This window comes from Glandiceps talaboti, chromosome 16 (genome assembly GCF_964340395.1).
Source record: "Glandiceps talaboti chromosome 16, keGlaTala1.1, whole genome shotgun sequence".
Classification (NCBI taxonomy): domain Eukaryota; kingdom Metazoa; phylum Hemichordata; class Enteropneusta; family Spengelidae; genus Glandiceps; species Glandiceps talaboti.
The window spans coordinates 1814068-1886156 of NC_135564.1; the positions used below are offsets into that span (position 1 = coordinate 1814068).

The 72089-nt window shown below is 35.4% G+C and overlaps 3 protein-coding genes across 7 annotated transcripts in view; all 3 read right to left on the minus strand.

The window, feature by feature from the left end:
- Positions 1–18462: 18462 nt before the first annotated feature.
- Positions 18463–39225, minus strand: LOC144447326 (eukaryotic translation initiation factor 4B-like). 5 transcript variants are annotated; one of them, XM_078137288.1, is made up of 15 exons: positions 39204–39225; positions 38396–38548; positions 36387–36592; positions 35686–35805; positions 34265–34313; positions 29470–29607; positions 28193–28300; positions 26984–27076; positions 26404–26637; positions 25749–25961; positions 25110–25353; positions 24071–24189; positions 23237–23584; positions 22316–22506; positions 18463–21810 (listed from the first exon to the last, which is right to left on the minus strand). In XM_078137288.1, the coding sequence occupies exons 1-15, from the start codon at positions 39214–39216 to the stop codon at positions 21739–21741; spliced, it is 2301 nt and encodes a 766-aa protein (XP_077993414.1). In that variant the 5' UTR covers positions 39217–39225; the 3' UTR covers positions 18463–21738. The 5 variants fall into 5 exon arrangements, with proteins under 5 accessions (XP_077993414.1, XP_077993415.1, XP_077993413.1 ...); XM_078137289.1 differs by having other exon boundaries at positions 27014–27076; positions 38393–38548; XM_078137287.1 differs by having other exon boundaries at positions 38393–38548.
- A 2970-nt stretch (positions 39226–42195) lies between these two features.
- LOC144447862 (cysteine dioxygenase type 1-like) lies at positions 42196–59548 on the minus strand. The gene is made up of 5 exons (XM_078137981.1): positions 59267–59548; positions 52896–52973; positions 49610–49770; positions 48722–48888; positions 42196–45450 (listed from the first exon to the last, which is right to left on the minus strand). The coding sequence occupies exons 1-5, from the start codon at positions 59449–59451 to the stop codon at positions 45403–45405; spliced, it is 639 nt and encodes a 212-aa protein (XP_077994107.1). The 5' UTR covers positions 59452–59548; the 3' UTR covers positions 42196–45402.
- An 8812-nt stretch (positions 59549–68360) lies between these two features.
- Positions 68361–72089, minus strand: part of LOC144447591 (UBX domain-containing protein 6-like) — a 9761-nt gene continuing 6032 nt past the window's right edge. Inside the window, exons 7-10 of the mRNA XM_078137668.1 lie at positions 70924–71143; positions 70117–70247; positions 69474–69619; positions 68361–69043 (exon numbers count right to left, since the gene is read on the minus strand). Coding sequence (XP_077993794.1) covers positions 68915–69043; positions 69474–69619; positions 70117–70247; positions 70924–71143 — 626 coding nt within the window. The 3' untranslated portion in view covers positions 68361–68914. The remainder of the gene's footprint in view (positions 69044–69473; positions 69620–70116; positions 70248–70923; positions 71144–72089) is intronic.

Consider the following 72089-nt stretch of genomic DNA (forward strand, 5'->3'; position numbering starts at 1 on the left):
TCCATCCATCCATCCATCCATCCATTCATCCATCCATCCATCCATCCATCCATCCATCCATCCAAACCCAGTGATCGAATTTATTCATTCTTGAGTCTAGACATGGGGTTACATTTTCGGGTGTAAGTTAGTAAAATTCTTAGTAACTTTGCTAATTTATTATTTATGAATTAATATTATCGATATTGGAGAGTTGTTATAAAGAATTACAAAGGACAGCAATTTTAAAAACCCCTTGAATAAAATTACACAGACAATCAGAGACACTAAGTCTTATAAAAACACACATACCGTACGTAAATACGCGACATACGACATACATACTTACACGTACACGTACACACGCTCACAAGCACGATCGCACGTACGTACGCATGCACGTGCGCACATACATACATACATACATACATACATACATACATACATACATACATACATACATACATACATACATACATACATACATACATACATACATACATACATACATACATACATACATACATACATACACACACACATACATACATACATACATACATACATACATACATACATACATACATACATACATACATACATACACACACACACACATACACACACACATATACATACATACATACATACATACATACATACATACATACATACATACATACATACATACACACATACATACATACATACATACATACACACACACACACATACATACATACATACATACATACATACATACATACATACATACATACATACATACATACATACATACATACATACATACATACATACATACATACATACACACACAGTGTCACATACATATATACATACAATGTATATACAGACAGACAGTCTAACAAAGACCTCAATCCATAGAGCTAACACGTACATACCAATTACCATCACATAAGTACGCGTTTAATAGCAGTGTTTAATTGCTACCATAGAAGACCTTTACCATTCAGAGCACATGTTGAGATGATACCAGGTTTTATATGTTTGTGTCTTTTTGCAATACTACATGATAATCCATCAACATCTATATTAAAATTTTCGTTCTATCTCAAAACACTAATAATAATATAATTGATTTACAAAGGTTATAAATCAGAATCAGTTAAAAGTTTTTTTTAGCGTTGAGCTGTCGAACTGTCTTGGTCGACAATCCTCATCAGAATTACAAATTCCATAGTTACAGCTGACCACTGTAATTAATATAATTGTTCGATTTTTATACATTGATCATTTGTTTATTTCCTCCCTGAATTGTGTTCTATAGGAAATGCACATGTCATAAAAAAAACATTCCGTTACTTCAGCCAATAGAATTTAGAACAAATGTACCATTCATAACAGAGAGTGAGCGAAGACATGGTGTATACAGCATGTTTTAGTGACATACGAGACTTGTGGTGACACGCACTTTTCGTTTTCCCCGCCCCGGATCTTCACTCCAATGCCCACTTAGCACATTTTATTTTTTCACTTTCTTGCACACTTTACGCTAAAATAATACACTTTATTCCACGACGTTGTCGTTTTATGAGCGTTTTGTATTTTGCAACTAAAATAGCAGGATGACATCCTCTGATGGCATCGATATCGTCACGGTAGCAACGTTTACTAGAAGCCTTGCGATTGTGCAATGACACGTAACCCATTCTGTAACTGTCAATCAAAGTCGCCATTACTATGTGGGCAGGAAACATCAAGAATGCTCACAGCTGATTGGTCTTTTCTGCACCTGTTACGCAAGCGTCTTCTTACGTCACTGTATCTACATGTGAACATTGTGTACACATCCTATCATGCAAATGATGCTGCCAGGCTCGCAATAAATGTTAATCAGTATTGGATGGCCCACTTCAAAGCGTGAAAATACTCCAAAACAGCTTTTTCGTTGAGAAACATGGCTGAAGACAAATTGTACGATTTTCAGCCATTCGAAGAGCAGATAGACAAACAGAAGATACCGCCAATCAGTACTTTCGCCAAACCAACGGGCTACGGTAAGTAAACGACGGTGGTAGATCTGACTCTGACCTGTCCACACCACGCCCTTTGGACATTATGGCCATGTTTATTCTGCAGAAAAACTACGGCAGACATATTGGAGAAAATTTTGTGGACATAATTTTCCATTTTTGTATAGTTAACTACAATACAAACGGGATCACCTTTAAGGAAACAATTGCAAAAAAAACGGTATCTCAGCATTGAGGTGCGTTGAGAAGTGACCAGTTAATCGGGAGGGTAGATTTGTAGGACCGAAGCGTTGCGTACATTACGTATTCAAATCAACTGTGTATGGAGTGGTCATTTCATGGAATGTTTAGCCGTAAAGTCAGCTAGTTCTTTCGCCACGCGGAAGTCGTACCGTCTCGGACGCGTGTAATAACAACAACTTGCATGCCGACCGCAAGGTGATTTTTACTTATTACAAAATATTACGTAATTTACTAACATCACCGATTTTAAGGTTACGTATGCTAATGGCAGAGAAAGCGAACGTCTCCCCAAGACCACAAGCACAGATGTGCTCGTTCCCGTGGAAAACGAAACTAAGCGGCTTTCTCCATGGTACAATAATTATTTACAAGTTTTAGTATTTATTGATAGAAAGGTGACTTTTAACAAAAGCCAAATTGATTGATAAGTTCGAAGTGTTCCTTGATCATCTCGCGGTGGTGAAATGTCGACCACAATCTAGTCACCAGAGTGACAGAGCCATTATGATTTATCGTGAGCTATAGTGAGTAAGCTGATAGTGTTAATACGCTAGCGGTCACCAACCCCACTCAGCTTCAGACTACTATTTCCTCCTGCTATGTGGAAAGCACATCCTAATTTTAGCTTAAAATTCCACACATAAAATATCGAATGGTTTGTTTTCCTCCAGTTTATAGCATGTAGTTGGTCCGTGGGGAAATATAACATTTGCTGGCAGGATTAGTGTTCGATCAATGCTATGAATATTCATGAAAATGGCTTCGTGGTGTTATTCTTCACTCTTTAGTCAGTTGTTTTTGGTTGTCACGTCACCCCCTTTAGACAATCGAAATATTCAATTCAAGTTAAACGTATTCAAGTACTTAGATCGCGAAATTTCGTTGAATTGTGCCTGAAATCGGGACGGTTGTTGGATAGCTTACCCATGTGGTGTATTTGGTTTGTGGTTTCTATGTTAATTGTTTACCAAGACTTACAATGTAGCCAAGTATCTAAACAATCGAACCATATCAATGATAAGCAGGCAGAAGGTCTCTGCCCATTTTTTGGTTGAGATGAACCGTTCCCTTGGCAGGTGTGGTTTCAAATCTAATATCATTTATTGGAGATGTGTTGGCAATTGATTTCCACGATTTCGTTAAAGCAGGTTATGTGTGATAATATCGAAAAAGCACTGACAAGTGTTCGTTTGATGCAAGCAATCGAAGCCAGTGTACCATCGCCAGTGACGCAGTTGTTTTTCACTAGTCGTCATCGGTATTATCAGCTGTGTATATCATTTAATTACCACAATGCTGCTAACTTCCAGCGGCATACAAGTCAAAAATGACAATATACAAAAAGCCTAACAGTGTGAATTCAAGTTGTTGAAACGTGAAATAACCAGTACTAACGAATATGATCTTTGTCAGCATAAATATACAAGTCGTGGTCATGGTGTACAGGATACGGTTCATTTCACTTTCTGTGTACAATTTTCAAGATGGCTCAGCATTTCCTTGTAATGTCACTAATTGGTCGCTTTGCCACTTCCTCTACATTTTGTATCCACACAACTTGTTCAGCCATCAATAACAAACGTTGTCTATCGTTTCTGGTTGAACACGAGTATCCGAGAGAACATCGTAAATTATCGCTATTTGTAATCCCACTATCAATGATGTCATAACGCTACAGTTATACAACAACTTTATTTCAAAGTCAAATTACTTAGTACGGTCACGGCGAACTTGGCACGACTTTTATTTTGATGTCGTTTCAGCAAGAAAGCGAGACTCGCGTACAAGTAAATGTGTATTGCTATTAAATCATTTTGAACTAAGTGTGACGAATCTGATTATTTGGTTTCTTGAATCGGACAATGACCCGTGACCGTGAATATATACAGTGAAGATTTAAATGTCCATTACACGATAACCTGTATGGAATGTGAATGTTGTGACGGAGATTCAAAAGGGGGGGGGGGAGTATATGGTAGTCAAATCGCATTCTCCATGTGAATATTTACTACCAACGGAAGTGGAAAGAACAATTAAAACAAGACCACTTCGTTTGAAAATCGTGTCGTGTTCTTACGAATTTATGCCAAATTACCCCCTTGTTAATGTACCAACTAAGACGTGAGGTACACGCCTCCTAAGTCGTTGAAAAGAGAAGGTATCAAGCGGGACATATTATTGGACAATTAACATCATTTCCTCTCTCGCTAAAATGAAACTGTAATTATGTGATACCACAGATTCACAATACTCAACACCTAACGAGATGTATGCATTTGAACTAGGGTTGGGCTGTGAACGACAAACAAATTGTGACATCTCTCCGTGATACAGTAATATAATTAAATTTGATTCTGATATCTAAAAGGGTGTACACCATGCTATTAAAGTCTCGCCCGCAAATTTCCTGATGCAATTTGAACGACTGTTAGCACTTCCAAAATAATTAAGTTTTACATTTAAACTTTATGTATAGAAAATAGTTTAAATTGTAGCCATTACTGCTGCGAATCGGTTTGTTTTTCGGCAGCAAAAAACACACGTTATTTTGTGAGCTTGGGGAGGGCCGATAGCGTTCACGACAAAGGGTTGTAGTTGGTAACAATGAGCAAGGTTGAATATAATAAAAAATTCAAGTTGTTTGAATATACACGTGCTATGTTTTGAACATATAACATTGACCAACTGCTCAGTTCCGTATGGATGTATTTGGGGAGAAATATATGTATTATTATATACATGTTGCAGATATTGGTACCCTCACAACATACAGACTGATTATGTGCATTGTTATGAAAAGGTTAAATTTGTAAATAATTACCTGTACTCATCGTGAAAGCTTAACATGGATTTGAATCTATGCCGGATATTATTTTCGATTTACATTGTTGGAATACTTACAATACAATGAAATATAATCTTTTAATATGACCACTCTTCTAAGTCTATAGCTCACACTAGAATATAGTATTTTGATAAACACTTGTACAAATAACCCACGCAATAGCAGTGATGTTCAAAGGGGTGGTTAGCCGCACAGGGGCGTGTAATATTTCATAGATTGTTGTTTTCTTATTGCTTTGAATGTTGTTTTCTTAGGAAAATATCGTACGAATCTTGCTGCTACAAATGCATCAATCTCTATACTACGAAGAAATATTAGTCTCTTCCCCTTACATGTAGAAATATATATTAATCAAAAGGTTGTTATATTTAGTCTGTAGACCTGGAAAACAACAATCTACGAAATATTACATGCCCCTGTGATTAGACGTTAACCCTTTACGTTGTAAGAAAACACAACAGCCAAAAGAAAATATTTGACACAAAGTGAAAACATAATTCGACCTTATACATGTATATGTAGAAATGGAATTATAACAGTCTTCAAGGAAGGCTACATATTTATTAATCATAGCCAAACTTCACTCCATTTCGTTGTATTTATTTAAGGAACCGTAAATGATGAAAATTGGAGAAAGATAAATCCCACATACATATACTCATAGTGAAATGCGAAATAACAATAATGTGACCAGAGAAATTCAACAAAATATGTCATGCAATAAAGACATATGTTTATAGGCCTGAATTTGGTATTTTCTGGTATCAAAGCTTTAATCTAAATTCTAAGATCTTATTAGATACATCAAATATTATAGAAAAGGAATTATTCAGAGTTCATGGGAATAGAAATTTCATGCACATATTTAATAATTAAAATATTTCTTTTTTAATCGAAAAAATGACAAATCGATTGGCAGAGTGTTGAATCCACATGTGAACAGACCCTTCTCGCTATCTTGTTATTGTTCTCTAAGTTTGATACTCATTCAAGTAACGACTAAACGTCATCAACAGATAATATATAAAATCTCTTAAATAAAATATACATGTTTGTAATCTTTTGTGGTCAAAACCATTTTATATATACAATTACTGATACTGGCGACTTTAAATAACTATTTGTTCATTTATTTAATGCAAGTCGTCTCTATAAATATATACTGAGTAAGAACTCAATCTCACGTATGGTATAACATGTTTATATAGTAAGTGATCGAAATATGACGTACAATAATTAATTGTCATATATATATATATATATATATATATATATATATATATAACATATATATATATATATATATATATATATATATATATATATATATATATATATTATATGGTTGTAATTTATATGTAGATTGTATTCTCGGTATTGTGGGGTGTAACACCATGTGAATAATGTTGTGTGAATATTGGCTATTATTGCTGTAAGCACTGCTTGTAAAATAGAAATACGATACCACGCAATTCTGTGGTTTCTGTAATTGCTCAGGTTGTAGCCTGCGTACAGTTTCTCACACCTGCTAATACAAGACTAATACATAGTCCAGTTCCCCAATGAATATTGCTTCGTCGAGCGAATGTAGTCCTATTCAGGATGCGTTTAAATACTCAAATTAGACAGCGGAGCATTGTTGCTTCGAACCGTGGCTCTGCCGTGTGTTAGTGGATATATAATGACATTCTACAAGTTCCCCCATATTAGGACCCTTTCATCTCACCAAATGTAGCGGAAAAAGAGCACGAACCCAATGCCTAGAGGAAATTTTATATGCGCGTCTTCCCCCGAATTGAGGTTCGTCAAAAGATAATGATTTGCGGCATTATCTCCCAGACACAGATGTTACAATCATCACCAATATATAGCTTGCGGTACATTGTAATATGCACACCTCTCTGTATACCACTACTTTTCTGTTAGGACAATGTATGATCAGATAGCTCAGTTGTCGTTTAGAAATATTACATTGTGTAAGGAGATATAGAGAACGACTCAGAATTCAACAACAAAAAAAGCACCAACTAGTATTTCTGAAAGCAGCAATATATTTTGTCTCAATCAGTTTCTCACTCTGTCTCAAGATAAAGTTCTACTTAAAAAAATCTCCGCTAAATTATGAGAGACTCCAACTCTGTTTACGGCTAGTGTAGTCACCAATCGTGTACTTCGTTTACGCCTTAAACATATCTGTGACTATATTGGTTTGACATTTTGGACGAACAATAGCGAAAATAGTAGCGTTACTCCTTCAAAACTGCCTTTTCCGCGGTTGTCCAAGAAAAAAACACCGTCCTCATAACCATCGAATGCATTTGATTTGAAGCCTCAAGTAATCCACGATATGTATTTAGCATATACTTCCAAGCTTTACGAAATCTAAAGTTCATGTTTCTACCGTAATGTCGCCGCATGGCATATTATACCTCAACAAGGTAAACAACATCACGTGTAAGTTGTAGCACGCTCTCAATGTAATTAGAGATAAGGTAATCTTACGAACATGAGTATTAAATTCGACCTTAGTTAAAATGCTTTGTCATTCCACCAATCATATTTTGAAACGATATTTTTTCAAATGGCGAAAATTGGGTAAAATGTCATACATGCAAACATTGGTTGATGAACAAACGCGGCTGGACATGTGTTGCAACTACAAGAGAATGAAACTAAATACAGAAAAAATAAACATTTCGCAAAAGTGTAGTGTCTCATTTCAGAATTGTGTCATAACTTGTGTAGAGGTGTGAAAATAGCACACAAGAATATTACATTAATTATACATTTGGTGATTAATTATATACGAGGAATTCCGAAACTAATTAAATACCTCGAAGTTGGTACAAATTAAGAATTTTTTAATTCGATTAATTAGAGGAAAAAGAATGTGTTAGAAGTCACAGTAAAAGGCTACCTGTAATTTTGTTTGTTTCTTTATGAACGCGTAATTAATCATGGGATGTTTTATTTGTTAATATTTAGTTGAAATGTTATTGACTAGAATTCATGTTTTTTTTTCATTTCGTATATTGCTTTTAGTCACGTGACATGTCACCTCCACCTAATATTAAGACAATTTGCATAACAATACATCGGAAAGATAGCTGACTTGATAGTCTTCTTATCGAAGCTCTGTAATTTTATCTGCATGCACACGAACGTTGCCTTTTTTCCTGCATTCATAGACATGCTTGCATGCATGACTTCCTTGTCTCACGATCGCTTGCTGCAACACTGTATATATAATTGCACGGAAATGTAAAATTGGTTAGATGGTATTATAAAATAAATAGTACCGCGAACGAGGATGACTCCTCGCGGGTACAACTACAAGCTTGGCATGTGCTCTATTTTACTAATGCCTGGCGGTGCATGTTGGGTTGGTTGGTTGGTTGGTTGGTTGGTTGGTTGCTCGGGACTTCCTCTGGCGTATTTAATATGCAACTAATATATTTGGATGGAATATGCAAAATAAAATGGTGTTTTTGTAAACGTATACTGGGTATGCATGGCACTATTAAAGGAACTCGCACATGTATAAGCCTGGTCACAGTGATGGCTTTTTGGAATCGAAATATTGGTACAAGTGAAGACTGATAATTTGAATGTATATTTTATCATAGAAAATGGCCCAATGCAAACGGCACCAAACTCGGCACTGGACATGGTACCAGTTCCGTCCGGTTATCCACATTACCAGTCTCAAAGAGTTATTTACAAAAGTAAGATTGGTTTTCCTTCAATTGGAAGCAAATTTCAAGAAAACGACACGTATTCACAATAAATCCAACCAGGTCACACATCCATATATATATATGTGTTTATGAAGAAATATTTTATCTGGAATGCAAAACCTATTATAATTTGCCAAAAAAAGGTTCACCAAGATTTGGAGTACAGTCAGATAACAGTTATTTGTTTAAAACAAAGAAAATTTCTATCCAAAAATTGTGACATTTATTTGAGCTTCTCCAAATACATGTCAATTTCAAAATACTAACTAATTTGCGGTTTGTGGAAATGGATTGAATACTGTCGGCAACTTGAAGTTTCGCGCTCTTTTTGGGTATAAGGGTGAAAGGTTAGATAGCGAAGTGTATAATGCCTATATATTTCTGTATTGTATTACATAGACGGTGGTTACTCACAAGCACCCAACCCAGCAGCTTTTTATGTGGTTGCTGCAGCAGGGAATCAGTCTGTTGTCTATCCTGCAACTTCGGGCGCATCAACATCAACACCATCCCAGAGTAATCAATCCCTCCAAAGTAATATGGCGGTTCCACATATGTTAAATAACAATGGCAGTGGTTTGGAGACACCGACGTCTGGGACATTACCACCAACCCCACCGGGTATGAATTCTCAAATTTGCTCCAAAAACTACCCTACATTTCCGTCAGGTGTTGTGTTTAAAAAAAATAAACATGTACAAAATGTGACAAATTTCTTCCTACTCCTTATCCTCTCCCTCAGATTTAGTCTCTTCTAACTTTCCAACAATCGTCAGAACGGTGAATAATAATGTGAAATTACTGCAAGTAGATAGTTATTGATAAAATTAATTGAAGTCAATCAGTTTTGATATTACGTTTCATCAAAGTAACCATGACAACTCAAATTATCAAGAAAAGGGCATCCTTCCCACTTTTCGGTCATTAACTACAATATGTAGATTATCGATAATATGTGGATAATCAATAATCTGTAAATTAACGATAATCTGTAAGTTATCAATATGATTTCGAAAGTACTTAGTGTGTGGTTACGGGGTACTCCCATTCGTTTATCTCCAACTGCAAAATCTCACTTTTCAGCTGTTGTTTTTTAACAAAAATATTTTGTAAAAGATAAAGAATTGACAATGATAGAAGGGCACTGGGTTTTATGTTGCATTCACTAGAGTTCTTCCGGGGAAAATTCCGTCTACGATGAATTCCAAGTTTTGCTATACTTCAGATGCCAGCTGAAGTTGACGGCAAGAATTGAAGGAAATGGAAAAATAATACAAACACAGAGTGGTATAATTTCTAGCATTTCCAACCATTTCCTAAGTTCTGCATTATCAAATACTCTTTCAAAATATTCTGTGTTTATATTTTCTCACAATCAATGCACTTATTTTGGGCATCATAGCTCGTAGAGCAAAATATCATGTCGGGGGATGTAAAATTGTCAATTTTCGCCTCATTTTTACAAATTTTCAAATTCTCCTCATAGCGCAATGTAACGGTTCGTTTCACAATTCTTACGTCATCAACATCTATAATGGTTCAAAGGTCAATATCACCTGCTAGTAATCATCACAAACCATGCGAAGATTTCTAATGAGTAGTTATATAATGATAACTAAAGATAGCACAAGGGGAAATAGGTTACGTTGCAGTTGTACCCGCTTGAACTGTGTTGCTTTGTAACCTTTAAAGTGACGTCACTAGCACTGCACAATTTGAAATACGCGACGGAAGCAGATTTACACTCGTCTGGCATGGAGTGTGCCGTGTCATTTCATAATAGTGTTCTCCCCTGGATAGAATGCAAGGATGGTGACTAATTTGCATAAACATTTAGATGTACGAAACATGGAACATGTCATATACATAATGATCTGCGCAATGATCGCCATATAATATGCATGTCTTCAACATTGAAACATATTCTGACATGTTTATATTTATAAATGGACGTTGCGATCAGCCATTTCCCTTCATTTGAAATATTAATATTATTATAATAAGCTCAAGCGAAGGTGATAGAACTGGCACTGTTTGAGCTCGGCAGAAACCTGCCAACATCACATCGTAGCTGGCGTGCTTCCTCTATCATAGGGGGACAGTTTATCTTAGTCAGAACTTGTCTGTATTTGACACCCGACCATTTTGATGGTGTACGGAATAATGATGAGAAACTTAGTCAATTAATGTAATGATTCGAAATTCAACATCTTTATAACTACATCGATAAAAGACATAAAAACTTTATTTCAATACCTATCTTATCTAGTAATTTGAAGGTTTCTCAGCATTGATCTGTATACTTAATTAACTTAACTCTGGATTTGTTGGGTCGCTTACATTGGCGTTCTGAGATTAGATCGAGTCAGCTGGAGGTCTAAAACGTTGGACTTGGTGACACTTCAACTTATGTCTGCAATAGTTGTAGCGTTAGTTTTCTATTTTGTATGTTTGTTTTTGAGCTTTTTCCTTTTCAGGGTTTAAACTCAAAACTTTTAACTTTGAACCCCCAAACGAAAAAAGCTCGAAAAACAAACAAACAAACAAACAAACAAACAAACAAACAAAACAACAACAACTAACATTCAAAACTAACGCTACGATTATTGCCGCTAGTCTCCTCAATACATAATTGATGTTTGTAGAAATATCTGTCTCCTGAAAGTGGAGAGCGTCCGTATTTTATATGAAGTGTACAGAGATAACCTTTGAATTCACAATTTGGGTTTAACGCACCAACCTTCATTTCTTGAAGATTATTATAACTTATAGGAATAACTACAACACAATGCCGGCGAGATAGTATTGTAAATTCTTTTGTTTTCTTTCAGTATCTGCAGATGAAAAAGATAATAACAATGAAGACCCTGACCATAATAAGACTGCTGCTTTAGCCAGACTTCTTTCTCAGGGGAAGGACCCCATGGGCAGAGTTCCACACGGAGGATACCCACCACACCAAATGCAAGCACCACATCATTTTATGCCACCAACGCCTCATATGTCGTCAGCTCCAGGTCCCATGTCACCGATAGGGGGCGATCATATGTCAGGTAAATATTTAGCACAACTAAACTGACAAGGTTCAGTAGTCCATACTCGAAAACTGTGAAAGATGTAATTTTGAATTCTCACAAAAACTGAAGTTCTCACAAATTTATTTGGTAGCACAAGTATGGCAACCACCCCCGTAACGTTTATTATATTACATAATTTGTTCAAACAATAACAAATTGTATCATTTCACCATTTTCCTTATCAATTAGGATATTCAAGGTCCAGAGCGCCCTCAAAACGACGAAGTATGAAGAAACCAGTTTCTGATGAGATGAAAGATGACAAATACTTTGAACGAAGAAAGAAAAACAACTTGGCAGCTAAAAGATCTCGTGATGCTAGAAAAATGAGGGAGGAAGATGTTGCACGGAGAGCGTCATATTTGCAAAAGGAGAATGATGCACTGAAAACACAAATGGAAACCCTCCGAGAAGAAGCTTACGCACTTCGACAGCTGCTTGCCCAGAAGAGTAGTTAAAAGCAGCTAAATTATTCAATACCCAATAAAACAAATTCTATCACATTAGACTTCAACTTTTGATTGGTGTATAGATTATATATATTTCAAGATATTAGATTTTGTGCCTAAAAATTGGAACTATTAATTAGCCAATAATGACTCGGAATAGGGGTAACTATTACTGGCTTGTTTGGAGTCCGCCAATGACAATCTCCAATGGAAGATATTCCCCTTTGCCTCTGCCTCATGAAAATATCTCTAAGTTAAGCCTTAAATTAGATAATATGGATAGTCAGGTGATACATTAGTTACCGGGAAAGAACCTATGTTGTTAGCTTGTGTGCAATGAAGTTATGTGTGCTGTTTTATCCCAATTGTAAACCGAACTCCGTCTGCTTTTGATTTCTGGTCGAAATTCACTCAACTCAAAGTGGAAAGATCATTTGCACTGTTGCACGTGTATTTCGATAAAAAATGATTAGTTGCTTAGCGAACCAATCAGAGAGTCTACTTTGTGAGATAATGTACGGGGTTTCATGGTTTAAAATTGAAGGAAACAACAACCTAGGAGTTCCATCGTTAGAATGGTGCCTAAACATAAAGCTAGCCAGTTACAGGCAACACCTTGCTTTGAGCTTGCACCTCAACATGTGTCTCTCCATGTATATTTAAAAATCATAGCATGCACGTCATGTCTTACTTAGCCAATCATGTTACTGCACGTCATGTCTTACTTAGCCAATCATGTAGCAGGGTTAGATTTGTCAGTTTTCTCTAATATTCATAAAATGGATTATTAACAGTATTTTTTGATTTTAGATTATCTGTCGAACTTTATGATTCGCACAAATGTAAAGAATCACAAATTGAAAATGTTGTGTTTTGTTATCACGTTTTCGTTTTGAACTCTGTTCCTATAAATAATTGTCTTTGTTGAAAAAATATAGTGTGTTCAGTTAATGATATCAATATGTCATACAGTAATATTTGTTTATTAATCCAGCTTGATTAAGTTACTTTGGTTATAAGTTTACTTCTAAATGAGAGAATGGGCCGGTGTAACACGATGTTGACAACACATTGATCACATCTCCCACTCTCTTAGTACGAAACTTAGTCTTCAAAATATTGCGGAAAGGAAATACACCGAAAATTGTGTTTATCTTTACTCTTATAAGTTTTATAGGCCTATAGTTGGACAAATTTTTTCTCTAAAATTCCATTCCTCTGTCGCAGCTTTCATTCGTTTTTTTTGTGGGTGTGATTACCAGAAGTGAATGTGAAAAGTTTATCAAATATTTGAATCAAGAATATGAAATTATGTTAAAGTGGTACCGTCTGTAACTGGAGCGCTATTTGCTCAGTAAGTGTACACACGCACATATACTAGTATAGTGCACGTCAAAACTTATTGAGAAAGCAAGTCACTGTTGTCACAGCATGCTACAAGTTGCTGATTATGTGCAAGTTTTGGTGACGAGTCGGGCGTTCTTTTGAATTTGTTTATACCCAAACCAGATCTAAATACCCAGTGATAACCTATACCTTACCTACTAAACACAAGCCAGAGTCTGTAAAAATATTTCATTTTGATACAAAAGTAAACGCCAAGACTGATGAAGTTAGATACTGTGCCACTTTGACATCGATGAATATAAGTTTGTAGTTGGTATGGCATACGTAATTCAACCCGGCAGAGTCTGACATGTATGAATTTTATTGTTTACAATTTTGTTCTCAACCCGAGTTTAGTTCGTGATGTATGTAACGGTCTTCACAGATCTAAGAAATGTTGTATGCATACCGATAGATAGAGAGGTCATATAGACGATAGAAGTACTACTAGTGAAATGCAATTGTTTGTGGAATGAAGCACCTTCCCGGAGGATGTGTTCGATCCCTATTACATTTTAAACCGAACATTTACTGTTCTTGTTTACTGCGCATGCGCCTATTGGACTACACTAGACATCACGAGAAGTCAACCTAACAACTGCACAACCAAAGATAGAAAATGTCAACAAACATGGTTTAGAAGAATTTTATGCCTGTAATGTCAAATTTTCGGTACATGTTCTTTCTAATATTCTTTCTTTAACTGCATAATACGGCTCACAATGCATCAACAAAGGTCACGAAAAAAGGACACGATTTTTTAAAATACAAATTCCATAAAATATTTTTTCTTAGAGTTAAGGTAATCACTACGACCATTTTGTAATTATATACATATATATATACTCCAAAATTACTACCACATATATGGAACGGTATAGATTACTTTTCAATTATTTTTTTCTCTCCATTTATTGATGCCTCAATTAATGCAGCTGTTATGTACATAAACCCCTATCTCTTTTTTTTAAACTAAAATGTTTCAACTATTGACAAATATGTATTTCTGAAGTTGACCGATTTTGTCGTTGACTGTTTTACTTTGGAGCATTCTTTTGCGTCACAGTTTATATTTGCCAAGAAATGGTAGAGGGAGTGATTGGAAGTCCCATGGGGATTGGTCGAGAAGCACTCCATCAACTAGATTTGACCAATCCGACTGGCCTTTTAATATACACACCCTTAGAAGTCAACCAATCACTTCCCATTATACTTCCTAATGAATGCATCGATTGTTTTTTGGCGCCAAGCAGGGTATCGACGTATTCAGTGTAGAAGTTTGTCAGTCTGCACATTTTCAATGATATTCTATTTTGTCAATGACTTCTACTCGGATTTTAAAAAAGCCTCCCACTCCAGTCAAATTGCACATGGACTAAGAGTTATTGAGAGATCTATGCGATATACTAATAAAGTGCAAGTAGTTGGGGTGGGATGGGGGTCAAAGGTCGGATTTTACTCGACGACAACGTCTCAGGAATTACACTAAAAAAAGATATGTATTCATTTAATACTCGTCAATCAACAATTGGTTTGCTTCTATGTCTTGAAAATGTCGTCTATGAAGAGAATAAACTTCATACTTCTTATCAAAATCACCTGTTTTGTATTTATATTTGCTCTTGAGGATCTCTCTCGCTCTGTCTGTCTGTCTGTCTGTGTGTGTGTGTGTGTGTGTGTACTCTCTCTCTCGCACGCTCTCGCGTGCGTGCGCGTGTATGGGTTGTTTATATATCGGTGATCGTTTTTGGTAAACACTTGGGGGGGGGGGGTTGTCATTTTAGTCCAGGGTTGTGTAAAAAAAAGCAAACGTTTCCACAGTGAAAACCACGATCGTTTCTCCACGCAATTCAAACTGATAAAATAAATTCAAGAACTTTATGTAACTCTAAACGGGCTATAGTGCAGATATTGCACCTACCAAGTGCAAGAGGTTGGTATACTATAACCCGACTCAAGTTCATTAAGCAAGTTCACACAAATCACGTGTGTACAAACTTATTATTAAAGAAAAAAAATTTGGCCTAATATAGCAGCTGAATAGCACCATTAAAAAGCTGACATTTCACACTACTGAAAGTGTTGAAAAGATTATACACATGTGTGGTCACAAATTGGCCAATCGGGTTTAGGGATATGTACAGAAATTAGCAAGTCATAGTATGCAACAAGCCAGTGATTGGCCAATTTATTTCAACCATTTGGCACTTAATTGTGGAACACGTTTTTCGATCAGTTTTGTCATTCCAGGATTTGATTTTGATGTGAGGACAGTCATACCGTGGGCACTACACGTTGTGGGGGCGTTTCTGAATAGTAATTCAATGTAGTTTGGCTTCTCCTTGATTTCGGTATTACAGACTGATGAGTAAAATTTAATCCTCGTGTCCTCTAATGTTTAAATTTTGACGTCACCTTTTGATTTGTTTGGTTTTGTCCACAAGACTTGAAACCGGTTCTACGTGCTTTAATACGTGGTTTCACTGACCACACTGGGTTATCACTATCACCCCTCTGTAAGTCTGATAATATCAGCTAGTCTTTACTCTACGTCATTTTATGAACAATCATGGCCGACGTACAGACTTCAAGAACTATCGCTACTTACACTCCCGGCTTACACTATTCCGCAATCCTAACTGACATTTTCATTTTTTTGACAGTTAGGATATGATAGTTTAGCTATAGTTCTTGAAGTCTGCAGGTAGGCTAGAATAATCAGTGCAGTTCTAGTGTCACATTGATACGTTTTTCAAAATCTGTATCGTACTTGCATTGTCTGATAAAATGTTGCTTCTCGAATGATCAAAACCTACGAAAGTTACCAGCAAGACAGAGATACCATTTACCATTATTCTGACAGTGTTGTTTGGGTATACAGTCATATCGTATGACTGTCAAGTTGATTCATATTTGACCCTAACTGTGGTGTTGCAGTTCTATTTTCGACCTGTAAAAAGACCTCGGATTTTATCAGCATAAATTCTTTGTGGCTGTGATGTAAACAAGGTGTAGGTATTGAAATCTATTTTGAAAGTGACAGTAGAAATGTCCAGCTTGAGAATAGTGATAATAATTGTGCATTGGGTTTTCATGTTTTGTTTTTGAGTTTTACATCGTCGCAAACCACGACCGTTTTACGGCACCGTTCTTAACGAGTCGTTTTATTTCGAAGTGCAGCGGAAGAAATAATGGCTCTGGTTTGCGATAATGGAGTTTTAGAGTTTGTGGGTTTGCACTAAAGTTAGTTCTGAGTGCAAATCACGAAGAATGTAAAGCATACAAATTAAAAACGAAAAACTCGAGCTACAAATGTTGCATCTGAGACATGTCTGAGAAAAAATGCTTTAAAACTAACCTGTTATTTAATATTCATATTCTTTTCTTTATTCAATTTTTGATTAAATGTTGAATACAAATCCATAATTTTTCTAGTGTGGAGCATATCTGGATATAGCATCGTACCAGTACAATATTACACAATGTCGGTGCAATAGTACAAATAATGTACTCATGGAACAAGGGATTTACACATGTGAAGTGGTGTTGGCAAGATATTAGGATCGGGCTTCTCAAGAATCAAGTGGTGTTTGTGTCAGAATCATGTGGTGGGTTCTTTGTTATATAAACACCCTGAAGAACGTTCCAATCAAATTTCAGCCTAATCTGCTCAGTAGTTTTGGAATTTGGATTTTTGATCAAAAAGACACATTTTATACCTAATATCACTGATGGGATCACCATGTCATGAACAATTCTTAATCTAAACGCCTCTATGAACGTTCCAACCAAATTGCAGATCAATCTGCTGAGTAGTTTTTGAGTTTAAGTTTTTTGACCAAAAATAACATTTTTTGACCCAAATCACACACCGGTGGTAAGATCATTTTAATTTGAACAATTTCCCAACTAGACACCTGAGGTAATATACCCACCAAATATCATGGCAATTGGTCCAGTGGTTTTCGACTTTTAAGTTGTTTACACACACATACACACATATAGAGACAGACAGAAACACACTTTGTCATGCCTATAGCACTACTGAACCTTATCAGTTCAGCTGTGCTAAAAATCCATCATTCCAAACTGCTAAGCAGATTGGACTGAAATGTAATGGGGATTCATTCGGGTATGTGTAGATGAAGGTGTAATCACATGATGATAATCCAATCAGTGATATGCAAATTAGGTCTAAAAATCTGATGGAGGAATAAACCAAATTGAAAGACACAATGGTAAATTTTTTGATCGGATGGAAATTGGGTTGTCGGTGGCCGAGTGGTTAAACCACTTGCCTCTTACCACTGCAGTCAGGGTTCGAACCCCATTCAGGGTTCGATTAAATTTACCACGCTGTAAGTAAGAAGAGTGTTGTTCAGTTTGACTCTACCGAACAACGCAGGTTTCCCCCCGGGTACTCCGGTTTCCTCCTGCATTAACACTGAACCCATGAGGTATGGCCCTCACTGGACTTCTTGGGCGACAAGTGTTTATATGCTTAAAGAACTATCCAGTATAAATAAAGATTATTATTATTATTATTAGATGAATGATGGGCAAAACCAGGCATGGAATAGGTCTTACCTCATTTTGAACAAATGGCACCTGTTAGACCCCTCTCTCTCTTTTGACGCATTAGGGTCTGAACACAACAAATACCATCAATTTATTTTGAATGGATTGCACATTTGCTCAAGTGTGAAAATACTCAAGACACAAAATTTCCATTCACAATTTTATTCCTTATACTGGGCGAAAATGACATATCAATACATAGAATTCAGAAAAAAACTATACTGGCTGACCACAAAAAAAATGGCCACTAACCTCTACATAGTTCCAAATTATAATTGAAAAAGAAAACCGAAAAAACTTTGCTATGATTCCTATCCTACAGACAATTAATTTATCACTTTTCACTAATAGTAAAACCTGAAGGTAAATTCAGACATTTTTTTTCACAAAGTTTGAAATTTTCATACAAGAATAGGAGAAATTCTTAAATTTTGTATATTAATATCTTAGCTTCTATTACAGACACGATTATGTATCTGCACTTTTACTCTATATAAGAGAGTTTTGGGAAATGATGGGTGGATATTAGCAAAGGTATGAAATGGTGGTTATCAAGAGGATCATCACTTTGCAGTACAGATGTTGTGATTGGCAGACAAATCACAAAACATGCTAGAGGTGTCAGTATCTACCAATCAGGAGTACCAGTATGAATGCTGTGATTGGCAGGCAAATCACAAAACATGTTACTTCACCTCCCAATCCGCAGTACAGGTGTTGTGATTGGCAGGCAAATCATGAAATATGCTACATCATCTACCAATCACAAGACCATCATATCAACAATCCATACAATACCCTTAGTCCCTGTTCTGTGTCTGTGATGTCCTCAGTCCCTGTTCTGTGTCTGTGATCTTTTTAAGTACAACCATTTCATAACCTTGCTCACTCCATCTCTCGATTTAAATTACTGAAAGTCACCTAAGTACAGAATTCATCACTTTTAAATTAAAATTTATACTTTGCAGTCCTGTACAGTCCCATCTCTACCTGAATTGTGACAAACCCTGTTCAATAATCCAATGAAGTAGTCCAGTCTGCAGCAAAATGGGGGGAAGTCAACCCTTCTTTTGCTGAATTATTCTTACAAATTTTTTTTTTCTTCTCAAGTTCACAACTTTTTTTTTAAAAATACCATAAAATATCCATGAAATTGGTTGGTAAAACCTAGTATAACCAATGATAACAGTACAAGTTAAAATAAACTGTGAGTCACATTCCTCTATTCTGGTTTATGCTAGTGATCTTGAATAATCAAGACATTCTGACTATAATATTTACCTTGTCGTCACCAGTAGAGATGACTATGATATTTATTTATCTTGTCGTCAATAGCACGATTATTCAACCTGTCTGGCTACTTATTTTCACATCTACTTTACCATGTTTTTACATCTTTCACCTTGTCATAGCTAAAATGCTGCCAAGCAGTGACAGAAGTCCACAAGTACTTTAAAGACATTTTTGCCACTAGAAAATTTTAGTCTTCAGCTAGTTTTCAAAGACTAGTTTTTTCTAATTACCAGACTGGTACATTGTGTCAAAAGTACAAGGCATGTTAATCACTAATTTTTGTATGATTGTTTTCCAGCGAAATAGCAGAAATAAGTCTGTAGTGAAAATTTCCAGGTTTACAGAATTAACAACCACAGTAACCCAAGTCTACACATACGAATTACCCCAGCTACTGCCAAGCAATACATGTATAACCCTCCACGGTTATAATTTATTCTGGTTTATGTTGTAATTACTGAAATATAGATCATGATAGACCCTGGTGGAGGATTTAGGGTATTACACTCTAACTATTCAACGGTGCACTGTTTATTTACACATGGACGTCAATCCAGTATATACAGTATCAACTTGTGGACGGGTAATTTAGTTAATCTGAAGGTGTTTGAAGTCAAGGTTGTGACTATCATTCACAGGATAAAATTTAGGATAAACAGTGACAAGTTTCAAAGTCCCTAGAACAGGGAAAGTGTTACTCACAGTCCCGAGAACAGGGAAAGTGTTACTCAAAGTCCCTAGAACAGGGAAAGTGTTACTCACAGTCCCGAGATCAGGGAAAGTGTTACTCACAGTCCCTAGAACAGGGAAAGTGTTACTCACAGTCCCGAGAACAGGGAAAGTGTTACTCACAGTCCCTAGAACAGGGAAAGTGTTACTCACAGTTTACTCTTAGTTGTATTATCAGACTTTGTTATACAACACTATAAAACACTTTTAAACAATATATTCTTTGGAGTCATACGGAAGCCTGAGATCTTCTTTGGTGACCAGGAAGGTCAAAGGTCAAAGGCCCCCAGTATTGCAAGTTAAACTATGACGTGACTGAAGCAACTTTGATCCTGTTTTGTAAAATATACTTTAATTTTTTTAATTTTAGCATTTAGTTTTTTTGCATTTTTTGAAGTTATTTTGTTATCATATGGCAGAAGAAGGGTTGACACTTTGTGAGATTTAAATGATATAATTAGCAGTATTTTAATATCTCTACTACCATGGACATCTTTGAAGCTAGGTTTAGACATATCACTGGACAACAAATTACAAAAAAAAAAGGAAAGTGTTTGTACACAATATATTCGGAATTTCACTTTGAAAAAAAAGTGAAATAAAAAATACTGTGTTTTAAGGAAGAACTAGAATACATTGTAGAAACACCCACAACACCCCTAAATAACTTGCACCACCCCTTGATTTCATGCAACTTGGAACAGTCCCACATTTCCTAATATGAGGAATGGTTCATTTACAATGAAATGGGGGGGGGGGGGAATAAGATATGTGCAAAGGAGTATTTTAGAAAAATAACCTCTGTGGTTGTGATAAGATTTGAAGTGATGGGTTGTATTAATAGAGATAATATCTAACTGCATTTTTTGTATTTCTATGGGCTTTATTAATAATGAAAGAATAAAAAGATGTGTAATTTTATGTAGACATTCTTATGTACCAGTCATAAAGTTATCAATATTCATGCAAGACTGATTTATCTGAAGATAAAATGAGAAAGGTAAATAATCACTGTAAACAACGTCAAAACTGACACAGTTTCTTACATGGCCTTGTTTGGCTAACAATTGAATTACAGGATCCAGTTCTAAATAAATCACAATAACATCACACATTTCCTTATATGGTCATGTATTACATATTTCCTTATATGGTTATGGATCACAAATTTCCTTATATGGCCAGAATTTGTCAGACACTGGAATCACATAACATACTTGTGCCAATCAAATCACAGAATAAATTGACGGACAAGATGACAGCTTGTTTTTAAATGGTGCTTTATCTTTAGTACAAGGTAAGATTTTTTCATGTTTCCAGGTAATTAAAATTGTTGATTTGTGGATCAGCTAGGTGATTCACAGTACGCCTAATTTGTTTCATATTAATCTGACTGAATCAAATGTCTCAATCAGACACATTACCATCTTCTTCTCCTTCATCATCCAGGAGGGCAAACTTGCTTTTAGTGCCCCATGTCTGAAACAAATCACATAATAATCATGTATCAATGTCTTCCTGAAGTCACAAGTTCTAGCACAATATCAATAGGGAGGTTTAAATAAATGTTAGAATGCGTATGTGTATGGGAGCATTATCGTGCAGGCGTACATGTAATGATGCGTACAAAATTGTGTTAAGTTACAGGAACTAGAAGCAGACACACAGAGCCACATCTGCATTTGATGTCTGCAAAGTGTCGCAAGAAACTGTATTCATTCGATATTGCTATCTTAAAATGTAATGTGCAGTTTCTTATTGGTTGCTGCATGGTTGTATCAAACTGCCATTGAACGGTAACATGAAACAAACTGTCACTCTAATACATATATCTTCTCAATTTTTCAGAAAAAATTAAAGCATTTAAACTTGTTTTTTATTTGCATATATAATTTGTTACTTTGTATCAATAAGACTGGATAATTATGTTCAATGAGATTACACAAGGAAGATAAGGACTAAAATCTGAAAACACTTATCGTACCGGAGGAGCTGGCTCTTCATATTTAGGCATTTCTCTGGGTTCTTGAGGTCTTCTATCCTTCGAACTTTGACCCTGACTTCCTTTATCCCTGCCCCATGGTTCTTGTCGACTATCATCTTTCCTACGATCTTTATTATAATCTCTATAGTTTTTATTATCAGGTTTTCGGCCATCTCCATGGTGATCGTTTACTGAGAAGAGAATATCAGAAAACAGAATGTTAAGTACAGCAGTTATTTTATATTGATATCACATGATTCGTTCACTTAAAGTTAGTTGACAGATCAAAAAATCCCTCCAGGATACGCAAAAAAATCCAGAATGCAGAGGATGAAATTCCAGGCATCCAAGGCTCTTTCCAGGATATGAAAACTAATCTTGAATGCAGAGGATGAAATTTCAGACATCTCAAGTTCTTTCCAACAGTGTGCAAACTGGTTCTGAATGCAGAGGACAGGGAAAATATTTTGACTATCACCAGTATTACTACCTACCATTATGTCACAAAATGTAAACCATGTTCATACTATATGTGCCATGTTTCACACCACACGTGCCATGTTTCACACCACACGTGCCATGTTTCACACCACATGTGCCATGTTTCACACCATACGTGCCATGTTTCACACCATACTCTTTTAATTCTCAACAAACCTGTCACTCAGTCTACTGTTTATGGCAGTTACTGTTCTTTTTATTTAGTACTTTAGAGCAAGTATGTATGTGAGGCAGATGTCATTTGCTTGTTCATGATTGGCTCTGAAATTGTCTTCACCAAAGTAGGGAGGGTTATTTTTGTGTTTCCCCCTGGATCTGCAGACCGATGCAGGGGTATTCAAGTGATGCACGCTGACCAGAAACAATTCTTTTTTTTTCTTCTTTTAGGGGCCATAATTAAGGTTTGATTTACTGACATACCTGGTTCATCTCCAGGGGAAGTCTTCGTAGCGGAACGTTTTGCCCAAATATTCTCCTTTGGAGGAGGGGCATCAACATAATCCTTTTTAGAGGATGAATGTGTTTGTTCTCGAGGTGGTGTATTTTGTGAAGACTCTGATGAAGGTCTGCTATCTCTGTCACCTGATGTCGGAGACTTGGGTTCACTTGAATGACTTCTTCTTGTCCATGGATTTTCTTTAGGTGGTGGAGCTGGTACCACGTTCTTTTTGGGTTCTTCAACTTGCCTTGGAGAGGTGGGATCTTGTTCTTTTTCTTCTTTGAAGACACTGTCATCAGAACGTTCACTGTCTCTCCTTGTATGCATAACTGTATCATGAAAACAAAGCAATCGTCAATCAACAATGTATTATACAAATATGAGGTCTTTGCAACACATGAACTCATTAAAATCATGGACAACAAATCAAACCATTAGGGTGACTGCCACTCATTATAGTAATGATACAGAAACACAAGATATAATGACAACGAAGGCTGTAACACTTCATCCTGTGAATAACTGACACATTGCTTGTCTATCCAGGAAGCCTGGTAAACAATACAGGCATAATCATGATTTAGGTTGATCTCCATCAACACTATTAGTAACATATGGAGAAGCACAATATGTAATCATAACAGTAGCTGTAAAACTAAAATTGCAATGACAAAATAATTAATTCAAAATATTTGACTTCGACACAACTGAAAGGAAATAATTTTTTAGTACACTCATAATTTTATGCTGAACAACATATTAAAAGTGGTGGAACATGGTGACAGAGAAGTTCAGAAAACTCTGTGATAAATTACCTGGTCGAGGTCCACCTCTTCCTGACCCTGACCCTGAGCTGCCATGTCTTGTACGTGGTGCGTTATCACGTCCATCATTAGAACGGTCACTATCTCTGCGTTGCCGACCTTCTCTCCAGCTAAAATTTAGACATGAAATAGATTGAAATTTGTATCATAGTGTCAAACATTCAATATACATGATTGAAGTGACTTGTACAGTACGACACGTTGATGTTCAAGCCTATAATGCTATGAAAAAGTACTCCTTACCAAGTTCTAGAAAAACGTAACATCTTCAGGCCAAATCCCTGGAATGACCAACAAATGACAATAAAACAATATTCAATTTTAGAGACATCTTTTACAAACTTCTGATCGTAAATATTCTTTCTATTGTGTTTTAGATATTTTCAACTTTCATGTGATAACACTTTTTCACTTTCTTTTTATCTTTTATTGTATTTAGTGCAATGTTTTTCTTTTATATAACTCTGTAATACTGGGCTTGGCAAACCTTTGTAAAAACACAGATTTACCTCGCCATAACTCTGTAATACTTGGCTTGGCAAACCTTTGTAAAAACACAGATTTATCTTGCCATAACTCTGTAATACTTGGCTTGGCAAACCTTTGTAAAAACACAGATTTACCTCGCCATAACTCTGTAATACTTGGCTTGGCAAACCTTTGTAAAAACACAGATTTATCTTGCCATAACTTTGTAATACTTGGCTTGGCAAACCTTTGTAAAAACACAGATTTATCTTGCCATAACTCTGTAATACTTGGCTTGGCAAACCTTTGTAAAAACACAGATTTACCTCGCCATAACTCTGTAATACTTGGCTTGGCAAACCTTTGTAAAAACACAGATTTATCTTGCCATAACTTTGTAATACTTGGCTTGGCAAACCTTTGTAAAAACACAGATTTATCTTGCCATAACTTTGTAATACTTGGCTTGGCAAACCTTTGTAAAAACACAGATTTACCTCACCATAACTTTAATACTTGGCTTGGCAAACCTTTGTAAAAACACCGAAATAGTTCTACAAACCTGTCTTTTCTACCATCTTGTTTTTCCCTATCTGACTGCATTCTTTCCTCTTCCAGCTGCTGTTTTTCTTTCTGAATTCTTTCTTCAATTTCTCGTTCCCTAGAGGCAGTGTCCACTGGTTTTGCACCTCCAAAGATGGAAGAGCCAGCTGCTTTGGAGGGAGGAGGTGCTGAGGGTCTACTGGTAGTCTCTACAGGCTGTGTTCTAGGTTGCAGTTGTAGCCGTCTCCTTTCCCTGGGAGCATCTAGATTATAGATGGTAAAGAAACACCATCAGTCAAAAGAAAGGAAATGAGTAAATAGATATTCAAACCATTTTTGTACTAATATTATTATCAACAGTTCTTCATAACATGTCATGTATAGTACAAGATAGTTGCTAGTTTAATATTATTTTATCTGTCTCTTTCTTTGTGTTTGTATTTTTTTTATATTTTTATGGGACATCTTGGTGGCCTGAATTAAAGAAATAATAATAAATAATAACACCAAGTCATAAACCACTGTCCATTGACACTTCTACCTCACGTAAGCTACCCCTCAAGAGGTATCATTATCTGTTGCATCTGAGGCTTGCAAGAATGCATATAACAATGTGCAGCTACAGTTTGATTGGCCAGATAATGATAATATCCAATACCTTGTTCACTAGCACTTTGTTCCCTATCACCATATCGATCTCTGTCACTATCCCTTTCATAACGGTCTTTCCTTTCGTAACCCCCGCGGTCACGGTTGTAGCCTCCACTTCCTTCATCTCGATATTGTCTGTCATCACCACGGTAACCTGAACCAAATGATCGTCTCCCTCCATCACTTCGTCTGTCATCAAAGCCTCCACCTCCTCCTCCTCCTGCATGAAAATTAACAAATTTGCGTTAATTATGAAAATATACTGCTTGATGACAAAGGAGAAAAATCTGTAATTTTATGGCGGTTACTTTGTTTTGAACTTTCATACTTAAATATACTTCAAAACCTGCTCAAATAATATATCTAACAACACTGAGAACTCTTGGACTTTATACATGATGCAAAAATGACACAAAATACTGATAATTTTTTGGGTAGCATAAATTTGTATCAGTCTCGGTTACTAGGCCTGTTTGTGCATAGTGAACGTGTCTGGGTCCACCTTTATCCAAACTAGGATTACTTCTGAACAAGGCCATGCTGGCATTAGGATCAAAGTTTAGGTGTGAAGCACAGTTGTCTTGCATAGACATTGGTCCTAAATAAAAGAATGACCCTGTCTAATACTATAATTAGTTTCAATATGACCCTTTTACACTCACCATATCTATCACCATAGCCTCGATCTCTATCACCATAGCCTCGATCTCTATCGCCATAGCTACGATCCCTGTCACCATAGCCACGGTTCCTGTCACTGTAGCCACGGTCACTACCGTATGACCTGTCACCATATGACCTATCATCACGGCCATATCCCCCACGGTCTCCATATCCTCTGTTGTCTTGGTAACGATCCCTGTATGATCCCCTGTCTCTGTCGTTTCTGTCATATCCTAGAAGAAACAAGGAATTTAATCTCAGGCTTGTGTTAAATAGAACATTCCATATTATCAGGAATCACCTAGAAAATCTTAAAATGAAACATTAGTAAAACTGCATTCCAAGCAAAAACTACCATCATAGGTGAGAAATGCAGACATGTATAATAAGCATACAAGCATTTCAACCATTCTATACTGATGGTAACCAGATGCTACAATACACATTCCAACCAGGTGTGTCATACTAGTATGCAAATTTACATGATTAGTTGCTATTCAATATGCAAATGAGTTACTTTACAATGCGATTGGTTATGTGGCTGGCTGAATGTGGCATGGCTGCTTGTCACACACTAACCATAATCATTGTAGCCACTTCTATTCCTACCCCCATAATCTCCATACGAATTGTATCTGTCACGGTCGTTGTAACGATCGTACCTATCGTACCCTGCAAAAGAATACAGTACATTGATTTTTAAAATCATGCACATTGAAAATGTTTAAGGTAAAGTGTTCTTATATTTGATAATGTACATTATCTTCGTATCATTCTCTATCATACCTTATCATATCTTCATGTCTTGCATACATCGACCTCATAAAAAAACCTTGTGAGTTGAGTTTTGAGACTATCCATTTTTTTAATTTTTATATCATAAACAATTATTGAGAGATGCAGAGATATCTAAAACCCCAGTAACTGTAACTAGATCAATATTTTTCATTATCTCAGTTCATATTTCTGTCTCTACTTTCTGAGGAATGTACAATCACCTTGTCAACATCCTGCAAATTTACAGTTTGTTGATATTGGGTTTGTAACTGATTCACACCAGTTTTTAAACAGACTTCAATCAAATGTCAATGATTATTAATGATTATGAATGACGTAAATCAGCAATTACAAGGATTGAACTGAAATCAGCAAAAAATTGTGTGGTTCTGGTTACACTCAACTTTTAGAATAGGTGGGGTAGGTAGATTTTTATTCTATTTTATTTTACTACATAATTTTTTATCATGTGTGAGTGTCTAGTTCAGGTTTTCCATTGTTTTCCAAATGGTCTCTGTGTTGTTTATTTCTTCTTATCAGATGTACAGACATTACAGATTGGAAGAATGGTTTTATATTGTCTTTTTAGGTTGATGTCAGTTTCCACTTCCACTATTTCTCGTGAGACTTCACAATTTTTTGTGATTTTATTATTTTTTTGTCGAATGCGTTAAAAAAGTTTAGGGTCGGTAGTGAAAAACTAGGTGGGGTCGGGTAACAGGAACCAAACAATTATTTTTTTTTATGCCTTACAAGGATTGAATTCTTTCCAGTAAAAGACGGCATATTTTCAACAATTAATGAAAAATAGCAAAACATTACAGCTACTGGGGGCTAAGTTTGAATGGTAACCTACCGTAAGTATCATCCAAATACTCAACAAAAAGTACATTTGTACTTATCAACCATTGGTTTTTACTTGGTCTGAAGTTAATTCTAAATATTATGGTGAAAAACACCATGCATTTAGTTGATGGTCAAAGTCATATGGATTAGCATTTATCTACTAACCATAGTCATTGTAACCGCCTCTACTCCTACCCCCGTAACGATCCTGATTTCTGTGTGAGTCATATCTATCACGGTCGTCTGAACCGTACCGATCATATCTATCATAGCCTGTAAGAAAAACATAAGCTAACACTTAGTTTTCTAGTTTATGACGATTTTATCTTTTTGTATTGTTTAGTCATAGTAACACCTACATTCAAGGTGTGCATCAGGAATTTTTAAGGTTTCTCCATTCTGGTTATCTCCATTTCAAACATTGAAATATCATTATCAGGGCTCGAAGTTAACAGTAGTCCCATGCCCACAGACTACCAATTCTTGTCATGGGGCTACCACAATTTGCAGCTGGTAACCCACTCAGGCTACCACTGATTATGTGGAAGATTTATGGACATGAAATTATTTTAATAACACACATATTTCCAATAGAGGAAATCTGTTTTCAGTTCAGGAATATGGGACTACAGGTCACAATCCTTGGGCTACCAATTTCTGAAACTGGTAGTCCACTAGGACTACCAAAGAAAAAAGTTAATTTCGAGCCCTGATTATCAAAGGTATTCATATGTCTGTAGTCTGCCAACATATGGCGAGGTGAGCAGTCATCCTGCAAATTATTGACCACCACAAAGGTTCTTGTAACTAGCCACTTTGGAGAAGACATAACTTAATATATGAAGCTAATGAAATTAATCACCACAGGCTTTGATGATTGTGAATTACTTCCAAACAAATTTGCCAAGTGGTGAGCATACTGCATATGCAATAACATTGTGAATGTGTTTGATTAATGAAGTCAGAATCAAAGACCATGGATACTTCAGGATGGTGTGTGTGTGTGTGTGTGTATGTGTGCATGTGTGTGTGTGTTGTGTGTGTGTGCATATGTACATGTGTGTGTATATGTATATGTATGAAACCATGATTTACTTCAAAATTTCATTTCTTACTTCAGCTAACTAGCAAGTAAATTAATACAATTTACCATACGCCCAAAATAAATATATCATGTGGGGTTTGTGTGTGTGTGTGTGTGTGTGTGTGTGTGTGTGTGTGTGTGTGTGTGTGTGTGTGTTGTGTGTACATTGAATGAAAAACCCTATCCAATTCCAACATCATTTGTCCCTGCTACACAAACTTTCTTCAGAACGGTATGAGGTACACACATTTCTTACTTAGTCTTCACTAAACTTTGTCCAGCTATACATACATATTATTCTATTGAGTATTTGTACATTAATATATCTAGGACATGAAATATGGAACAAAGTATTTACCTCCACCACCATATTCTCGTATGTCACGATAGCGGTCTTCACGAGACGACACTGGAGGAGGAACATCGTCTGCTGGCCTTCTCCAATCACCTTCAGTTCTGTCTGGCCCTTGATCTCTGCCCATATTGTCACCTTTTTCTGTTCAGCAATCATGAAAATATAAGAAAGAAGACTGTTAGAGGTTTGCAGTTTTAAACTTTGTACAGACAAAAATACCCCCAATGGCGTTGTAGCACAACTGTAGTTTTTAAAAATGTTTATCCATATGCTAGTCTATGTTGCTATGGGCGTGGTCTTGTTGCTAGGAAAATTTACATACATCTTTTGAATGTTTATTCAATTGTCTATTAAACCCTGTTATCTTTGTGAAATACACCACCGTTTGGCTGTTGCTATGGGCGTGGTCATGGTTACTAGGGTATTTGCATACATTTTTTGAATGTTTATTCATCTGTCTTTCTATTCCTGTTGTTATCTTTGCAATATACGTGATTATTTGGCTGTTGTTATGGGCGTGGTCTTGTTGCTATGCAAATTTACATACATTTTTTGGATGTTTATTCAATTATCTATTAAACCCTATTGTTATCTTTGTGAAATACACCACCGTTTTGGCTGTTGCTATGGGCGTGGTCATGGTTGCTAGGGTATTTGCATACATTTTTTGAATGTTTACTCACTTGCTTACCAGATGATGTTGTTATTTGACCAAAATATACTGCCATTTGGTTGTTGCTAAAGGGTGTGGTGATGGTTGCTAGGGCCAATTTTGTCAAAATGTTTTTAAGAAAATCTGCAGAATAACAGTTTCAGAAACATCTTGCCAAGTTTCAGACTAATTGACCAAGTACTTTTTGAGATATAAGTTTTTGACCAAAAATGAACATTTTTACACCTAATTTGCATATCACTCATGGAATCATGGTATGCTTAATATTTCTTCGTCCATACATCCCTAGATACATTCCCATTAAATTTCAGCCCAATCTGCTCAGTAGTTTTAGAATTAAAGATTTTTAACCAAAAAGACACATTTTTAGCCCTAATTTGCATATCACTGATGGAATCATCCCGTCATGAACAAATCTTACTTTACACCCCCTTAAGAATGTTCCCACCAAATTTCGCTCCAATCTCCCCAGTAGTTTCTGAGTTTAAGTTTTTTGACCAAAAATCACATTTTTTGACCCAAATCACACACCTGTGATGCGATCATTTTGATTTGAACAATTTCCCAACTAGACACCCAAAGTAATGGACCCACCAATCGGTTCAGCGGTTTTTGACTTTAAGTTGTTTACACACACACACACACACATCCACACAGACAGACAGACAGACAGACGCCGGGCGATCCCTATAGCACTACTGAACAAGTTCAGTTGTGCTAAAAAGGGAATTTTCAACAGAAGACTACATGTAAAAATATTCCTTTATGATCACAGCTGATCATTTGGCAAGTTCAAGTTGTTGTTTTAGTAGATAGATAACAACACTTTTACTTCTGAACACAGGCTGTAAGGGATGATGTGATGGGGTGCCCTCACACATTGTCAACTGGTGAGGACGCGGCGACACAACTTATCTTAATAGTCTTTCCTGAACACAGTATGATTGGAATTGAGAGGGAATCTCAATAGCTGAATTAGTATAAACAAAACTCACAGCTCCATTTCATCCAATATTTTGGTAAAAAAGTTACAAAAATAATTATATTTAAGCCTAGCACAATTCTAATGCTGAAAAATGTTAATAAATTATGCTTATTTATCAGCAATTTCTCTCAATTTATGTCTTATACGATATTTTCCTAATACAAATGTAGGCTGAGTTTTATTGGGTAAAGTTTCATACAGTTAAGGGGCATTGTGGGTCAGCTGAGTGAAATGTGAATAACATAAGGGGCATGCATTGAGAACCCACTACCACTAGAGGGCGTATGTCATGGCCTATTTTCTTATCATTGTGATTTGAATATTTATGTTGTTCCAAAGCTGCTGTGGTGTATTATCTACCATATGGCTTGTCATCAATGAATGCTGATATAAACCAACCTAAATAAATAGCTCAAATAAGCTTGCATCAATGTAACATTGTAGGCATTTGAACCAATATGTTACTGTTTTCAATTTTTAAAAAGAAATATTTTACCACAGAAACAACTTTTTAAATAAAAATATTTTACAACTGTGATGTAAGGCTGAATAAAAAAAATGTGTGTTTTTGATAACCCGACTGACTCTAGTTTAAGCCTCAACCCTAAACAGTTTTTTACACATTTAAAACAGAAAGATAACAAATTCTTTGTCTTCTTGACCTTCACGCACATCTGTTTTCTTTTTTTCATTTCTAAATCTGTACATCAAAACTATCACAGAAGGGATATCCCACTAAAATTTCATTTCTCGTTGGGTTGAAGTAATATTTTTCAAAAATAAAAAACAATTAAGAAGATAAAATTAAAAAAAAAATATCCTGCCCTACCTACCCTATTTTCTATAGCCATATTATCGGAAAGACACAATTTTTTTTTCACCTACATCATGGTCTTAATTTAATTCATGTAAAACTTTTTCTTTAAATAAATGAATTTTCCATTCTCATAAAAACATATTTTACTATGTAAATATAACAAAAACTACATGCTTCTCTGTGCAATGAAATTGTTCTGGAAAGAGGATGACTACAACCTACACTATACTTTCATCAGTAATTTTACTTGTCTTTCTTTCCTTGTACCCTTTGCTCACATTGTGCTTCTATCTCAGAGTTTTTGCTGAGGTTGGGTAACCCTGGTAACAGAGAGGGGGAATATTGTAAAACTGGCATACACTCTACCATCATTTTGGTGGCAAACCCCAGTAAAATGACAGGGGAACTCAGATAGATTTTACTTGCTTATCACCCTTTACAAAAAGACTGCATCTCCTTAAAATGGTCAGTTTATCAGAGTATATATAAACTGAAAATATTACATTATTCTGGAAAGAGAATAACCACAACTACACTATACTTTCATCAGTAATTTTTCTTGTTCTCCCTTGTACATTTGCTCATTTTATGCTTTAAAATGGTCAGCTTATCAGAGTATTTAAACTGAAAATATCAAATAATTCTGGAAAGAGGATGACCGCTTATGTTTTCAGGCACCCTGACATTTATGCAGACATAGAGTTGTGACCTTTGACCCCTCCTTGGAACATTCATATGCAAATTAGCAAACAATTTACTGCTATTCCACAGTGTCAGTACTTTATTTTCATAGAAAACATTTAATTTCCTATGAGTACATGGAGTTAAAGAAATGAGTGATATATTTTTGAGTTATCTGTTGTTAGATTTGATAATTTCTCAAAATCTAATCAGTAATTCTGAGCATATTTTGAATGACTATGATTTACAGTGGGATACCATAAGATTGATTATCTTAATTTCACCTTAGCAATATGAGGCAAATAAATCAACATTAACAGGAGTAAGTCAAAACGACAAGTTGTGAATTTTAGTGAGTAAACTAATACCTTTACTGTTACTGTTAAAAATTAGTTTCCTTGATCTGACTGTGACAACGATTTGAGCCATGTTTGTCAAAAAAAAAAGTGAAATGTTTTGTTTTCTTAAAATTGATTTGTTTTCATTTCTAAAATGCCATCAATTAAATTCTTTGTTTGCCATCTGCATACAGGTAGGTTTGTCAGTAGATTTAGTAAAAACAAACACATTTCATTTTGCTCAAAATGTCATTCTTACATTTATATTTCACCAGGCTAGTATATTTTGATGCAAAAATGAAAATGAATGTACAGGAAAGTGATTTCTATGACATGTTAGCATTGTGATTTTTTTTCTGTGATTGTTTTTATTCCTGTCTGTCTGATAGGTTTTAGGGAAATTCAAGTACAGCAAACAAAGTATTTAACTGATAAAGTCTAAACATATTAATTTTATTTCTATCATTTTTACAACAGTTCCTAGATATAACCAACCTTTGATCTGTGTCAGTACAAAAGGTCAAATACTGCCAAATACTGGCTTATCAAGGGATTGAATTTTTGCTTTAAAGACCTGGACCTATTAATTTCCATCGATTTAGGAAGGTAAACATGGTATATATGAATAAAAAAAGTATTTTATGGGTTTTTTTATTTTAGCGGAAAACCACACCTGCAATGACAGTGAAAATAACTGTTAACTAAAAATTTAGAATGTCACAGTATGTTTTTTGCCATAAAATTAATCTTCCTGATTTTATTTGTATATATTATAGTGAAATACATTTGAATATGGTTTCAGTGTATCCACTCTTCAAATCAAATGAAATGTATGTTTAGCAAATGTGAAATCTCTTTCATATAGCACTCACTGTGTGATTATACATGTAAAGAATAGTTCAAATGGCCATATGGACAAGCATTGGGTCTTTATATTGGAATTTTAATTCATAAAACAATTTTCAAACAGTCAGACTGGCAAACATACACACATACACACACACACACACACACACACACATAGAGACAGACAGACTGACTGACAGGCAAACACACACAGACAAGCAGACATAAACAAACATACATACATACATACATACATACATACATACATACATACGTACGTACACGTACGTACACATACTTACATACATACATACATACATACATACATACATACAGACAAGCAATCATACAGACAGACAAACATACCCACAGACATGCATGCAAACAGACAGACAACACAAAAAACACAGACATACAGACGACACTGTACAAAATGTTGGCTGAGAGCCTAACCTTACCTTGTGACTGACCAGCTATGTCAACACGAAGACGTCTATTCTTCAACATCTACAATAAATCAAAACGACATTCTTATTTTAATTTCATGAATGAGTAAACAGACCAGTAACACCTATGCTGGCCAGGTAGAGACCAGAGAGAGAACATCTTGGGTCTTGTGGCTGTTTTACCCTTTTTGCATCCAATGAAATAGGTTCATTGGTTGGAGTATGATTTTCATATCCCCATAAGCGATTGCACTATCTCTGCAACAGAGACTGAGGAAACATTCTATACATGTAGCACAATTGACATACAAGGCACTATCTCTGGAAGAGAGACGGAGAAAACATTCTACACACGTGGAACAATTGACCTACAAGGCACTATCTCTGGAACAGAGACGGACAAAACATTCTATACACGTGGCAAAATTGACATACAAGGCACTATCTCTGGAAGAGAGACAGAGAAAACATTCTATACACGTGGCAAAATTGACCTATAAAGCTGAGGAAACATTCTATAATATACATGTGGCACTTAATGACCTACATTTAATTAAAACTCTGCAAATACTCATCAATCATGTTGAAATGTAATAAAGGAAATGATCACTGATAACGTGCATTTATCTCTTTATGTTCTATATTTCCGAATATATACCTCAGCTTACATCTGTCCGACCACAAACTTGAGATAATGTTAAAATGGGGCCAACAATTAGTATTTTAATAAGGGGCTTTCCAGTGAAAACAATCAGTCTCTGATTTGATGATATCTGATATTCATTCATGAATTTACACCAGTCCTGTATCTGTTCCGTTTATTTTAACATTTTCATGTAATCAAGACAAATCAAGCCTAAATGTAACAACATAAGTGACATCCTTTCATGCAATGTGACTAATGACATTATTTGAAAACCTATACTGTAATAGATGATGATAAACTGTGGCTGTGAAAACTCAATTTACATTGTCTATATCACTGGTTTGGGTCAAAAAAGAAAAAAAGAAGAATTATTTCTGGTCAGTATGTGCATCACTTAAATACCCTTGTGCCTGTCTTTTTATTTCTGTGTTTGTCCAGTCCATGCAGTCTGCAGATCTAGGGGGGGGGGGGGGGGATACACAAAAGCAACCCTCCCTACTTCAGTGAAGACAACTGCAGAGCCAATAATGTACAAGCTAATGACATCTGCCCCACATACACACTTGCTCTAAAGTACTAAATAAAAAGAACAGAAACTGCCATAAATAGTAGATTGAGTGACAGGTGTGTTGAGAATAAAAATAAAATCACGTCATCGCACCATTTTTGACCAGAAACAATTTTTTTTCTTAGTCTATGAAATAGTAAATTGCATCATTCATCATTGGTTAGAAATAAGTGGCAGTAAAATTTCTACTGGGTATCATCAGAACAGTTAGTTGTTTACCTCATTATTCAATGCTAAGCCTTCCAGCAGTGAATTGATGTCTTCAAACTCTGCATATCCAAAGCCTTTTAATCTGCCCTCTTCACCTCCACCATCTCTTGGTAGACGTACTTCTGTAACCTGTGAAAAACACCATTTTTATAGATTTATCATCTCGCAATGTGAACCTGATGTCCTCTACACCTAAATCATCTGATAGGAGACATATCTACTATGTATACTGCCAAGTGGTTCTGGAATCAATGTCTTACAGCCTATGAATCTGATGCTTTCTTCATCTCCACAATCTGTTGGCAGGTAACAACTGACATGTCAAAGTTTTATTAGTGAACAAATATACAAAATATGAATCTCATGCCCTCTTCACTTTGTATGTCTGTAACTTTGTAAAGCTATTAATACCATAAATACTAATTCTGAGGCTATTTTCTTTTACGACATTCAATGTAGTTTGCATTGACTGTGATAGAAATTCATCACATTACTATTCTATTAGTCTTACTGTTTTAACTGTGTTTATAAATCACTAATTTTACATTATATTCTGCGTGGTTTTCTTCCTGTTATACATACTCAAAAGAGCTGTCTATATCTTTACTTAAATTCACTTATTTATCACCGTTCATGGTGGACGCAAATGAAAAAAGAACAGATAAGTTCCTCAATATTCCCTTTGTACTTTTGTAATTTGTAATGCTTACCTTTAAGTTCCTGAAGAACTGAAAAATATCATCCTTCTCACAATCATATGGCAGATTCCCTAGAAATGCTGTGTATGGTGGACCACTTGGTAAACGTGTCTGGTCAATATCAATAGGCCGAGAACTACGAGGAGCTGTAGGTAGTCTGGATCGATCCACTGCTGGTTTGGTATACACATCACTATCGGGCCATGCTGAGCTACCTCCTGTAATAGTGGAATAAACCACAATCAGACACTGGTGGTGTGCTAAATTGTAATAACTTGCACATTTTGAAATCTTCAATCTTATCTCAAATTTTCACTAACGAGATTGCTTAAATTTTGCATCATTACAATGCTTAAATGATGAAATTTTGGCCCCACATGAATTAAATTGAGAGGGTAGTCACTTACAGGTGCTTCACGAGCCACTTTGATTTGGCAAGGTTTCAAGTGATAATTTCAAATTTTGAACAAATTTCTGTGCTTCCACAGGTAAAAAACTTGGCTTAGTGCAAAGAGCTCCTTGAGATAGTAACATGAAGACAAGTCTCTGGGTGTAGAGAGCTTCTTGAGATAGTAACACCAAGACAAGTCTCTGGGTATAGAGAGCTTCTTGAGATAGTAACACCAAGACAAGTCTCTGGGTATAGAGAGCTTCTTGAGATAGTAACACCAAGACAAGTCTCTGGGTGTAGAGAGTTTCTTGAGATAGTAACACCAAGACAAGTCTCTGGGTGTAGAGAACTTCTTGAGATAGTAACATGAAGACAAATCTCTGGGTGTAGAGAGCTTCTTGAGATAGTAACACCAAGACAAGTCTCTGGGTGTAGAGAGCTTCTTGAGATAGTAACACCAAGACAAGTCTCTGGATGTAGAGATTCTTGAGATAGTAACATGAAGGTCTGGGTATAGAGAGCTTCTTATAAGATAGTAACACCAAGACAAATCTTTGGGTATAGAGAGCTTCTTGAGATAGTAACACCAAGACAAGTCTCTGGGTATAGAGAGCTTCTTGAGATAGTAACACCAAGACAAATCTAAGGATATAGAGAGCTTCTTGAGATAGTAACACCAAGACAAATCTAAGGGTATAGAGATTCTTGAGATAGTAACACCAAGACAAGTCTCGGGGCTCGTGCTACAATGCTATAATCAGTGGATAAGATTACAATTTTTGGTGAACCAAACATACCATTGTACTGAATCTGGCTACAGATGGAATGACATTCTTGTAGTATTGCTGTTTTTAGAGGAATATACCAACATCCAGTAATCATTTCAACATGAAGTACAAGTACCAGTGGAAAAGTTCCTTTTCTCTGGTGAGATTAGTTTCCAATTGCAACATTTTTGAAGGAAAGAGATTTGACACAAACTTATGACATTTCTGTCTCTCTTTATAGTAGCCAAGCATTGACACCTCTTTATACCTAATGCTAATAACAAGTAGCCATGTTTCAAGATATGTAAGGAGTTCAGTCTTTAACACATTGGGTCTATTCTTAGTACAATGAGACTACATCATTCTAATTTTTGTTTCTTCAAATAATTTAAGCAGGTCAAATTCACAATGATTCGTGATACTTGTGTTATCCTGTTTAGGGAGAAAATGATCTAAGCTTAGAAACTGTTCAGATTAAAAAAGTCTCATGGTTCTATCACATTTTTCTGATTGTGAATGTGCCTATATCTATATACAGTAGCTTACTATTTTCTTGTTGAAATCCCTTTTAACATGATATTTGTTCTAGATTGTCTCTCTAAATCTTATACTTTAACTTTTAATGACAGTGTAGACCAAAAAAATCCCTTGATCACTTTCAAAATCAAAGGCCTCTGTTTATTATGTAACTATTACTTTTTTAGTATGGCTGTCATGGTAATATGTGCCACAAAATCATTAATGTATGTGTCCATTATGTGTTTGACTGCCATGGTAATAGGTGCCACAACATGATTAATGTATGTGTCCATTATGTATTTGACTGCCATTTTGATTTTATTCACATGTAAGTTTCTTACCACCACCACCGTCGTCTATATCGTCGGTTTCATCTGCCCAGCTATTGACTGGTTTGTAGGTGTAGCTTGGTGCAGGACTTCCACCACCGCCAGAATCATTGGAAAGAAACTCGTTCAAGTTCAGGGTCTTGCCCTTCAGCTTTCCCTTCTTCTTGCCTAACATGATATGAAGGGAATAATGATCGCACTGTCAAAGAAATAGTAACTCGAGCTGGCCGCCGCCTTTTCATGAATTAATTTATGTCTCTACATCTTACAGCTACTCACCGATTAATCGGTCCATTTAAATCATCAATATTGATTTTCCGTGGATGTTTTTCACATCGTTTCGTTCAAACGGCGGTAAGGCGAAATGAATATGCTACAGCATTTGACATATTTTCACACGTTTTGTATGGTTTCATTCAGAGACGACACAAAAATTTAGCGATGAAGCCCTGGTGTAATTATACTAACAACACAAAAATCCACACTAGAGCATGGCAAATGACACTGATACATACTTTTAGTTGCATTAACGTCATGGAAAGCCGGGATAAAATTCTGTAACATCTTACATTTTTGAGCATATGGGAAACTTGCGGCGATGGTACATCGTGTGAATTTACATTGACCATGTTTCAGCCCATTCTCATTCATAAAATTTCACGGCCCTTTAAAAGAATCCCTGTCTGTTTCAAATAACATTATTTGCTACAAGAAAATTCAATATCACATGAGAGCCATTATAGTAATCAAGACATTAAATGTTTCTTGAATAGACAAAAAAAATCGCCTTCCCCGCGATCGGGAGAAAACGTGTTGCACTTACCTGAGGCAGCCATCTTGAATTTATTCAATGTACAAAGGCCCGGATGTTGACCCCGTGTCAGGAACTTTTTAAGATTGCGTAGTCATGTCAGTGCCAGTGGTTGCAGGGTTGTCTATCACTTGTTACTTGCAGTGGACGTCCATCCACTGAACAACTGACCATGCGAATATCAAAAATTAAAGTACGACCACATTTTTTTCCTCTACGCTTAAACTTATCTTTAAATAATTTCATCTCAGTTGTCTTTACATTAGTGTTTCAAAGCTAAAATGAATATGTAAACGATGAATATGTAAACGATTTGTCAGACTACGTCTCGAATATGCTTCACAAGCATGGTCATAGACAGATATAACAGCAATTGAAAAAGTACAAAGGCGAGTCACCAAAGTAATCGGTGAATGTCATGATAAACCATACAATAAACTGTCTATCAATACTACATCATCATGGCAGAACATGCTCTACATAATTATCAACAAAATTGACAACTGCTCTCTTTCGCCGGAGAAATGCTATAGTAGAAATGTGTATATACATATACACAAAAGGACATACTGTCAATTACACAAGAAATCTGACATTGATAATCTCTTCCAAATGAGACTCTGATGGGGTGTTATTATCCTAGGATATCCAATCCCTAACTAATCTAAACTAAACTAAACTAAACTAAACTAAACTAAACTAAACTAAACTAAACTAAACTAAACTAAACTAAACTAAACTAAACTAAACTAAACTAAACTAAACTAAACTAAACTAAACTATTAAAACTAAACTAAACTCAGCACAGCACAGCACAACACAACACAACACAGCACAGCACAGCACAACACTACACTACACAACACAACACAACACAACACAACACAACACAACACAACACAACACAACACAACACAACACAACACAACACAACACAACACAACACAACACAACACAACACAACACAACACAACACAACACAACACAACACTATGATTAGCTGTATGTATTACAGTAGATCTAAACACAGGGAAATCAAACAACGAGAATGTGAGCGATATATTTAGGCCTAATTTAATTTAATTCAATTTAATTTAATTTTACCTTCTTCCCTGATTTATTGAAGATGAAAAGAATCCTCTCTTCCGACTGAATAAATTAACTACTTTTACTGAATATTAAGAAAGATCGACACCTTGCCCTTTCTTATACTTCTGCCATAGACCCCCCCCCCCCCGTTTGGAGGAGGGTCTATGTTTCTATCTATCTAAACTGATCTAAACTCTAACCTTATAATTGCCATGGTATTAGTTACACTTACACTTCACCTTGTGTATCATCAACTTCTGGGTGATTATCACACCGAATAAACATTCAATCGTATGCTGATTAGGTGTAGGGTTGACGTTACATCGTCATAAGAATAAGATCAAGAAAGAAAGTTGTGAAAGTTTTATTTCATCACAAACAAATAACATAGAATTAAAAAAAATAATATAACGATAACATGCTCGCTCTCCCTGTGGTCTAAATAAATGTTGCCTCTCTTTTTCGCCTTGACGAAATATTGCTAATATTGATATATGTAATTGCTCTGTTGTTCATGCTTGTTAGTTTTTATACGTGTTTGTTGTTTGTTAATTTATTTGTTGTTTTTTCGTTAACATAAGTAACTAAGCTTGAGCCCCCTGTGCGTGGGCCATTACATGTAAAGTTCTGATTGGCCTTCTGTTAACATCATGCAATGTCAAAGGCACACACACAGAGTTGCGACTGATTAAATAGCGCCACCAACGGCTAAAGTGAATTATTGTTATCCACCTGCTCTGCAATATCTATAGATCGTTGCTGATGAGAACACCGATTATCCCGTCACATGATGATCGGGACTATTATATATATATATATATATTAGAACATACTTCTTGAATTTATCATAGCTACCAATATTTTTTTAAAAGAACAGTTTACTTGTAACAAAAATATTCTCCTCAGCCCCCCCCCTCCCCATCCGTAAATTCTGCTCATTCGTGAAGTAACTGCTTCTCTTTGTTTACATTTTCAAGTTTTTACTCGTCCACTGATAAGCTATGTAATAGTATTTATATGTGACATGTACCCAATCTGATTAAAATGCGATGTAGATGTCGGCTAATCGTCTATTAGGCGGCCATAAAGACGAAAACGTAAACATGTATCACGAAGGTCAATTCAAGCAAAAATACCGATGTAAAATAACAATGAACGATTAGCTGACATCTACATCGGATGGTAATCAGATTGGACAGGTACCGTTTACCAATACATGGTGATAGACACCAGACTTGTCCTACGCCCTTGCTCCTATGTATATGCAACCTGTTTACATATAAGTCTAGCATCACTGTTAATAATCTTAATGTATTTTACTCCTTTATGGTGTTATCCATAGATGTTATTTACCATACGTCTGAGAATATATTGTTCATGGTTCCAAGAATCAAAGTAAAATATGGTAAACTTGGAATGGTAAATTGTACTATCAAGGTCTCTAGTAGATGGATTGAAATGTTGTATTCATTTCCAATTTGCCATTATAAAATAACTATATTATATTGTCCTATATGGCTAATGTGTGCACCTTTACTTAATTTATTCAACTTAATTTTATGATTCATCACTACAAAACCAGCCATGCACAGTGGGGAGTTGAGAGTTGTTCCTCAACAAATAGTATTACCAGTACATTTTAGCTATACACACATACATACATACATACACACACACACATACATGCATACACACCCACACACAGACATACATACATACATACATACACACACACACGAGAGACATGCATGCAACCCAGGGCATGCATACATAGATAGATAGATATACACACATACGTTCGTACATGCGTACACACAGACATGCATGTGTACATGCATACATTACATAGAGACATAAAACATCACACCCAGGTTTGTGTATGCATATCTAATACAACAATGTATGAATTAATGTATATGCAACAATTGTTATTACTTTATTTCCATTTATCAAACATAAACTTGGACATCAGAATTGTCTCATGTCCTTAGTACAATTTACAGGTTGGGTCCAGCTTAGTCTAGTCTATTGCTATCCTTCATTGAGTCTTTCAGATTTCTCTTTGAGAGACCACATTGGTATCCAGACTAGGTTCAGTTGTTGATAATCTTTGACCACTGAGATCTTTACAAGTTTGGTATCCAGACTAGGTTCAGTTGTTGATAATCTTTGACCACTGAGATCTTTACAAGTGATGTTAAAACTACATTTCTTGTTTATATACTGTATTATAACAACTCCAAATGTCTACAGACAAATTTCTTTATTCTTTCATTGTTGCCTGATTTAGGCCAAAAAAAAGAAAAGAATTGTTTCTGGTCAGGACAGTTAGTCTAAAATGGTGCGATGACACAATTTTTTTTATTTAATTAATTTTATTCTCAACAAACCTGTCACTCAGTACAGTCTACTAATTATGGCAGTTACTATTCTTTTTATTTAGTACTTTAGAGCAAGTGTGTATGTGGGGCAGATGTCATTTGCTTGTTCATAATTGTCTCTGCAGTTGTCTTCACTGGAATAGGGAGGGTTATTTTTGTGTTTCCCCATGGATCTGCAGACTGCATGGGCAAGACAAACACGCACATAAAAAGACCAACACTTTAAGTGAGGCACACGCTGACCAGAAACAATTCTTTTTTTTTTTACCTTATAGTTCAAGATTTTGGTCAATACAACTAAACCATGTTGCTATGACTACTGAGTATGTATAGTTCTTCATCATTTTTTATTGTATTTATTATAAATTTATACATGTCATGTATGTATGTGCATTGTACTGACTTTCTTGACATGTATCATTTTGTAAATCAATAGCAGTGACTTTGCTTGAAGTTGAGATGACTTCACATAAAGACAAGATGACTGATACAACAGCCAGATTAGGTGCCTCTAATGTAGGGTTCTTATAACACTCCTATAAGTTTTTTATGCGTGTCAAAGTACGTCATGTCGTTAAATATCATTTCAATGTGCAGAATATTTTGCATTTAGTGTCAACAGTCACACTCAATCTACCAATCGCATTACTGCATTCTAATCAGTAAACAGAGAGGTAGCGATCTGGGTTCTGTAGCGTTTATTCTTTGACAAGTTGCAGACATTAACTACATTGTATGTCTTTTCATGAATCTTGTCTCATTCCTGAACAAGTAAAGTCACCAGTATTTATTTGCAGGTTGTAAAGTCACCAGTATTTATTTGCAGGTTGTATTTTGGAAGACAATGCAATATCATAGCAAAAATAAATACAATTTCATTATACCAGTACTCATTTTAGTTACTGTTTTTGTCAGCAAATCTACCAATATTCCAATTATTTTTTTTTCAATCATTTATTTTGTGTGACGATAACGTTTACATAGCATATTTTTATACTTTCTGTATATTATCATTTCATAACATATATGTACATAATAGATATATATAGCTGCAACATTAACTATCTCTAACACGTCACTTACACTATATGGGTGTAAAAAAACAAAAAACTGTACTATAGCCGATAGTTTAAGTGGCATAAGCTGAGTTTACAGACATTTTTTATCCGGATGAAATTACTAAGTTAAAATAACAATCAAACTGTTCTAGCATAATGTCAAATCTTAAGTTAATGCTTTAATGGTATTAACAATACTTCTAGAGTTAGTATAGTTGATGGCATGATAGAGGCTCCTTGACATTTAAGTACATGTATACATATATAGTACAACCAAAGTAAAGCGTTTTCTGTAGGCACAGTCATTTTTATAGCATCCATATCAATACAACCCATAACACCAAAGTAAAGCATTTTCTGTATGTACAACAATCATTTATAGCATCCATATCAAGTACAACCCATAGCACCAAAGTAAAGCATTTTCTGTAGGCACAGTCATTAAGAGCATCCATATCAAGTACAACCCATAACACCAAAGTAAAGCATTTTCTGTAGGCACAGTCATTAATAGCATCCATATCAAGTACAACCCATAACACCAAAGTAAAGTGTTTTCTGTAGGCACAGTCATTTATAGCATCCATATCAATACAACCCATAACACCAAAGTAAAGCATTTTCTGTATGTACAACAATCATTTATAGCATCCATATCAAGTACAACCCATAACACCAAAGTAAAGCATTTTCTGTAGGCACAGTCATTAATAGCATCCATATCAAGTACAACCCATAACACCAAAGTAAAGTGTTTTCTGTATGTACAACAATCATTTATAGCATCCATATCAAGTACAACCCATAACACCAAAGTAAAGTATTTTCTGTAGGCACAGTCATTAATAGCATCCATATCAAGTACAACCCATAACACCAAAGTAAAGCATTTTCTGTATGTACCACAATCATTAATAGCATCCATATCAAGTATAAAAGTACAGTTTCATTTGCTAATTGACCACATTAGAAAGGCCTCACAATATAAGATGACTAACAGGCTAAAGCATTACAGTAGCGTGAATATAAAGTTAAAGGCAAGCGAATAAAAAGGGCTAACAAAAAAACAAGTTAAGTATACTATTTCTGCAATAAACAATGTACTAGCGGTATGCTGCAAAAACACTCTACTGGAAAACACAATTTTCATATGGGGTCTAATATATCACTGATGCATTTGTGCAATGCAATAGTAATTTTTACACGTCATACTGAAGTAGCTAATTAACTGTTATAACTACATAGTTTAGATAATTACAAAACACATCAGAATGTTGAGAAAGCCTGTCTGATATAGTATCAAGGCATTGTATTGCATTGTTGTTTGCAGAAAATAGCATTATTAGTGTTAGCAATTAAACACAATTGAATTATGGTCACATATTTATCATCATTTTAGAAAACATTCAATTAGCAGAAAAAATGTCCGGAATTTGGAGAGAGAAAGAAATATCAGCATTCGGAATTTGTAGAAAAGAACAACATGTGTGTACTCTGATGACATATGCCTTTATGCTGATGCCAATAAGTTATTGTAAGATTATGATGAAATATGATTTTTTGAAGTTAGCAGAATTGATACATAGGTAACATCCCTATGTTGTGAGTATAGTGTACAGAAGAATGCACTTCAGGTAATATGTACACAATGTAAACTGTAGCCGTACTCCAATGACCTTGGACCTAGTTATCTTCTGGTGGCATGCATGCAGAGTTACAGGCATCACGACCCTGCAATAAACAAGAAGATGGTAACAATATAAGTGAGCTATATATGGTAATCCATGGATAATAGATACCAAACAGACATAGTGAAGTACAGATTATTACACAGGATCCAAAGAATACCATTATATACTCATCTATGCACACATATTCAATAAACAAGCACACAGTTGTGGCAATAAACATCTGATGACTTTTAGTATTGTAGGATGTTGCAATGATTTATTGCCAGTCACACCATTTACTGTCCCTAATAAAGCTAACTAGGTTGTGAAACATGGTAAGTTGTCCACTAGTTTTGCTCTCCTGTACAGCACAAGTATATGATTAAGCCATCATCACTCTGCTATAGTAACACAAACTTCCTATTCAACATTGACTTATTCTCAAGAAAGTTATCTGATTATTGTCTTGTCAAACCAATGTTCTTCACAGTGACTACAGGAATTACTCTATTACACCAAGATGTCTATGAATGTTCTCAATCATCTCTTACAACAAGACTATCTGAATGTTCTCATTCATCTCTTACACCAAGACTACCTGAGTGTCCTCAATCATCTCTTACACCAAGACTCTCTGAATGTTCTCAATCATCTCTTACACCAAGACTCTCTGAATGTTCTCAATCATCTTTACACCAAGACTCTCTGAATGTTCTCAATCATCTCTTACACCAAGACTCTCTGAATGTTCTCAATCATCTTTACACCAAGACTCTCTGAATGTTCTCAATCATCTCTTACACCTAGACTCTCTGAATGTTCTCAATCATCTCTTACACCAAGACTCTCTGAATGTTCTCAATCATCTCTTACACCAAGACTCTCTGAATGTTCTCAATCATCTTTACACCAAGACTCTCTGAATGTTCTCAATCATCTCTTACACTGAGACTCATTGCACATTAATGATCATCAACTATTGTTAGTTAGCAAGACATGGCTTCTAAGTTCTTTGGATGACAGTCATCTTTATTTCTACTTATTTCTTTATTTCTAACTGTACTTACTCAACTCTTAGTCGCACACACATTATTAAAACCTAGCTCCTCTTGTTTTTGTAAACTAAACAGACCCAAACATCACTTATTCTGTCCTCCTTTACCACAACACTTTCCAGTTAAAAATAAAACTGACACAGAACTATAGTTTAACTATCAAGTAGACACATATAGAACCAGAAATGATACGACTGTTTCTATACAACTAACACATCTGTAGATTGACCAGTTCATAGATGGGTTAATGACCTCCAGTTAATGAACTAAAACAGACAGCAGTGACACAGGTGATGCAGTGAAGATATATCAACATAAGTTTATAGGAAAAATAGCTTTCAATTTGTCTTTCAGTGACACCGCTATCTATAATATGGGAATTAGGGGTGGGGTAAAAACATCCGCTTTATATCACTCAGACTTTACATGTAACAATGATTATTTTGTATCTTTGGAGAAGGGGAGACATAGTTTAACCCCCCCCCCCCCCCCATATGATATCTATCTGATAATCAAAACGACTAATAAAGACACATGTGTTCACAGACCTATGTCATACTTATGTTATTTGTCACCTTTGTATTGTATTTAAAGTGAACAGGCCAATTTTAATCTTGTAAAACATGTAACAATTGTGATCAACAAGTTAATTTTCAACATTTCATTTGGAAGGTCGGGCTTTGAAAAGTCTGGAAATAATGTAAACTGTGTAAGTAAACACATGATTTAACTCTATGTATCAAAATTATAGATATATTTGACAAAATTTTACATAAAAAATAGCCATCATTGGTTCAAATCATTTCATGAGGGTCTATGTTCAAATTTAGCTTTCATGGCAGTTCACAAGTGAGTTCAAATGTTAATTTCATGATTTTTTGTATAAAATTTTTGGACAGCAACAAAATGTTTGACATTCTATTCAGCATGACTTTGTGTCCAGCAGACTACCAGAGGAATCGTGTTGTTGACTTTGTGTCCAGTAGACCGCTACCAGATGTGTCCCGTTGTGGCACCCTGGACTGTAAATATGCTGTGTTGTGACACCCTACACAATAAGATAATTCTGAGTAGCAGTATCCTACACTATAAGATACACAGAGTTGCAACACCCTAGACTTTAAATGTAATACATGTATAAGCCATGTCATAGTACCCTAACAACAGCCCTTCTGATAGGGTGTCCAGACAGCATACACTATAATATACACCATGTTGTAACACCTTAACAACCACCCTTCTGATAGGGTGCCCAGACCATGTTATCTCTAACACAACGTATGTATCCAGTTACATGTGATTGGAAATTTTACTTTAATCAATATTAGTGTGATACAGTCTATTATGTTGTCTGTCCTTTTTATGACTTTGAATTCTGAAAATTATTGAAGGAAAAAAAACATCTGAATTCTTGGAACAATTCAATATATATTGGTAATTGTATCTCATATCCATTAGTGACCACTACATGCATGACATGTCTATGTCTAAATTACATTGGCAAACTACCAATAATATAAAAATCATCACAACTGGATACCTGTAATAGTACTTCCTCTAATATTTCATGGCTGAAAAGGTTATGGGTCGCAAGTAAGTTTCATTTTCATGGTGTATTTTTACATTTCTGTCACGATGTCACCATATAACTATAGAAAATCTATTTTTGTGCTATGAATAGAATGTGGTAGTCTAAACAATACATTAGTAACCGTATAATGTTGGTAATTTACATGACTAATAATGAATTGCGCCATCTCTAAAACTATCTCTACATACATACCTGCTTTTAACCTGTTGCTGCACTCTAAAATAGGTTGAAAATTAATAAATGATGTATTTTCTTGCATGTTTGTATATCTAGTGAAACTCAAGGACAATAATTCCTGATTCAAGTAGGCCCTTAACACTTGTCTACCTTCATGCCACCCCCCCCCCACCCACCCCCTTCATTTTTAATTCAAAAGTAACACTGCTATTTTACTTATGTATGTTCTTTCTCCAATTTTACACACAAAAAATAACTGACTATTGTCAAACTAACATATGGTCTTTCTCCGTTTTTACACACACACAAAAATTACTGTTATCATACTTACATATGTTCTTTCTCCATTTTTACACCAAAAAAATAGCTGTCTATTGTCAAACTTACATATGTTCTTTCTCCATTTTTACACACCAAACATAACTGTCTATTGTCAAACTTACATATGGTCTTTCTCCATTTTTACACAAAAAAAAATAAAATAAATAACTGACTGTTATCATACTTACATATGTTCTTTCTCCATTTTTACTCCAGAAAGTAACTTTGACTGATTGTTTCCTTCCAGTTCTTTGATCAAAACATTCACACATATCAAATGGTGGTGAATAAAGATGAAGACTGACTGCAGATTCCACATGACTTGTGTTTTCAACACGGTGAAGTCCATACGCATCTGTAAAATATTCAAGTCAACTATGTCAACTCATTCCACTATAGTCATTTTCTTTAACACTGAATTGTAGATAATTTAGAATATTTTGTGTTTTCAATGGGTGTAATTCATCTTTTGTCAGTTGACGGGTTGATGTCTTTTCATTCCTAGTTTTGTTTATGCACTAGTAGTAGTACAGAGTACCCATTAGTTATTAACTAAGAGTGGGTTTAGACCTAAAGCCCAAGACCCAGTTGACTGAATAGCAGGGTAATCTGGTCTGTGACCAGCTTAGAATGAACACACTGAAATAGCCGACCCAGTTGACTGAATAGCAGGGTAATCTGGTCTGTGACCAGCTTAGAATGAACACACTGAAATAGCCGACCCAGTTGACTGAATAGCAGGGTAATCTGGTCTGTGACCAGCTTAGAATGAACACACTGAAATAGCCGACCCAGTTGACTGAATAGCTGGGTAATCTGGCCTGTGACCAGCTTAGAATGAACACACTGAAATAGCCGACCCAGTTGACTGAATAGCTGGGTAATCTGGCCTGTGACCAGCTTAGAATGAACACACTGAAATAGCCGACCCAGTTGACTGAATAGCCGGGCAATCTGGTCTGTGACCAGCTTGGAATGAACACACTGAAATGACCGACCCAGTTGACTGAATAGCAGGGTAATCTGGTCAGTGGCTGGCTTATATTCAACATGCTGCACTGCACAACAAAACTCACCACAAATATATGCCACTTGGTCTCTCTGATATGTACATTTTCTGGTCTGTTTCATTTCTACCTGTCCTTCTGATTCACATGGCCAATCATACATGGTTTCAAGCAGTTCTCCATCTAAGATTTTCATGAAACAGTGTGCATCTGAATGACTGTGAATACCACTGAAAGGGAAACACAAAATAGTAGTCAGTCACTCAATGCATTGGGCTCCTATGCTTAAAGGCCCAGTAATTAAAATTTATGTCTGAAGTACAGTTGACATCTTAAGGGTGCCACTGATTAGATATCATTAACTGACAGACCTTGGGATTGAATCAATGTATACATGTATTAAAGGGGAACACCATTCCAGGAAATAAAGGTATTTTTATAAATGAGTTCTGGAGAGTCATTTCATTATTTTACATCGCCTACAATTACTTGCAATTTCAGAGAATCAAGTTGATCTTGTGCCTTTATAGGGTATCTTTGCTATGACTGTTGCATCATGGGAGTCTGTAGAAATAATATATTCATGGTTGCACAATGAATATTCATGATTCTGTACTGCCTATCCCCTTCAGACTAGACTAGAAACATGCCAATATTGTCAGCATACTAGTATGCCTTTGACAAATTTGAGTTTACACATGTGAATTGAGAAGACACAAAATCCTAATAACATACTGTTATCTCATATTGTATATAATTATAGTCAATCTCTTTGCACGATAATAAAAATGATAAATAATATAATTTTTATTAAATATTTCTAGTAGTTCAAAAATTGATTACTTTAGATTATACAAATGATTTTTATTGTCATTTATGAATGATCATAAATGTATGTGTATAGAAAATTAATCCTTTTATTAAAACCCAGTTCAAATTAGAAGTAAAATTTAGGAGTGAAAAACAGTTGTTTAGCAGTGCTATAACAAAAGTTGGTTCAGCACAAATGGTTCATCTCCATTGGTTCCATGATGTGAGGACCTAGGATTGAATCCTTGGTCTTTCAGTTTAATGAAGCTGATATCTTAAAAAACAAACAAAGCCTTTCCATCTAAATTAACATAATAGTATATTCAAATCAACAAATGTTATTATTTCTTTCTGATAAGATAAAATATGAATTATTACTGATAATATGACAGTATTCCTACCACATGGTCATTCTTACAGTCATCTGTAAACTGAAAACACTTTACATTTTATTGTAAACTGAAAACACTTTACATTTTATTGTTTGTCTGTTTCCTCAAACATTGGTTATCAATTCACGTCATTGGAAAAATTCCGTTAAATAAACATTTGCAGACATTTTTAATCAATCAATAACTTTTTTTCTTCACATGCAGTATATATAAATGTCACCTTTCTAAAAAACATGCCTTTCTGGTAGATAGATTTGTCCATCAAGATTTACTTAAATAAGTAAGTACATGCAGTTGTAGGAAAATATTTTGGAATCATTAGGCTGATGTGTGAAATATGAATCAGTATAGCCTTTGTATAAACATATGTTGATATTGTAAATTTATTTATAAACTGTGTTTTTGTTAAGGGCAGTAAGCAGATAAAATCTACCTCAGTTTCAATTTGATTTTAATGGGCTTCGCCATCAAAATTAGGGTATTGGAAACTATGCCTGTTTTACCATATTTCTTCCTTACTCTTTATACCGGGGTACCCCAACCTTAGTGAAAAACACTGATAAATTGTTATTTTGAAACAGTGCAAACAGCTCATACATATAACTTACAAGACTAATAACCATATACCTGTTCCCTCCAACACATACATGTTTTTAAAATGCATACAATTTTGCAAGTGTCTGATAGAGGTATAGACAACTAACATACAGACTAACTATAAAGAATTCAATATGCCCGTACACCAAACACCTATATTGATGTATATTGTTTTGCATGACATGTCTGAGATACAGTTACACATAACTTACATACATGACTATTTACAAAGAATATGTCCCCATGTCCCCAACACATAAATGGTAATTCACACATAATTTTGAATGTGTCTGCAATGTAGATACATGTACCTATTAAACATACATGACTACACTGTAGTTATAAAGAATCTGTCTATATCCCCAACACATACATGGTAAGTCACACATAATTTTGAATGATGTGTCTGCAATGTAGATAGATAACATACGTGACTAGTTATAAAGAATGTGCCTGTATCCCAAATACATACATGTTTAATTTATATCACTGCATGACAGGGCTTGAACTTTTTTCCTGATATTCCCAGTGGGTTAGCAATTTCAGAAATTGGTAGCCTAAGGATGGTGACCAGAAGTCTCATATTCCTGAACTGAAAACAGAGCTCCTCTATTGGAAATATACATGTGTGTGTGATACTAAAAAAAATGTCTATAAATCTTCCATCCTTGAAATCATCACATAATCAGTGGTACATGTAGCCTGAGGGGGCTACATGCTGCAAACTGTGGTATCCCCTATAACAAGAATTGGTAGTCTTTGGACATGGGACTACTGTTAATTTTGAGTCCTGCATGACATGGGCCAGACAGTAGATACAACACTTTATACATGTACATAAATTGACATACATGGCTATACTAAATAGTACAGTATAATAGTATGGGATTAACAATATAATCGTGTGCACAGTAATCAAATATACTATTTCTGTAGATTTTTTTTAATTTTTGTAGACATTTTAACAAAATACCTGCCGCAATATTACCCTTGTCACACTATTTGTATGACTGGCAATCGTAAGCTATACTCTACAAAGTAAATCTTTTGACAATATTCACCAAACTATAGACAAATTCAGCAGAGAGTCTCAAACATCTTAACTATTTCATTTGATAGAGATTTGAAAAACCACATTTGTTTGGGTAAAAGGACCATACACTATAGCATTAGAGAATACATGAACACATTACACAATATCACTTAGTAACAGTCCTTTTGTATACAGACACACAGGTGGAGAACAATACAAACTTCCAGGCACCTTTGACCACATATATGTGTACCATGGTCCTGTGTCTGTAAGGTTAACATATTGAATAGTTGAATAGTGGATCAATCTTTGTAACTTCATGACAAACTATAATTACATGTATGTACAGGTACATGTCACATGTATACAGGTATGCAATAATGTTTTCGGATTACACCATGGTGCAAATGCTGGTAGTATCATGAGTATGTGTATGAACCGGTTCATACATACACATATACCTGTCACTCCCTGCTTTGTCACTCATACAGTCATAATACAAATAAACTGCTGAAATGCATACCTTCCCTGTCCTTCTCCCCAGCAAAGGACAATCAAGTTAAATTTTCCATTTCCCTGATCTACCAGATTCCTTGTATACCTGAAGGATAAGAAGTGAAAAAAGAAAGACCATCCATAGTTAGTGGCAATTAATACACCTGTTCTACATATGCAAACAGAACTCTGTAGTCAAAACCATTTAGAAATTGAAATGGATATGATTTCACTGTAAATTTTTAGGTAAGGTAAATCCAATGTGATTCAATTGTAAATTCAAATGATTTTTAACAGATGGAAGGAACAGATGCAAACACATACGTACATACATATGGGCATGCATGCATAAATGCACACACACATGCACACACGCATGCATGCACGCACGCACGCATGCACAAACACACACACACACACACACATACATACATACATACATACATACATATAAGCATTCTCATTCAGTTTCATAATCCTTGAATTGAATAATACCATAGTGTATTTCAGTGAAGTACTTTATATAAGTAGTGCCCTTAACAAATTATGAAGGACAGACTATTGCACCTTCTGTGGGCACTGTCAAGCTTTGAATGGAGTGTAAACATCTGAACTGCTGCACTGTATGTAGTACATGTCATATCGGTACAAGTGGCAGTGTTCTAAACTGGAACACAGGTAGTAAAATCTTTACACAGCACAATGTCAAGCTTTAAAATAGAAAGTACTTCATTGTTCTAACATTTGTAAGACAGGTAACCATGGTAACTATTTCCAAATTTTACCTGGAACATGCACAAGAATTGTTGCATTAGAAGTTACCCTCTGTTGACCCCGACATATCAACCAATAGAAACCTTCCCAGCTTATCTACAATTTTCTATTTCGTGGGGAAAATGTCTGAGAGCAGTTGAACAAATACCTTAGGCTCTGCCCCTTCCCAATCAATAGAACAAACAGCAAAAATCAAAGGAAAGGGAAAGGAGGGGAAAAAAAGTTGTGTTGGATTGAAACACAGAAGTATCATGTGGGTGATACTTCCATGATTGAAAGCGTACGTACACGTGTTCTTCAAGCTGACATGCCAAACACTTCCATGACATCTCATGATATTCAGTGATAACCTTGACTGTATCTGCAGTGCTATTCATGCACAAATTTGCTCATCACACCATAGCCCCATCACCAACAGTTGGTAGAGGGGCTATGATCACACCACTACTACACAAGGCCAGTGGTGTTACATAATGATGAAAATAACTAGTACATTTCTACAGTTGCACAAATGTGCTCAGTGATGGTGTTACATAATGAGTAAGTTGAAAGCATCTGTAATAGCATATTGTAGTTAGCCTAGAATTCTGACGATTGTGGATTTTGAATATTGATTTCCCCATCAAATGATGGAGGAATAACAAATTCAATGCATTAGGAAGATAGAAAAAAAAGGGGGGGGGGCAACAACAGGGGATGCCTACTTCATTCACACTAGTTACTTTGTTTACTTTATTTATCAATTATGTCAAGAATTCTTGCAAACTGTCAAACTGGTGTTCTTTGGACCTGTCTATGAAAATGTACACATGTATCTTGAATGTATGACAATTAGTTGATTGTGATACATAGGAGGTAGAAAGGGAAGTCCCAGGCTCCCTCTTCCCATTCTCAATACTCCCATCCAAGGTTCCAACTAACAAATTGAATTTGGATCAATATTAGCTCAGAGACTTAGCTACCTCACTTACCTGTAGACTTGAAGGATGCTACATACACTATTTCTGCTATCCTAACTAGCATTTTGATTTTTTGAATTTTTGTCCATCCATGAAATTTAAAAAAAATGTCAGTGAGGATAGCAGAAATAGTGTAGTACTTAGCATTAGTCTTTCAAGTCTACTGGTACACATATTGGCTACTGGACTAGATAATGTGGTTTGGTGGAAAAGCTAGTCAATGAAGGTAACCACAAACTGTCTCTGCAAATATGTATGAAGTGAAAGTTAATTCACTCAGAATGGATTTGAAAACGGTAGTTACTGACATACATAATTCCCATTAGAAAAAGTTAATGGAAAGTCATACCCTATGTGCAATTCTGAGTATTTCTGGTTTATCATTTAGACAGAACTTGGCAACTGTATATATTTTTTTTTTAATCAAATAGAATAGATCATCACATAATTTCTGAAGAATTGTATGATTACTGGTAGCTAAGAAATAAAAGTCCTGTTTGTGGAAAACATGACTGTTGACAGATACTATCTGAGTGCACAATATCATGTGATGGTGTGTATTCTTATACACTTCAACTTTGAACTTTTACTTGGCTCACAACCAGCTGAGTGGAAGGGGGAGAAAACAACATGTTGAATGCTATTAAAGTTTATCTTTGATTGAGTTAGCATGCAGTGGCCTTGAAACTAGAAAATATTGACAGGCTGCCAACACAGCTGTGTGACAAAACATCAAAACTAGTATGTACTGGTCTGAAGTGAATACAAAACAGTATGGGGAACAACATCCTGTCAGGGTATCAGGCCCACTGTATATGTATATCTGTATACTGTGAACACTGTTGTGTATGTTTCACTGTGAATACTGGGGTCCTGTGAACACTGCGTTGTGTACATTTCACTGTGAACACTGCATTGTGTACATTTCACTGTGATTACTGGGGTACTGTGAACACTGCATTGTGTACATTTCACTGTGATTACTGGGGTCCAGTGAACATTGTATTGTGTACATTTCACTGTGATTACTGGGGTACTGTGAACACTGCATTGTGTACATTTCAAAGTGATTACTGGGGTCCAGTGAACACTGTATTGTGTACATTTCACTGTGATTACTGGGGTACTGTGAACACTGCATTGTGTACATTTCACTGTGATTACTGGGGTCCAGTGAACACTGTATTGTGTACATTTCACTGTGATTACTGGGGTACTGTGAACACTGCATTGTGTACATTTCAAAGTGATTACTGGGGTCCAGTGAACACTGTATTGTGTACATTTCACTGTGATTACTGGGGTACTGTGAACAATGCATTGTGTACATTTCACTGTGAACACTGCATTGTGTGCATTTCACTGTGATTACTGGGGTACTGTGAACACTGCATTGTGTACATTTCACTGTGATTACTGGGGTCCAGTGAACACTGTATTGTGTACATTTCACTGTGATTACTGGGGTACTGTGAACACTGCATTGTGTACATTTCAAAGTGATTACTGGGGTCCAGTGAACACTGTATTGTGTACATTTCACTGTGATTACTGGGGTACTGTGAACACTGCATTGTGTGCATTTCACTGTGATTACTGGGGTACTGTGAACACTGCATTGTGTACATTTTTGTGTGGACACAAGTTGGTATGAATGCAATAGTTCTACTCAACTCTAACAAGACATCTTAACCATAGACTACATGAAACATGCAGGGTCTATGACTTAACACACTGCTTGCTTTCCTACAAACAGAGACAGTGTTCTCCCCACTATGGCAAAAGAACAATGCCAACACATTCCAGGCCACCATGTTCTACCATCCTTTAGCTTTAGTAAGTATTAAAACAACAATATCATGTTGATAGTTTTACATGAAGAGAAGTGACTGATCCCAATATCTACCTGTTTGTATAAACATGTCAAGAGTATGCTTCAATGTTGAAAACATGTATTAAGCTGATAATTATGCAAATTACATGTAAGACTTAGAGATACTTGTAAGTTGATAATTATGCAAATTAGTCATCATCCTTTCAATGTACATGTACTCTGGCCGACAACACTGAGACTTTACAATGCCATTCTGTCAAGTCAACAATATAGCCAAATATCTGGGCTAACCTAGCTTCAAATGTATATGCCATCTTCGAAAAAAGTAGTTCTTATACACTCAATCATTTATGTACATTATTGTACTGTAGGTGGGAAACACTGCCTGTGAGAACCCCACTAGGTTTTACTGAACCCTGCATAGTCTGTCCTACATTTGGCACTTGATATACAAATACTCCAAAAACTGATAAAGTAAACACGGCACAGGTACATGGCTATCAAGCATTGTATTGTTACTGAGATGATATGAGTAAACGAACTATAGACATGATGTACACTTACTGAGATGATACGAGTAAACGAACTATAGATGTGATGTACACTTACTGAGATGATACGAGAAACGAACTATAGACATGATGTACACTTACTGAGATGATATGAGTAAACGATATATAGACATGATGTACACTTACATGTACTGCATTAATTAGCATGTATTCTGCACCTTGTTTGTTTGCTTTCTTGTGGTTTGGTCAATGGTCATATATTGTCAATTTGTGATTTACCCTACAATGTATACCTGACAAGTTTTAAATAATGGAATAAATTCTATGGCAAGCACCATTAGGCTGGATGCACATCAATGATTATGTTAATTGTTCAGATCATCTGAGATGCCAGCTATGTGAAGTCTCAACTATTTTACAGGTGGACACATTAAATACCAATTTTATGATCCTACACTGGTATGCCTACGTGAGGAAAAGCACACAACTGTCACTTGAAAAGACACTTCACTCAGATCATCTATTACTGTGAATTTCAATGATTGACCTAACAGTTTCTGATTGACTCCAACCATCTAACACCGAGTTTCAATGACCCTATGGGTTCTGACCAACTTTTGAAAGCAATAACAATGTAATATGTAATATATTAATTAAACACCACAAGTTGTTTTTATACAGTATCTACTATCGTCAACCATTTCTTGTAGCTACTATATTATCCATGTACTACTTATGATATTCCAGATACCATCATGAACAAACAGGAGTAGCTGAATACAATATCATGTAGACATGAGTAGGTATTATGGACAGCAGCTGAAATGGTTAAAGAATAAATTGATCATGCTATTTTTAGCAATATTGAAATATTGTAAACTAACTAATATAATGTAACCAAAGACTCTGGAGTGAACTCCAGGATCTATACTGTTACCAATGGTTCACTTAGTTTGTTATTAGTTATCCTCAGTACCCTGTGTACATCATTGGATCTGTAACTATATCTACCCAAGTGCTAATATTGTTACAGATCCAATGGTGTAACATATTCAAAAACCTCTGTTGGGATGTGATACACAGCACATGTAGCACACTATTAGTACCGGGTAATCACTATTTTCAACTGTCTTGTTCCTTTAATGTTGCATAACTTAGTTTTCATTTTACCATTCAATATGTACATTTATTTATTCGCTTGACTGTCAGTTTCACATTTAGTTTGTGAATTTTATGTCCTTTTCTCTAACTTATTGCTAATACTAATAGTATATTAAATTTCATTTTACATACTTTTATCATTTTGTGTGATGGAAAGAAGTATTTTAGTGCCACACATTTATTATCATACTGGAAACACTTTCATTTTTTCGATTTGACGACATTTTTAAAGAAATATTTGAATAGGTGTTCAAAACAGATTCCATTAAATCAAATGCAAACTCGTTTTTGGTGAATAGATCACCCCCTCCCCCCCACCCCCTAACTAAAAGAATTACGTTTTTATCCAACATTGGACTATTGATCTCACCCCTAACTCCACTGTCTAGTATATTTTACAAAATCTTTTTAAAAAACAAAACATTCCACCCATCCACTGTATATAAACTATATTCCTTGCTTCTTTCATTTACGATGTGGTGTGGGGGTGGTTCACATGTATCTACATTTGTTCTTGGAGTAATGACTCCAATACTTGTTGTACGTCCATTGATGCATGGATGTATTAGTGAGATCCATGATTGATGTTACGGTCTACTCGGTTTTTTTTTTCGATTTGCTATTTAATAATGTGACATGGTGTCACCAGGAGTGACATTAGAGTCATTCACTTTGTTAAAAACAAACATACGTACAGTGTACATATAACAAACATCGGAAAAATCTCGAAACAACTTCCTAAACGGAATTTTCCACTTTACCGCACGGCACTAATATAAATTGTCATAACTCACGACAAAAGGAGGATTTTGATTTCGTATTTATCAATTTGTGCGTAGTTTCGATGTCCATGTAATATTTGATGATCATATTAAGTTGTGATGAGAAATTCATAAAATAGCGCAAATACAAAATTTAAAATAAGTAGACTTATTTTCTATTTTGTTTTACGACATTGTTTATGATGGCGCTCCTTAGACAGATCGCTAGCTTGGCGCCTGCGCGCCTTCTATGCCGGCGGTGACAGGGCCGGGTTCGGAGCGTGGATATTTGTTCTCCGGGGCAGTGCAGTGGGCTCTTACGTCGCAAATATACTAAACTACGTATACATAGCAGGCACTGACAGTAAAATTATCTGTTTATAAAATATATACTGTACCTATGAGGGTCAAATTGTGCAAAACGTCTCCAGTCGTTTTCGTTACTGCTGTAGTTTTCCATCACCGATTTTACTTCTTCGATATTCACTCGATCAGAATCGAACAGAGTGTTCAAAGTTTGTACAAGTTCTTCGACACATGTCGGTTTCTTATAGTATGGTTTACCGACCCTTTCACTGTCCATGGTTAAAGCGATGAAGACTCAAGATGTTCGGCAAATTTGCGTGTATCACATGTATGTCATGTGTTGTTGCTGTATGTACGTGCGTCAATGCGAACGTAGTAGTTTTATGATACCATTCACACGAGACATATGACATCAGTGTTTTGATGCTTTGTGATTGGTTACATCATGTGGGCGCGAACGAAATTATCATAAAAACGAAAGAATGTCATATATTCGACACTTGGCAAATATTGAATGAAGTTCTTCATCATATTTCATTCACAATGAGGCTTTCGATTCGACAAGTGATTCAAAGTGACGGGCTTGTTCGAACGAGTGATGGGTTTACATACGTTTACCATTTCCCTATTAAATTCCCAGCATCATTAAAGTGGCTTGCAAAAAGGTGAAACAATGTAAATATAAGCTTACCAAGTCCATATTTGTAACTCAGTAAATTACAAGCAATTACAAGTAAAAATATGTGAAATAGTTCTCATTGCACGTACGTGCAGTAAGAAAATTTTACACAAGTCATGTATTCTATAGCTACAACGACAGCCTTTGTATATTGTGTTTCACACTGTGTTTTTTCAAACAGAAAAGTAAAGTAAAGTTGTTACATCAATTAAAAATCCACATAATACCCACATGTCATCTATATGGCCACTTTCCATATAAACATTAACAGATCATACTTTTTATAATTTTTAGTTTTTATTTAAATGATACCAAGTGATTCACAGGGAAGGGGTGGATGGTGGGGTTGTTCCACAAGACATCGTGCCCGCATGTACTATTACTTTCGAAAGTTTAAGTAGGGGGTTTGGCTAGCTGCAATAATTGTATTAAACCTTGATTTGCTTTTTTAAGACTCAATTTTGTGTTTATTAACACTTTTCTTTTCACTATTTCGTTTCTCTGTGGGTGTTTGAAAAATCGCCACGGAGCGGAAAATATATAGCTACAGTTATTGTTTGCATAGTTCAATGAAACTCTGAGGCTGTATTTATCGAATTGGCCAAAAAATACAATTAAATCCTACCGTCACCTAGGAACTAAGAGAAACATCTAACTCTTTTTTTTTTAAATTTGAAACAAAACACACAAGTTAAGGAATGTTTCAGTGAATGTGGCAATGCGTAGACTGTACCGTAATTAAATTAAGTATTTCGTAGCCTAAAAGTTACACAACTCTAAAACCATTTCATTTTTCGCTTGAGCTTTTTTATCATTAGGCCGACCGTATATCTATGTTTCTCGTCGTAAAAAATGATGGGTCGGTCGGTCGGTCGGTAGGGTTGCCATTTGATAATCAGTGACGTTGTGATTTTTTCTAATCCTGCCGCAGAGGGCGCTGATTTCAAACAATTTTGCCAGATTGAAGATTTGTAGGATCGGTCATCCTTACGGGAGACATTCAGTTAATACATGAGTTAGGTGGACGTTGTATTCGAGGTTTAAGACTTTTTAATGTGCTATAGGCCTACTATAAATTCAGAAGATATAATTTATTGTAATACAACTGTACTGTAGAAATGTAACGCACTGGATCGTGACAATTCTGTAAACATGTACGGTAAGTGAAACATGTCGCCCTGACTGGTCTTTATGAAACATATCAATGTACCAATACTACTTACGATGTAGGATCAAACGTGACGTATTTCTTCCAATCTTCGTTTGTACTCTTGTAGTTGCCCATCAATTCTTTCACCTCATCAACATCAATACTGTCGGACGAGAAGATTACGTTCAAGGCTTCGATCAAATCTGCCAGACTGCTGGGAGTTTTATTATAGGATTTCTGACTCATTTTATTCAGATCTGCATAAGGAATAAAGTAAAGTTTTGTTGAAACCTTAAGTTGTAGGCTTACTCTTATTCTTTGCACTCGAACTCTTTCTTTATTCTCTAGTAACAGAAAGATGCTCTTGTTGCATACAAACAGTATTGGCAACTAATATGGAAATGATGGCCTCGATCAACCTGAGAAGGACGTGTGTACTCGTCTTGATTGCCCAGACTCTATGCTGCCCCCTCGTCTGGGTAATCGAGACTACTGGTAAGTCAAACGTCAAACCCCAAGTAGAGTCTGGGTAATCGAGACTACTGGGTGAGTCAAACGTCAAACCCCAAGTAGAGTCTGGGTAATCGAGACTACTGGGTAAGTCAAACGTCAAACCCCAAGTAGAGTCTGGGTAATCGAGACTACTGGGTAAGTCAAACGTCAAACCCCAAGTAGAGTCTGGGTAATCGAGACTACTGGGTAAGTCAACGTCAAACCCCAAGTAGAGTCTGGGTAATCGAGACTACTGGGTAAGTCAAACGTCAAACCCCAAGTAGAGTCTGGGTAATCGAGACTACTGGGTAAGTCAAACGTCAAACCCCAAGTAGAGTCTGGGTAAAATAATGGATTGAGACTAGTGCTGGCCATGCCCGGTATGCGCACGTGATCATCTGGATGGAATGCCTCCACAGACTACAAACAACTTTAGTCGCCTGTAAATTGAAGCGTAACCCGGTGGCCTATCATTTAGACTAAGTGTGGCTATCATATTTCTTTTCATGAAAAGTAATGAACGTAAAATACATTTTATTCCGAGTTTTGTGATAGAAACATGTCGAAGGACAATATTGTAATTCCGAGCACTTTCTACAAATCATAGAAAAAGCTACCCAGGCCGCCTAGTTGATTTTCGAAATAAGTGCTGACAATTTTTTTTTTCCTTTTTAATAATCAACGTTGAAAAACAGAAGAAGAGAAAACATAACGGAGGAACTGCCCATGAAATACGTGTCGCGAATACTCAGGTGAAACCATTGTCTTTTCGTGTAAGGTCTATGGTAAAACGAAACCGAAAATCCACCACGACTTTCAAAGTGTTTAACAAAAGGGATGTTGGGTAAATATTTGGTACTTCGTGGAAAATAGTTTACTATATTTTTAAGAATTTTTGTATAGTTTTTTAATTATTTTAAGTTTAGTTTCACTGGGAATTTTTTTACCTGAAACTTCTTCACCAAAACCATCCTCCTAGTTTATAAAATATAATATGTCGCTAACTTCTTCTAACGACCTGTTACCTACAATGTACTAAATGAAAGCGGTCAACCTTTTTCAAAGTCAACTCTTTCCTATTAATGTCTTATACGTAAACTATGTGACACGAACTTATTCATATATAATGTTTAAAATTCACAAGAATACCAATATGAAAAGTGAATAGAGTGTGGATAAGAGAAAAGCATTGTAATTTAAAATTAAATCACAATTTCCACAAAATCTCAACTACATTCAAGTATCTTACAAAAATAAGAGCAGAAATAAAGAAACAAATTTTACCTGCTGGGCTGAAAATTCTTTGTTGATAGTACCCCATAGACTACCTGATGTTTGTTTGACTTTAATTCAACTGTGGCAGAAATACAAATGACGGAATAGCTTCAGATCGCCATATATTGGCACAGCATGAAGTCACGTGATCATGGTTTAGTTATTTCGAGTGGCATATTTAATCATTGATAGAATTTAAATACACACTATGACTCACTATGACGTATCTAGGTGCGTGTTACTATACACAATTTTCACCGGCGATGCTGTGCGCCGGTGAACTATGAATTGAACAGACCGGGTGACGATATAGGATCAGAAAATATACAGGAACGCACTTTGTGTTTATCCATATAGATTTAAAATACTTTGATATTTAATGGCGATCTAAGGACTTCTCTATTGTTTGTGCTGCTAAATAGTATCTCTAGTACATTCAAAAATACTGAAGAACGGTTGGTTTAGTCAATATGCAATAAGTATATTATTTAACGAAGAAGAACAAGTTTACAATCATTTTTTAAAATTCTTTTTTTTTTCACTTTTTATTTTAAATAAATACATCTATGTACATACATGGTAAAGGGATCAATCCATAGCAGAGCCGATCTAGCTTGTACCCCTATAGTGACACGTAAAAGACAACTAAGGCCTAACAAAAAATATGGTGGTTCCGGCTACCCAACCCCACCTGGTTTTTCACGCCGACCCTAAACATTTTTACGTATTCGAGAAAAAAATAATAAAATCGTGAAAATTGTGAAGTCTCGCAAGAAATAGTCGATGTGGAAACTTTTTTTGTTAGGCCTAACAAAGCACATCAAAACAATAGGTGTTAACGTGAAACTGACACACGCAACTGCCGTACAACTTATTTAATGACTAATGCGATTAATGTTATTAAAGTTATCAACGGGAATTGGAGTTTTCTGTTTCTATGCAGTGCCTTTTTTATTTTCACACGAAGTGAAACTTTATGAGAGCGGTTTTTTGAATCTGTCAATGTTGCCAAGGAGTGTGAACTGCACAATAGTATGTTGTTCTCTTGACAACACCTACGCAATACTTGTAGTCCTGTAAACAGTGGCATTTTGCCATCTTAATGCTATTGTCAACAACTGATGAAGGAACTTGGTTTTAAAAATCGTGTCTTTCTTGACCTCCGCTGATTAATCCAAAGTAATAAGTGGGAAACGTTTTATCGATTCAAATATATTGCCAAATTTGCTCATCGATTTCGAATTTGAATCGATTCAGGTTGGGACAGGTTGAGAGTGATTAATAATACTTGGCATACCTTACAATGAATTATTGGTTTAAACATTAATAGAGTGTACAACCAATGTACAAGGTTTGACATGGGGATATTAAATCACACACCTTCGTAGCGTTCTAGTTAATTCCAACTGTACTTACACTACAGTCTGGCTGTCTATATATATATATATATATATATATATATATATATATATATATATATATATATATATATATATATATATATATATATATATATATATATATATATACATATATATATATATATGTATATATATATATATATATATATATATATATATATATATATATATATATATATATATATATATATATATATAATTGCCATAACTTTCCCATTTTTTAAAATTACTGTCGATGGTATAATGATATTATTCCCCAATATTTTTCATCATTCAGCCGGAAAATACTTGTGACCTAAGGGTTGTCACTACTCGTCTAGCGACTCGAAGTGACAAGCCTCCTTTAGGTTACTCGTATTTTCCTTGGCGGAACGAAAGAAAAATATTGGACTTAATATCTAAATATGCTGATGCTAAATATGTCTAAGGAAACATCCGATGTGAACAGAGTTGGCCCCTAATTTTGAATATAATTGCTGGCTAACTTAGAGACAGATATGACATGTTTTGTTGAAAAGACACATGGATATTATTTTAAGCTTTCAGTGAATGATAAATTGAATTTATCAAATTAGAATTTTCGTGATTTTATCTTGATTTGCACTAATTAATTAATGTACATCATTTTATTTCATTGAATGATATAGCTGACGGTATACCCAATTTGCAACATGATCAGACAGGTACAACATAATTGCAATTGGTGGTAGGAACAGAATATAGCATAGAAGGTAAGGCTCTAGGATTCCACTGTATTCCATTCACAAAGTGAATGTTTCTAAAACAAACTGACAGACTTGTCAAGGCCTAGTTTTCTCACTCAATCGAGAATACACGGTTGAAACTATTTGTCTAGCGGTTCGAATTTAGAGGAAGTGTATTAAAGATATTTCGCAATATCGATCCATGACATTTTCCAAGAAAAGCTGACTCTGGCAACTAATTAAGAAGTAAGAGAAAGGCGAAGATATTTTGTGGATATATTTTATTCTCTTTTCACCTGAACTTTCCTGCAGCATGTTTAAGAATGTTGTGACGTCATAGTGCTTTTCAGCTCTATCCATTATAGATTTTCATATTCTTAGATTCTAACAAACGGCTTGATTTGTTACAACAATGAATTATTTGCAAGTTGCGGTCTTGAGGACTTTTAAGACTTTAATAGCACTGATTGAGGGAGGGTCTCTGTTTAGTTCGTTTATTCATAGACCCTATATTTTCGTGAAGGGTCGATGGTTCATTGCTTGGTTATCCATGTCAGCCGCTTCACTCCATGATACCCCCATTTCACATACACCAACACACCTTAGCTGCAATATTAATTGTACCGTTGTTAGTGTTCTACAGCTTTTTAACATTCCGGCTGGGGTTTGCACAAACAAATTATTGTTATACCTTATTTTTTGCAAACCTGGAACGATAAAAACTAAGATGCAAAAAAAATACGCTAAATTTAGTTTGAGCATTATCATATGCAAGCAGACATATTGACACGTATACAAAACAGACCAGTGTTTAGTTTCACTTTTTAAATCTATTCTTTTAATTAGTACACTGTCCCGTCTATTATCATATACAATGTGAGGGACAGGAATTGCATTAACAGATCGTTTACTGAAAAGACAAAATCTCCCTTCCTGTATTTTGTGGATGTATTAACAGTCTCCAGTCTCCTGTATCGCAGCTTGGACAATTCCATCGTCAGGTAAAATAGCTTGATATTGATCAATAAAAAATCGAATTATATACTTACAAATGTGCTTTGACGACAAGTGCAGACTTCTATGTGACAAGTAATAGGAGCACGGTTATGATTTTCGATAAATGTTAGGCTCTCGGTTGTCTATATATATATGATCATATCATATACACTAGTTTGAAATGGAATAATTATAGAACTGCGAGTGTCGGACACTGACCTCACATATATATCTTTGACATGACATCATACAGGATGTATCGACAACTCGGACTCTGTGACGTCATCAGAAGGTAAATATCAGTAGAAGTAGTAGTATTATAAATAGTGCAGACGAGGATTTGCAGTGGACACTTTTTATTAACAAATTCGAAAACAAAATCTAACGAATAAAAGTAAGAATGTTTTTGTCATCGATCTATAATTGAATAGATAGATTATACTAGTATAGATCCATGGTTTCACGTAGAAGCAAGTGAAAACTTTATACAAATCACGACAGACATCTTCGCCCACTAGAGGGCGTGCTTCGCTATAGGTACATCTCGAGTGAAAACATGTGACAGACATGTCTTGACTAACCATGCTAGATTCAGATTGACATGTCACCTAGTGCCGACAGATATAGATAATAAAGTACTGAATGATAAAACTAGGGACAAAAAAAAGAACAGTAACAGTATAAACATCTGGGAATATCTTTATAGCAGTACATTTCAACTAAAATCATACTCACTTTGATGGTTCTCAGTAAGAAAACACTCATGATACAACTACATAACACTGTAACCGGTACCTTCAATGACAACCACCTTATATAGTTCCACTTCTTGTGAATATTTCTTTGTGTTTTCTACAAATATCTTTATAATTCAGGAAATCTTAATCAGATTTATGGTACCACATCAACCTGGACTCACTCCCTCATATACCTGTAGGGCCAGGGTGGGTGGATGTGGGGGAGAGGGTGTGGGAGTCACTCAAACTATAGGAAGAAAAACTACCCTGTATCAATACCAGCATCATATCTTTACTGATTTACTATCCACAAACACATATCATTTCAATTACAATTACTAATGTGATATATTCTTGTGTTCAACTGATTTATTTCCGATGAAACTTGACTGCCACAATTCTTTTCATTTTTCACCAATCAGACAAGAATGACTGAAATCACAATATTAATATTCACATATCGGTATTCTATAAATTACAATATTAATATTCACATACCGGTATTCTATAAATGAAATCGTTCAACAAATAAACGCATAAAAGACAAACGTTCACCCCTCATCACCCAATGGTGTCTGTTGCTTACTATGTTCTAACTTTTATACAGTAATGATGACACGTTTGTCAACTTTTGGCTTTAAAACATCTAAATCAATAGATCTTGGTTGTCATGTTTCTAAGAAAGTAAATGTGACTTGTGCGTTTTATCACTCCTTGCAAGAAGGCAACAAGATGGGACTAGATGGTCACCTTCTCTAGTGACCCTCCACCTCCACCCTATCAAGAATAGGACACATCTTGTAACACTTTTAGTAACAATTAACCAGTTATTACTGTAAATTAATCATGTAACTTGTCATGAATTATTCTTTAAATCATTAAAGTTGAAATACCTGTAGGTTTATCTGCAATATTTTGGGAAGACAGTTTTGACAAACATGATTTACTCTTGATGATGTAAATCTTTATTAAGTATCATTGATTAACCAAACCAGTAGGTGATTTGTTTGTATGTCTTTGGGCCTGGTTGTGGAGGGTATGGTATACCTTGCTTGGACATGGTGGTTGTGGAGGGTATGGTACACCTGGCTTGGACATGGTGGTTGTGGAGTGTATGATATACCTGGCTTGGACATGGTGGCTGTGGAGTGTATGGTACACCTGGCTTGGACATGGTGGTTGTCAACTAATGTACCTGCTGGGTATGGATATCCCTAAAAGTGCAGCAGAACCACAAATCCAAACCAGGTTTTTTTTCTATATTCTCTAATTCTCTACTTACAGTTTTAAAATGAACAAAATCAACAAGGTATAAATTCCAATAGGTCAATTGAAATACTATATGGATAAAGAGTGTAAATTGACAGAAATGATCGTCAACTTTATTTACATGCATGACTATTTTCTAGCACTCACAATCTCTGCAAGAATATCATGAACTACCTACCTACATCATTCAGAAAACTACAATAATTTATGATTGCTACATATCAAATTTATACCAAACAGAAATTCAAAAGTAAGTCGATACTGCTAAAACAGTCAAGGGGAAGGTATTCTGTACTTTTCACCGAAATATACATGAATGTACTTCAAAACAAAGCCATTTATCTAGGTGCACATCAAAATAACAATTGTTTGATAATTTTCAAATTATACTCATCCTTAAAGAGTGTCCATGTGATTCAGTTTTTAGAATCAACATTTCAGAAAGTGGAAACTTAATCAAAGGTTTTGATAAGTAGTTTTGATAACTAGATAGTCTTGTAAAACATAGAACGTCTCTAATATAGTATTGTTCTTTAATACACAACCAAGTTACTTTTGTTCATGTCTACGTTTCGGCAATGTGACTGTTGTCTTCCTCAGGACAAACTGATGATAATTATTAAAAGTTTAAACCTTATGAACCTGTATTACTGAGACAGATAACATCATTGTACACATGATAGAGTATTTCTAGTGTGTGTCAAAACAAAAGTGAATTATTATGTATTTCAAATATACAGTCATTACCAGTGGTCAATCATAACACAATAATCTTTGTCGAAAGAATAGCACTAGAGGAATTGTTGATGTTAATCCTTTTTTGTTCAATTCTTCAAAAGTTTTACAATAATGTTTAAATAGGCTAAATAGATTTAAATAGGTGTGACTAAACTTGTGTTAGTGCTAGAAATTCTCCCTAAAACTAAAATGGGTGTGCAACTAAAATGACTGAGCAAGTGATTGCCATTCTGTCTAAAACTAAAGTGACTGTGTCAGTATTAGAAGTTCTAGCTAAAACTAAAGTGACTGAATCAGCGCTAAAAGTTCTGGTTTTAGATATTGGTTTTGTTGTACACTGCCTTGGGCAGCTGCTATGTCACCCATCACTGATTGGTCCCAGGAGAAATTAACAACAGCTGCTGGTACCTGTAAAGTAAGAACAATAACAAACATTAAAATCTCTTCAAATAAAAAGTTGACATATATGTTTCCTTTGATACAACACACAGTATAACATTTTACAATACGTCAATTCCAAGATTGGTAGAGAATTTTGTACGTACAATAACAAACTTTTTACACTTTGTGCATCTTTTTCCAAAATATTTTAGACAATTTGAAGTGAAAACTTATTTCCTCACTAAATGTGGAAAGATATCCTCAAAATACGATATAATTCTTACGGAATTGATAACAATAACCAATCACATGTCGTCCCCATCTTGGGTCAAGTCAGGTCAGGTCAATCCCCAAGCTGCCCCTGCTCCATGAGGAGGGTCGACTTGGGCACCCCGAGTGTGACGTGATGTAGTAATCGAACGCAACTTTCAAAGACTTTCTGTATGGTACTACTTACCAACTGTGATGTAACTAACATGGCATCTTCATCTGTTAATTTCTGTCCAGTTGACGTACATAGTACAAATGGCATCCAATCATTTTCTAGGTTTTTTCTCACAAACTCTATTAAAGCAGACACTTTTTCCCTGACTCTAAAAACACCTACAATCAAAGTAGAGATAAAGTAAACGACTAAAAGCTATAATGTGGAAGATTTCAGATTGTAAAATATCCTTTTGTAAATACTAAAATTGAACTACTGCACCATTTTCTGAAGATATAAACTAACAGCGACTTAGTCAAAGCCAATGTCAAATAATACAAATTCAGTAAACTGAGAGATTATCCAATTCTGATAAGGATTACCAGGAATAATCCCACCTGGAAATCTGACCTTAAGAGAAGTATACATGTCAAAGTTGACAGGTCAAAGTTTGGAGGTTATCAATTTTATTTGATACCAAACTTGTATAAATGGTACTACCTGGAAATCTGACATTAAGAAGAGTATACAAAGTCAAAGTTGAAAGGTCAAAGTTCAGAGGTTCACTTGTTTGATTCTTACCTTGTAAAAGAATACCATCTGGAAATTTGAGTATAGATGTCAAAGTTGAAAGGTCAAAGTTCAGAGGTTCTCTATTCACTTGTTTGATTCTTACCTTGTAAAAGAATACCATCTGGAAATCTGACCCTAAGGAGAGTATAGTTATATTTCCGGATTTCTTTCAGTTCCTCTCTTTCTCTCATTGCTTTTGTTCTCAGCTGAGCAAATCTTTCTACGGTGTCTGTCCTGAAATAAAAAAGAATTTTGAGTTACTTTGGCAGATTAAAGTATAATATAAGACACACTATATGAATAAATGGTGAATAATTGATAAATTCTATCAGTTCTTGTATTATAATTACAGCAGCATACACATAGACACAGACACAGACAGACATGCAGACACACACACACACAGATATACACACACATACACAGACAGACGGATACATACACAGACACATACACATGCATACGAGTGGCCTAACAGGGCAGACAGATAGACCCACACGGACACAAACGCATCCATATAGACACACATATGACAAAAAACCCTTAGGTCATGAGTATTTTCCAACTGATATGAAGAAAAGTATTGGAGAATAACATAATTATACCAGCACCATAATATCAAAGAAAAATCAACGAAAGTAATGGTAATTTTGAATGTTTTGTTTTGTTTGAATACAGCAGAATGCATAGTCATGATATACATGTGTTGTCATGACATAGAATGACCAGGGTATACATTCCATATTTTTTGTTTAACTTGGCTTGTGCATGGTGTTATGTGTGAAGTATCATGTACAAAGATAACAAAGACACTGTCATACTACATGTAAAGGGTTCCCTTGCATTAAAACATTGTGTTAATTTCTCTCATATCAAGACACTGCTGTAAGTTTATCTTGCATCAATTTACCTTGACTGCTGTTCTCTCTTAATTTCTTCTGATGTCAAATTATAAAATTCATCAGGGAGATGAAATTTACTTGCATTGCTAGAAGCTTTGAAAACTTGTAGATTCCTGTCAAGTTTGACTTGAATTGGTTCTGTAGATAATAAGGTCTCTTTGATTGCACTTAGTCTGTCTGTGTCTGTAGCATATTCTTCACTCAATACAAAGAACTCAGCTTCACTCTCTGAGAATGGAAAAAACCCATTAGTCTACATGAGATGTTCTATAAACTCCCAATGTGACTACTAGTATTATGTATCATATTTTTATATTTTGAACAGTATTTGTCAAGATTTCGTTGCTCTTGCTCGCTTTACAAATTGAAAGAGGCACAACAACATTCCTGCAGACCAAGGATTTGTAAATACTGCATTGAACATGGTTTGTACTGTATTGAGGACAAGTATCATTCTTATCTTCTGTAAGGGAAGCTTATGTTTTAGTGATGTTTGTCTGTCTGTCTGTCTGTCTGTTTGTCTGTCTGTCTGTCTGTCTGTCTGTCTGTCTGTCTGTCTGTGTCATAATTTTCTCAAAAACAACTGTCTGTCTGTGTCATAATTTTCTCAAAAACAACTGTCTGTCTGTGTCATAATTTTCTCAAAAACAACTGTCTCTGTCTGTCTGTATGTCTGTGTCATAATTTTCTCAAAAACAACTGTCTGTCTGTCTGTCTGTCTGTCTGTGTCATCATTTTCTCAAAAACAACTGGCTCAATTTAAATGAAATTCGGTATATGTATTCTTTAGGGTAATGGCTAGAACTGATTACTTTTTCATAAATATTACATGAATATTAATTAGGAATTTGCATAATTAACAATTTGGTAATTTGGCCATATTTTATGTCTTGGTCTGCTGTAACTATGAAATTTGTAATTCTGATGAGGATCATAAACCACGACAAATCAACAGCTGAATGCTCAAAACATGAACTGCTGTGAGTTATAACCTTTGTAATTCATTATACCAGAGTTCAAACTTAACTTTTTTCTTTGGTAGTCCTAGTGGGCTACAATTTCAAAAATTGGTAGCCCAAGGATTGTGACCTGTAGTCCCATATTCCTGAACTGAAAACAGATTTCCTCTATTGGAAAAATGTGTGTTATTAAAATATTTCCATGTCCATAAATC

What these genes read in the sequence shown, in the direction of transcription:
- LOC144447862 (XM_078137981.1), bottom strand. Translation starts at nt 59,451, where the DNA reads ATGGACAGTGAAAGGGTCGGTAAACCATACTATAAGAAACCGACATGT. An exon ending in CCAAGTGGCATATATTTGTG is followed by an intron (nt 48,889 to 49,609) that starts GTGAGTTTTGTT and finishes AATATTTTACAG; the next exon opens with ATGCGTATGGACTTCACCGT. An exon ending in AAAATGGAGAAAGAACATAT is followed by an intron (nt 45,451 to 48,721) that starts GTAAGTATGATA and finishes TGTTTATTGCAG; the next exon opens with GGTCGTGATGCCTGTAACTC.
- LOC144447326 (XM_078137287.1), bottom strand. An exon ending in TATAGACGACGGTGGTGGTG is followed by an intron (nt 36,593 to 38,392) that starts GTAAGAAACTTA and finishes CCACTATTACAG; the next exon opens with GAGGTAGCTCAGCATGGCCC. An exon ending in ACAAAGTGCTAGTGAACAAG is followed by an intron (nt 25,354 to 25,748) that starts GTATTGGATATT and finishes TCTATAATCTAG; the next exon opens with ATGCTCCCAGGGAAAGGAGA.